This window comes from Mustela nigripes, chromosome 4 (genome assembly GCF_022355385.1).
Source record: "Mustela nigripes isolate SB6536 chromosome 4, MUSNIG.SB6536, whole genome shotgun sequence".
Taxonomy (NCBI): Eukaryota; Metazoa; Chordata; class Mammalia; order Carnivora; family Mustelidae; genus Mustela; species Mustela nigripes.
The window spans coordinates 33,227,720-33,299,808 of record NC_081560.1 but is presented as its reverse complement, the minus strand read 5'-3'; the positions used below and the strand labels follow the sequence as shown (position 1 = coordinate 33,299,808).

General features: G+C 36.2%; 1 long non-coding RNA gene across 1 annotated transcript; it reads left to right on the top strand.

The window, feature by feature from the left end:
- The first annotated feature begins 28,184 nt into the window (after positions 1 to 28,184).
- Positions 28,185 to 59,216, top strand: LOC132014968 (uncharacterized). The gene is made up of 3 exons (XR_009403509.1): positions 28,185 to 28,367; positions 45,151 to 45,215; positions 59,001 to 59,216. It is a non-coding gene; the product is annotated as an uncharacterized LOC132014968 (long non-coding RNA).
- The last annotated feature ends 12,873 nt before the right edge of the window (positions 59,217 to 72,089 follow it).

Here is a 72,089-nt window from a genome sequence, read left to right as displayed (position 1 = left end):
CATTTTACAGATAGGGAAACTGAAGACAGTGAGATTGTGTGATTTAACCAGAGCCACAAAACTAGGAAGAGGAAGAACTAGCATTTGAACTTTGTCCATCTAGCCTCCCCATATTGCCATACTGACTCCATGTCTTTCCTCTTCCATATAAACTATACCAGGACCACATAAAAAGTTTTCTCTTGCTTGTTTGTCCTTCCGCAGAGGTTTCTTCCATGCACATTTGCTTTAGCCCCTCTTGTAAAGAAAGTTCTCTCATGAACAGAGTTGCTCCACACTGCATTGACTCTGGGTCACACAACCAGCAGCAGCCCCATGTCAGCCCGTTAAAGACAAAACCCTTTCTGTTTCTGAACCAAATCCCTCATATTTTGAGCTGAAAACAAGAACTGCCCTGCTGAGGTGCCAAGGGAAACATACTTATATTATGAAGTTTTCTAACAAATGTTTTGGAGATTTTAAAGGGGCAGCTTTCTAAATATCTGAGGCATGTACAAACAATCCAGACACCCAGGCTAGTTTTGCAGCCCAGTCTTTGTTCCTGGGTTGTATATCTTCCTGAAAACCAGCACAGCTGTTGCAAGGCCCATTTATCAATTGTCCAATGATACCAATAAATGTTTTCTAGGCTTGAAGTAATCAAAATAGTGTTCTAGGTCTTTGGTTTTGAAATGTGCCTTGTGAATATAATTTCAGCATTCTTTTACAGATTTCAAAGTGGAATCAGAGGTTTATGTTTATAAAGTTTATAATCATTCCACAAAGTTCAAGACGTTTGGCAGTGCTTGGGAAAACTTAAAAAGAGTAATAAAAGGTTACCATGTGGAATTCAAAGCTGCCTTGTATGGCAATGCCGATTCAAACCAGGACACACTGCAGCATTATGAGTTTAAGGGCGGATCAGTATGTATCTGCAGACACAGCTAAGGATAACACAGCAGCTTGCCTGTAACACAATGAATAGGGGACTTTGGAAATTTTACAGTTAACATCGCAGCTTTGAAAATAGGGAAAGAAGAGAGAGAGAAAAAAACAGGGAAGGAAAGTGGAGAGAGAGAGAAAGAGAGAGCGATTGTGTGTTTTAGGGGCCTCATTTACCGAGTATTTATTAGCCTCCTGGACTGTTTTTCAGCATCAGCACTCTGCCTTCCCTTGCAATTGTAAACTGTGCTCGTCTGCCAACCTGGAATGCACACTGTGTTCCTGCCCAGCCCCGGCTCACGCTGAATCCGTGCCCTCTGAAACCCTGTTAGCCCAAGCTCTTGATTTGTTGGCAGCCAGTAAAAGGGGTTTCCGTATGAATCATCGTGTGTGGGAGGCTGAGTAGTATACCCTACACTGTGCCATAATCTGCATGGAATGTATCTGAAATAGAAGACAGAAATCTAGAGTTTAGTTCAACATCCTTCTTCAAGCACATTCTCAAGAAATTGGAGTGCAATACGGAAAAGTCATGATGTCTTTCTGCTATGGAAAAGTTTATTCCCATAAGTTTGTCTCCAAAGGGATAGGACCCAAGTTGCACACATTAGGGCTCTGAGGTCTCTGATTAGGAAAGAATCTGGTTTTTTACCCTTTTAGATGACTCAGTTTTCCTGTTCAGGTAATAAAAGTAGTCCATCCTTTGGTGAGCTGAAGTGGAAAGATGCATGATTGAGACACACAGTTGTTGCAAAGACTTGCATCAATTCTGTCAAACAAATGTAAAGTCTGAAAGGTCACATCTTTAAAGCCAAGAAGAAAGCTAAAGAATGTTACAAGACAAATGTGTTTTGAAAGTCATAATAGACATAAGAACACTATTTCCCACCATATTTCTTCACTTGTTTATACTCAGTTGAAGAAAATGGGCTTACTTTTCAGCAACATACACTTATCTGGCAAAATTAATTAAGACCAGCTATCAAATTCATTTCATTTCAAAGAAAATAGATATGGTAACCAAATCTTTTTTCTGCTTAATCTCATAAAATGCCCAAACAGCTTAAACGAAAAAAAGACTGGTGAATTCAAAATTTATCCATTTTGAATGACTAGAAAACCTGGAAAATTTGTAGCTATAAGCTTAGAATTTGTTCTAAAAGCTAAATGTGTGAAACTCACAAACTACAGAGAATAAATAATGTTTCAGAAATGTAGAATGTACATGTGACCCAAAGTTTTCTCTGGTTACAAGGCAATAAAATGATTATACCTTCTTACTTTATGAATTTTATAAATGGAAATAAGTCTGATACTTGGCGATTCTGGTTAACATTAAAAGAAATGGCTCAGCTATTTCCTCATATACCTTATAATATGTATTTCCAAATATATGTGAATGATGTGAGAAAATGAAAATTAATAATAAATAAACTATGTTAGATACTTACAGTTGTGGCTTGATAAAAAAGTCCTCTCACTGTCAATAGTCTGTTATGGTCAACAAGTAGAGCCGATGTCAGCAAACTTACCAGATAATAGTCTCATGAATATTAGAAAACATCAACTTGTGTTCATTCATTTATTCAACAACCAATCGCTCAGAGTTTACAAAAAGACTCTGATGTTTTACAAGGTGTACAAGGAGTCAATGAGCTCAAGAAGCTCACCAGATGGTGGTGGAGAGAGGCAGACATGCAAATAGGTAATTATCATGTAATGTGTTAAGCCCTCCATAGAGGGGATGCATGAAGGGAGTTGAGATGAGAGCAGATCAGATTTCAGAGGGAAAGACAACACTGTAACTGGGTCATTAACAGGAATATAAGTGACCAGGAGAAAAAGAGGTTGGAGGTTGTCATATTGTGATTTATAATAAGAAATACGTATTTGGTCTTCATCCAGTTCATGGCACAGAGCTCCTAAAACCCTTCAGATTTCCTAAGTGATGAAAGAGATAAAGGTGTCTTCAGTTATTCATATGAAACCCCTTTCAATCACACCTGAGTTTGCCAGAGGAACCAATCATATGATTAGAAGGCTGGATCTTTCAGTCCTCTGGAAGGGGAGAGGGGCTAGAAACTGAGATCATTCATGAATGGCCTAATGATTTAATCAGTAATACCTAGGTGGTGAGGCCTCCATAAAAATCCAAAATGACAGTTTGAGGAGTTTCCAGGTTGACAAATATGGTGTTTTGTTTGGAGTAGGTTTCTTTAAAATGCCAATATCATAGCCGGGTGGTGTGCCTGGCAAAAGATGTGCCTGAATTTCTGAAAAGAGGGGAAACTGGAGTCTGAGATTTTGAAAACATCTTTACACAAGACTGTCTCCACCTGCTGTTGCTTTTAATTAAATGGCAGCTTCTCTCTTCAAACAACTTTTGCTAACCCAGAGCAAACTCAATTTTAGCATGGACTTAATCTTTAATCTCTAAATAAAATGTATGAAAATTTACCACCTTTTTGATGAGCTAGCCTCTCCCCCAAAAAGGATATGGACATAAATCACTTACTTATAATTAAGTTTTGAAGAAAAATCCAGGTATATTAAATAATTGATTCTGAGAGTGTCTGCATGGCTCAGTAGGTTAAGTGTCTGATAGTTGATTTCAACTCAGGTCATGATTTCAGGGTTCTGGGATCAAGCCCTGCTTCAGGCTCCATGCTCAGTGGGGAGTCTGCTTGAGGATTCTCTCTCTCCCTCTCCTCATGCATGTACATGCACATGCTTTCTATCTCCCCCAACCCTCAAATAAATAAATAAATAAATAGTTAAATAACTGATTCTCAATTTTATATTAGGGATCAAAATCCACAACCTGGCTTCCTAGACATTAATGGCAATGAAGAGCATTTTGCATATGTTCTCAAATATTGATTAAAAATTTCACATATGAGCTGAGATTTAAGATTCCTCAAGAATACCCATCAGCTATATGTTTTATCCTTCCTAAACTTCACAATCTACAGAGCTTATGTTCCAGGGACAACTTGGATACCAGTCTCTTAAAATTAAACAACATTACAGTAAAAACAACATTTGCTTTAATAAATCCTTCTCTTTAACCTAAAACTCTAATTGTATTAGAAAATGGGGAACAATGATGCTAAAGTAGATTAGAAGAGCTAGGCAAGAGAATGCCAGGTTTTCCAGACCTCAGGGTACAAAAATGAACAGTCTTAAAATATTTTGCTGAAATAAAAATTATCTCAATCTTGTGTACATAAGGCAGTTTCAATTTTTCCAATACTGAATGCAAGATATTCTTGATGACTTTTGCCTGTTGTGAGACACCAGAGATACTGTCCCATCATACTGTGACACCAACTTACACTAACAAGTAAATACCTTATGCACGATGTCTTTCCATTTCTTGGAGCAATTATTTGAATAACAGTAGAGCAATCTTTCCATGCTCTTTACTGGACTTAAATGCTAATCAAATCTTATCAAACAGACTATCTAGCCAGACTGCCTGTGTTTGATTCTTACTGTGACTTATTAACTGTGATGTTGAACAAGTTGTTAAATATCTTTGTGCCCTGTTTTTCTATCTGTAAAATGGAACGCTGTACTTGGAGCTGTGGTCACACTCTGTGTCTTATCAGTTGGCCAAAGTAAAATGAATCACGAATGAATATTTGCCAGGGAGACTAGAGGTGCCAGCTTCTTCCAGGGGCTTATCCTTCATATTATCAAGAAGCTACAAGAATGATTACTTATGTCCAAAAGGTCAGTCCTAGTACTTCTCAACTATAATTCAGACAGTATTCCTTGGGATGAGAGGACTCCACCAGCAGTGTTCACACAATGGTAATTTTAGAAATGAAAGTCCTCTGCACCGCTGTTGTGACTGCTGTCATTTCTCTCACCCCATGAAGCCACTCTTAGCCACTCCTCACGTTCTGCTTGTGTTTGTTTGTTTAACATTCCCCTGTTTTGGCCTTGAAGAAGGGAATCTACTTTCCTCTCTACCACTCTGCCCCAAGATCTATGGAATCTATAAGATGATCACTGCAGTGCAGGAACCCCAAAAGCTAACCAATCACTAATTTTAAATTACCAAATGGTCTATTTTGGTGTTTTCTTTATAAAATTCTTCAATAAGCTGGAACAATTGGCCACTGTGTGAAAATACCCTCCTCCTAGTACGAAGTTCAGAAAAGTTGGCACGAGGCAGGAGGGGTGTTACCTGAGGAGAAGCACATGGTGGGGGCCAGGGGAGGCAGAGACAGAGGGTTGGTGCAAAGAAACTGCAAAGACCAAACTGTGATATGAAATGATCTGAAGAAAATTTCTCAAAACTTTTGTTATATCTCAAAAAGTAATGTGTCAGAGAGCTAATAAAGATGAAGTTCAAGTACACTAACACACGAATTTAGGATAATTCTAAACCCAAATATAGAAGGGTTTCCACCACCATCTACCACCTCTTCAGGGTCTTTGTGCTCAAAGAGTGCTTTAATAAAATTTAAAATAAAAGTCAGGGATATTTTTTGCTGGATGAATTTCCTGGTACTGATCCACCATAAACCTATATTTTTTCCTACCAAATCTATGGCTATTTTCTAGAAAACAATTGTTCTTTCCATACAGATTGTCAATAATCCTAGTGAGAAGAAACTGCATCACTAGAGGGTGAGTTGAACGCTAGTAGCCTTATTTGGCCACCCCAAAGATGGTGTGTCAAGAGAGCTCACTGGCCATGCTACACTATCCTGTCTGTCTCAGCCCTTGGGCAGCTTGCAAGGCCAGGGGTGGCTGGCATTCTTTGATGGTGGCCTTGTGGCTGCATCACTGCAATTTGTGCCTCCATGGTCCCATTACTTCCTCATCATGTCAAATCTCTCCTGTGTGCTTCTTATAAAGGCATTTGTCATTGGATTTAGTGACCATCCAAACAATCCAGAATGATTACTTCATCTCAAGACCCTTAATTTAATCATGTACACAAAGACTCTTTCTCCAAATAAGGTAACATCTACCTAGGAATTAAGGCATGGACATATCTGCTGGGGAGCCACAAATCAACCCATTATGAGGCCAAGAGGCCACTGGAGGAGTTGGGGTCAGAGAGGCCAAATAGCTTAAGGTGAACCTGGTAGAGGGGTTAGGAGAGAGGAGGAAGGGGGCCAGATGGGATATTAGGAAGAAGATAGATCTGGACAGTGACCCCACATTTATAGCTTCCCATATATTGGATGTTTCTTTCTGTTTTCAGTTGATGTGCTGGCTGTATGATTTCTTCTCTGATGTGTAGATAGGCGTGTCCCAAAATAGAGCTTTGTCATTATCTCAAATACTTGATATTTTAAAAATTCTATTGGATTAAAAATCTAGACTCATTAGCAAAGGAAATTTCAATGTTACAGTTGTCAGTGAGAAATAAAGAGATTGCTAATTTTTCAAATATAATTTAAATTGTTACAATATTTTAATGGTTTTAATACTTCTAACACTTGCACCAAAAAAGTGTCTCATTGATGGTAATTATCAAGACTTTGCATCATTAATAAGACTTGAATAGGAAATTTATAGACACTTGAGTTATAAAATGTGACACAAAAATACCAGATTCTTTCACCAAAGCAAACTTAAGTTTCTCATTTAAAAAACTACAAATATTTGTCATCTTTATATAGACAATATTTAATTTCTTCATTAACATGTTGTATTTTATTGTAATTAAATAAATAAAAATATATAATTTTTTTTCAACAAGTTCCATATAAATGTCTCCAAATTACCTCCCATTTTGCCCAATATAAAAAAATTGGGAATAACTGGCATATGAGATAAGCATGAAAAAAGTGTGTGTGGGTTACATAAAACGTTAGATAGATAAATAGATCATATATATATATATATATATATATATATATATATATATGCAGTAGCAGAAGAATTCAGGAAAGAATGAGCAAGGAAAACAAAAAGAGAACTATGATTGGATTTGCCTCAGAGCCAGCAGTGCCCTCATGGAAATACAATGACTGTCAGCCTCAAAAAGAGAGCAGTCATAAGTGATCAAAAGACATCAGGAAACTGATCAAGAGAAGCAGGATATCAATTACATATGAAAATTCTTTCCAGCTCTCTAGCCAACAGAGATTGGTGGTCAAAAGAGAAATTGAAATCTAATAGTATGGCTATATTCACACAGGGAATACATTAGCAGTGAGAGTTACAACCTATCAGTATAACATAATAATGTACATTCAGTATAATGCTGAGTGGAAGAAGCATAATGTCCTGAGCACGCTATGAAGGTACAAACACAACTTGTGTCTTTCCACAATGTCAGCTTCAAGGGGTACCTGCACCCAAATATTTGTGTGTTTTTTTTTAATGTTGCCAAATAATATTCATCTTAAATGTCTCTGCCTCTTTATGTCTTTGTTTCTGTACCTGTCACTGTCACACATACACAAACACACATACCAACATACTCATTGCTTTTCTACATTCATGTTGATACTACAAAAAAAAATATATATATATATATAACCATGAGGAAATTTGACCAAAATGTCAAAATTTACATCTAAGTATTATTTATGATAGTTAACTGATAGCAACCCAGCATTAGATAGCAATCCAGCATCAGTACATTTCGATTTTTTTTTCTTTTGAGGACTTAAAAAAGGAAATGTGGCAGTGGGAGGGAAGAAAGAAAGGGGACGAGTAGAGGAAAGAAAGGAAGGTTTAAGGGAAGGCTAGAGTGTTAGAAATGAGAAGTGGTTAAGAGAAAAAGGATATTTTTGATGGAAGTCGTGCAATAGAAAGTCTGTTATGGAAGCATTGGGATCACAATTTAGTGCTTATTTTTCAGTGTACTTATTTGTTCATTTATTCAGTTTATTTAACTAACTCACAAAATTTCACCACTCTTTTCAGGCTGGTGGATAAAGAACAGGCAGAAAGATAACCAGGAAACAGTCCAAGAATTTATATTGTTGGTTACAGCAGTGCCCCTTGTAACAATTTTTTAAAGAACTAGAAGTATGTAGGCCAGTGGTTTCTTCAAAAGAAAGCAGTCTTCACATTCCAGAAACTCACAGGGAGGTCACTGAAAAGAACAAGCCGTGCACACAGAAACATGCCCCAGAGAATCAGTCATTCCCTGAGATCCCCTACATTCTGGAATTATTAGATTTGCTTAAGAATAGCTGAGGTGATACTGATGTCCCTGGTAAAGAGTGAGAGTAAAACCTGACAAGGTCATTCACCTTGGGGGCTGGACTAAGAGTATGGCTAGCCAATTGGTTCATGGCCAAATTTTTATTTAATGTAGCTGGCTCCTCAGTGGATGAGATTGAGAACCTCACAGCTAAAGAATCAGCAGATGGAGAAACCATGTTAAGAAAGAAAACAACAGGGGCGTCTGGGTGGCTAAGCGGGTTAAGCCTTCGGCTCAGGTCATGATCTCAGGGTCCTGGGATCGAGCCCCGAATCGGGCTCTCTGCTCAGCAGGGAGCCTGCTTCCCTCTCTCTCTCTCTGCCTGCCTCTCCATCTACTTGTAATTCCTCTCTGTCAAATAAATAAATAAAATCTTAAAAAAAAAAAAAGAAAGAAAGAAAAAGAAAGAAAGAAAGAAAGAAAACAATAGGAACAACAACCTTGAATACCAGGGGCTAATATAGGATTTGGCTGTGCTCCAACAGGATGCAAGACAGTTGGCATGGCACTTGGTGGTGGACCTGGGCACTGGACCTGGAAACCAAAGTCCTGGACTCCAGTTTGCACCCAGTGTAAGACACTTTTTATAAAGTCTGATCCTAACTTTTCTTATCTGCAAAATGAGCAAATTTTTATGAAATGAGTTATAAGACTTCCTCTCACCTAGTATTCTATTATGGCACCCACAAAGCTGTGCTCCGAGGTATGGCTCAAGGAGACAGCCTTGAAGTCAAGCAGAGGAGCAGAATGGATTCCTTGGCCTCTTAAGCCTCCTATCTCAGTCTCTGTTGATATATGTACATATATAATATATATATATATTTAAATTTTATTTATTTTTTAAGATTTTATTTCTTTCTTTCTCAGAGACAGAGAGGGGGGAGCAGTGATAGGCAGAGAGTGAAGCAAGCTCTCTGCTAACCAAGGAGCCTGATGCAGGACTCGATCCCAGGACCCTGAGATCATGACCTGAGCCAAAGGTAGACATTTAACTGAGCCACCCAGGCATCCCTGTTGAGATCTATGAAATCAAGAATCTGTAGTAATGGAGGAATAAACTGGAAGCATTCTTTCTTTATAAAAGAGTGGTCCAGGCTATGATATTGGAGGGAGGTGAATAAAAAAGGAAAACAAAAATGTAGGGAAAAGAGGAATGATAACACAAATATAGTACTTAAGAAAAGTTGCAGATAAAATTGCCCGAGAACCATTGTTCCAATGACTGTGTTGTATTCTCCAGATTGTTGTTAGTTTAGCTTGTTTTGTTTTTTGTTTCTTTAGAATCTGTGTGTTTTAGAAATTAGAAAATAATAGCTGTCCAAATGAAAATCGAGAGATAGTAAGTACTTCCTTTGTTATTAGTTAACCTCCTTCCCCTCCTTTAAATCTCGGTGTTTTTTCAAAACTTAGTTTCACAAAACCATTCAAGGGGCTCCTGGTGGCTCAGTCGGTTAAGTGTCTGCCTTCAGCTCAGGGAAGAATCCCAAGGTCTTGGAATCAAGCCCCATGTGCTCAGCAGGGGGTCTGCTTCTCCCTCCTTCTGTTCCTCCTCTTGCTAATGATCTCTCTGTCTCTCTCTCTCTCAAATAAGTAAAATCTTAAAAAAAAAAAAGGTGCTATCAATAAATAAGATCTGATGATCTAACATGTAACGTAATTACTACAGTTGATAACAATGTATTGTATAATTGAAATATGCTACAACAGAACTTAAATGGTCTCACCATTTAAAGAAATAGATACATGAGGTGATAGATACATTAATAAGCTAGGTTAGAGGAATTCTTTCACAATGCATATGTTTATCAAATCACCACGGTGTTCACTAAATGTTTTATGATTTTATTTATATCTCAGTAAAAGTGGAAAAAAATTTGAGCTCAAATAGGCTTTTCTAGAACTCATGGACTCTATATTCCCTTCATTCATTGGAAAATTTGCCAATGACTTTTATAAACGAATAATGTTTTGGCAAATTATAATATTTCTGTTTAAAATCTCTAATATAATAACTCTGCAGTCATTATTCCTATGTTTCCTGGCATCAGATGCTACTACAGAAGACAAAAGCTATCTCAATCCCAGCTCTTATTGACTTCCTTTGCTTTCTAGGTGCCCAAAGAATTATTTTCTTTTTCCTCAAACTTTAATTATTTCAATTATATATACCTATGTTGCTATGTATTGATTTTTTTTAATGATCTACATTCTTTATTCTTCCTTCATTTCAGAGGAAATTTCCCCTACATTTTTAAATAAAATTCTATTCCTTTTGTTGGCATTTCTACTTTAGGGACCTCTAGAATCCTCATAGTGAATTTTATTTGTTCACCTTATCATCATTCCTATAATTTTTAAATCCCTACGGGCATTGAGGTTATCTAAATTTTTCCTATGTACAAGAATTTATATTTCCAGCCATATGTATTTTGTATTTTGTTATTTCCACTTTATTAAACAGTAGTGTTGGTATTAATATTTTGATATCATCCTATTGTTATATTTCACATTTACTTTCAAATTCACAATTTTATGAGTTTTTTGTTTTTGTTTTTGTTTTTGTTTTTAAGATTTATTTATTTATTTGAGAGAGAGAGCAAGCGAGCAGTGGGTAGGGGCAGAGGGAGAGAGAAAATCCCAAGCAGACTCCCCGCTGAGCACAGAGCCCTATGCAAGGCTTGATCTCACAACCTGAGGCTCGATCTCATGACCCATGAATGAGATCATGACCCGAACCAAAATCATGAGTCAGATGCTTAACCGACTGACCTACCCAGGCACCTCCATTTTTGTTGTTTTTAATAAACTCAGAGCACTCACATTAGGCTGTCTTCTATTCTCTGGCATTTTCCTCCAGATGTAGTTCATCATTTTGTCTCTTCTAGGCCATGTCCACATTTACACATAACTCTATCTAGCTACTGATTAATGGATCATATTTCTACATCTTGTTCCTTCTTTTTTTTTTTTTTTTAAGATTTTACTTATTTATTTATTTGACAGACAGAGATCACAAGCAGGCAGAGAGGCAGGCTCCCTGTTGAGCAAAGAGCCTGATGAGGGGCTTGATCCCAGGACCCTGGGATCATGACCTGAGCTGAAAGCAGAGGCTTTAATCCCCTGAGCCACCCAGGTGACCCCATCTTATTCCTTCTTAACATGACAATAGCTATTGTGTGGTAAATCTACTTGAAAGCCACCCTCCCCATCTCTTGATATGACTTTAAGTCTAATTCTGAGATGTGAAATTCTCTATTTTCTGTATTTTGAGGCTATAGAGGTGGGGAAAGACAGTGTTCAAAGACACATATTTTATTTCCTTCTGAAATACTTTTAAAGAAACTATAAGAAAGTTCACTTCATTCAGCCAGGGATCCATTCACTTCTTTAAACTTCCCCTTCTCTATCCATCTCAGCATCAATCCCTACAAACCAGCAGGTTCTTGGGACCCTTTTTGCCTTCGCTGAGATCATACAATGAGAGCTTATATACTCAAAAGTATTTCCTATTATTTTTCTCTTGGCCTTCCAACGATGCCTGGTCAGGCCATTTCTCTTCCTGTGGAAGAAGTTGGTGAGAATGTCATTACATTGTGGATTCACACTATTAACAGAGATTGCTTCTGCAGAACAGAAGCATGGCTAGAACTCTGCCCACACCAGAATTCACTCATTCAACATATTTTTTTTGAGTCAACTCTTTGCCAAATCCATTTTTTGGTTTATAGCTGTGAGCAAAATAGACCAAGTACCTAACCCATGAAGATTACCTTCTAGTGGGAATGAGACAACAATGAATAAATAACAAAACATACATAAGCCAGGTGATATAAGTATGATGAAGAAAAATGAAGGAAGCATAATAGGAAGTGACAGGGCTTAGTATTTTGGATAGGGTGGTCTGAAAGGACCTCTGGTAAGGTGACATGTGACCTACAGACTTGAAAAAGGTAGAGAAATGAGCCATGCTATCCAAGGGAAGAGCTCTCCAGGCCAAGGAACTATAAACGCAAAGGCCCAGCACTAGGAAAAGTGATCGGCATGTTTGAAGAAGAATGAGGAGGCCATCAAGACTCATAGGCAATGAGGTCAGAAGGATAGTGGGAGCCAGGATCTAGAGAAGCCAGGAAAACATTTTAAGGACTTGGGTTTTTACACTGAGGAAAATGGAAAGCCACTGAAGGGTTTTGCATGGAGGAGTGACGTGATGTTTTGAAAGAAGCTTTCTGTCTCTCCCTAGCTTCCTCTAAGGTAACTACTTTTCAAATTTATGGAGAGAAGGAGTAGAAATTTTCTTGTGAAGCTGCTGCTGAATTTTAACTTTCTTTTTTTTTTTTTTTTCTTGGTTACATGTTGGGAGGAGAGGCTGTGAACCCACTTCATTCTACCTCTGCAGTCCAGATCAAAGTTTGTTCCCACTGTGCTCTGGTGGCTTGGAGGAAGGGTCTCATTCACACTCACTTGCCACGACACACAGGAAACTGTACCCTGAGGCAATCTGGGAACAGCACAGTGAGCCCATTTGCCCGCTCTAGCCTCAAATGAACCTCCTGTGTAATTAGGCAGCATGTGCCTGTGCACTAGTACTTTATAGTTCCTTTTTTATAAATACATGACTCATAACAGTATTGTTCTTTGTTTAGCCTTCATCTTTCTCAGAGTTTGAAGTGTTTGTGAAAAAAAAGTTGTAGCTTTATTTTTCCAGATTGCCATCTTAAATCAAGAATTTTCAAAAACATAATGATGGGGTGTGCCTGGGGGCTCAGTTGGTTAAGCATCTGCTTTTGGCCCAGGTCATGATCTGAGGATGGAGCCCGTGATGGAGCCCGGTATGGGGCTCCTCACTTAGCAGGGAATCTGCTTGTCCTTCTGCCACTCCCCTGCTCATGCGTTCACTCACGCTCTCTCTCTCTCTCTCCTTCAAATAAGTAAATAAAATCTTTAAGAAAATGAAAAAATAAAGCCATAATTATGACCCCAAATTTCTTAGGAAAAAGGATGCTAACTTAAAAGAATAATGTTACATTTGCATGAAGGAAATGTTATTAACCCACTAAGATAATATATCATCTCTGATACCAAAGGTAAAACAAGATTTCTTGAATATCTGAAGGAGAGGATTTCTGATAAAGAATTCACCATATCTTGTTTTTTTTTAAACTGGAATATCTCAAATTTAGTTGTTGTGTTAAAAGGAGCTCCAAATTCTCATCATGCAAAAGTCTAGGTCTTGGGCCTGATGTTTACTGTCTTTGAGTAAATGGAAATAACTGTCTGAGCACAGTAGAAACAATAGCACTAGATTTATTAAACTTTTGTTCAAGATGTAAATTATGCGAAGTTTTATGGGTTATCTATAGAGTAGTGAGTAAAACCAGTTAAGTGTTAAGGGAGTAAGAAGTTATTAACCCACTACATATATTGAATCTACATATATTTTAAATAAAACTTTTTTGGCTATGGTAAAGACAACTTGAATTTTTAAAGGACAGACATTGGAAAAAATGCCAGGCTTGATTCTATGACCCTGAGATCATGACCTGAGCCAAAACCAAGAGTCAGGCGCTTAACTGACCATGCCATCCATACACCCCACACTGTGTCTACCTTTAAAAGAAAGTGTCATTCTTATTGAAAACATTTTTGTGATGAGTAAATGAAGTCCCCCAAATTAAAATGAATCATTCTATGAAAGACCTCTATTTGAGGTGCTTTCTTCTCTGAGCAAGCAAAACCCATCTAGGACCTTTGTTTAAGATTATAAAACAACAACAAAAAAAGCACTAAAAATACATGCAAAACAAAAATAGAAAAACAAAAGATAGTCAATATTTCTGTCTCTATGTTGCCTCTATCCATTTTATTTTATTTTTTTAAGATTTCTTTACTTATTTGAGGGACAGCATGCCTGCACATGCACCAGTGATGGGAGGGGTAGAGGGCAAGAGTCTCAAGCAGCAGCCCATGGGACTCCAGCTCACAACCCATTAGATCATAACCTCAGCCAAAATCATGAGCTGGTCACTTAACTGACTCCGCCACCCAGGTACCCAGTCCATTTAAAATAAAAGCTTGGAGAAAAAAGGTGTTATAGCCATAGGAAATAAACCAATATTCTTATAACTTAATATTTCTTGAGGTTTCTACCAAGAACTATTACAAACATTTCTATGAGAAGTTTTATGTCATGTGTCTAAGGGCTCACACATTTCCCTCTGCAACTGTAAACTCCCCAATCCCATATATACTTCAGTATAAAGTAAGCCAAACATAATGAAGTTAGGAACCTATTGTACTAACTACAGATACACAAGCATCTGTCAGGCTCACCAAGTCATGAGCAGGAAATGTCTAATAAAGTAAGTTCAAAATACAAACATTTCACCCTCAGATTCTCCTAACTTTTAGTTCAGTCTTCTTCTGTGAACCAGTATTACCACATAAATATGCTAATGTATGCTTGATTATATTATTCCTTACAAGCCTAGATATCAAAGCTTATGTACGTTTAGAAAAAAAACAAATCCTTGTGAAAGGTAGTCACTACTAATTAATTAGTTAGTTAATGGACAATTGATTTTGATTCTCTTTGCTTAATAATAAAAATATTTAATAATTTCAATTCGTCTTCTTTTAAATTATTTTTATTAACATATAATGTATTATTTGCCCCAGGGGTACAGGTCTGTGAATCGTCAGGCTTACACATTTCACAGTACTAACCGTAGCACATACCCTCCCCAATGTCCATAACCCAACCACCCGACCCCTTAACCCCTAGCCCCTGCCCTGCCTCTCAAATTCTTCATATCAGAAAGATCATCAATTTGCCTATAGTTACAACTCTATCCCATAGATCTTTATATGTAATGATTTCATTAATACTATTTTCTAAGTAACTATAAATTTTTATTTCCTTCATGGTTCAATAGTTACTGAGAAAAAACAACTTTAAGTGTATGAGTGGTTGACCTTTTTAATATTTCTGTATAATGACTTTCTAGTTTTATTGCATCATTGTCAGATATTATGACCCATACAATGTCTTATAATTCCCATGGTTTGAAAGGTGGATATTTATTCTCTGGGTCTGTAGAGTACAGTTTGATTCAGTCTTTTAAACTGACATAATCCTTTTATTCAGGTCCCATATATTATTATGTATTACCACTTAAAGTATCTGTTTCAACTGAGGTCCTAAAGGCTAAGAACAATAGATTAGGTGCTGAGAGTTCTAGCATCCCAAATCAAGGGACTGGATGACCCAGGTGATATATCCCAAGAGACTATAAACCAATTCTCCCAACATTAGCAGGTCACAGTGGATTACTGCAAAATCATGAAGATTAAACTTCAAGCCCCCTCACTTGCACAGGTATCTCCCCAGAAACGAAAACTGTCCACTAAAAGAGTATTTAATATTAACTCACTGTACCAGAAAACTGGAAATCTTACAGCTCATATGTGAAACAGCTCATATATGAAAGAAACTTAATAGTGGTTTTCCCACATTTTATAAGAATTCTAAAAATGTATATAGCAGTTCCAATAAAGAAGCATAAAGGTGGAAGGAACTTCTAAACTAATAATAAAAGAAATTTTAATTAACCATGACAAAGCAGAAATTGAAATTCCTTTCTAATATATCTATTGAAAATGGCACTTCTAAATCATTGGCATATGAAGAGGAGTTTGAAGAATATGCAGCCAAAAATCATAGGGAAAAAGGTATTTCAGAGGTAAGGGAGTCATAGCATAAAATAGCATTAAAATGCTATTTTTTAATTCTGTGAAGTTTAGGGCGCTTGTAAGCTTTTTAAAATTTGTCATTAGTTCTGATTTCTTTTTACCTTCTTAGCAAATATTCGCCTTCATTCCAAATTTTGCATTTGTTCTTTTGTATTCTTTTTTTTAAACATCCCTGAAAAACTGAATCAGCTTCAGACCCCATGAAAGTCAGATCACACACCTTCTGTGATTGTAGACCTTCAGTGATTAAAGAATGAAAAATGAAGTATTGAATAGTTTAAAGAGAAGTTTCAATTGTATCCCCTCACCTCAAGCCAAATAACCACAAGGCAAGGATGCCTGACAAGAGCCAGGTAGTTCCCTGGGAAGGAGCATACTTGAGAAGTTTTAAAAGGGCCCTCACAGAAGACAACAGCCTGAAGATACAAAAGGACCCCAACTTGGAGAGACTATGTGCCATGGACTGCCCTTTGCTCCGCCCCACCTCTCACAGAGAGAGCTTTACCTCACATGAAATTTGGAGTTCTGATTATTACCTTGGACTGGACATTCTCACTACAGAATTGTGATTGTCCTTGTGGCTTGGTGACCCACCTGAGAGATCATTCAACAGTGAGGCAAAGCTTATTAACTGAGCCTGAGCTTGAAGAAACTATGGTAAAAAAAATAAATAATGTTGTTTAGTATTACACACTAATAAGCCCAATTTACTCAAGAAATGTTACATCCATTTACATTTAACCATCTTAATCTACCAAGGACTTAGAAATTTGTGTAAAACCCTGCCTTGTTTTTTATCTTTAGAGCTTCTTTTCTATTTTTAACCAATTAAAAAAAAAAAAAAGTATTTCAAGGCTATGTTACCTAAACATAAAGGCTTAACCTCGACAAACATGTCAATATAAATCATCCAGTCCTTGCTTCCTTTCTTTTTTCTTTTCTTTTTTTCCCCTTTTCTTTTCTTTTCTTTTCTTTTTTTTTTTTTTAATTCAAGCGTCTAACTAAATTTAGCTTTGAGAAAAGAAGATGCAGCTTGTATAATTCTACTTTTTGGAATTAAAAAGTTTTCTTTGTTACCTTAAAAAGGATCTTATGCATTTTTATAAATGTTACATGGTGTTGGAAGAAATTTATATTCTCTGGTTTAAAAAAGTAAGTTTTTTTACATACCTAATTTATATCTATAGCCAAATATAAGATAAAAGGATTTTCCCCCACCATTATCCAGCAGAAAAGAGAAAGAACCATCCTTATATTTGAATCCCCTAGCAAGATCCAAAAGGAGTAAAAGAAACAGTGTGAAATTCCTTATGTTTGGCATTGGAAGCGGCACATCTGATTTTTTCCAGATCTTATGAGCCCATCTATGTACACAAAGAAATGGAGATAGCAGAGTTGTTCAAATGAGGACCCTAGGTACCCTCCTGAGATCCCCTGCAACATCTTGGAACTTTTTAAAATTCAGATTAGACTAGGAATGTGATCATCAAGGCAGTCAAGGATTCTGGGAGGAGATCAGACATTAGGTCAGATATACTAGAGAACCAGATGTGGGAGTACAAAAAATAGCATTTTAAAGGCAGGATTTATGTGAATTAAAAATGTTTGTATCTTTTGGGCTATCAGCTCCACTTATATATCTATTCCGGAAAAAAATTTTACACGTGCATCAAAATATGGCATTGTTCTCTTCCAAATTTGTTAAGAGGATAGATTTCATGTTGTGCTTAAAGCAAAAATCCCACAAGGACACATGGGAACTCTGAGAGGTGCTGCATGTATCTATTATCATGATTATAGTGATGGTTACCATGACTGAATGTTCTATTTCATTGAATTATATACATTAAATATGTATAGCTTTTTGCATATCAATTATACCTCAATAAAGGTGTTTTTTAAAAAAGACTTGAGGGGTGCCTGGGTGGCTCACTTTGTTACGCGTCAAACTCTTGGTTTCGGCTCAGTTGATGGTCTCAGGGTCATAAGATCAAGCCCAGCACAGGGCTGCACCCTCAGTGTGGAGGCTGCTTGGGATTTTTCTCTCTATGTGTTCCTCCGCCCCTTTCCCTGCCTGTGCATATTCTCTTTCTGTCTCTCTCCCTTTCTCTCAAATAAATTAATTAACTTTTTTAAAAAAGGGTTGGGGTCCACTTCACTTTTTTGAGACTTGTGGTACATAAAAATGAAATAAATGTCAAAACTGGTTACAAGCATCAACAGGAACTTTTACAAAACATTATTTTAAGAGCAAAAAATAGGTAATTATCTGACTACTAATCAATTGAGGATTAAATTATGATACACCTATACCATGATACTATGCAATAATTATAAGTAAAATGTATATGCTTACATGTAAGATCCACAAGACATTGTAGATTTTTAAAATAAACTTGTAAAAACAATATATAAAGTCTTATCCCATTTGTGAAAGTGTGTGTGACTTTGCATAAATTCCCAGAAAGGGCTTTGGAAGTATATGCAACAAACTATTAATAATATACTTTGGGAAAGCAAGGAGGGTTGGGGAGGGCTGAAGAAATGCTGAAGTTATAATTCTCAACTGATTAAATTTTACAATGACAATACTCTTATGTATTAGTTGCATAAAAGACTGTAATAAAAATATGGAAATTTTCTTTCCTACAACCTGGAAGTTTGGGTTTTTGCAACCTACAGAGCCAAAAAATTAAATTGAACACAGAATGGATTATAAAGCTTTAAAATGTTCCATTTCCATTTTATTATATAATGCTAAAAACATTCTCTTTCTATAATTTTATGGTGAAATCTCTTTATCATTAACAAAGGTGCCAGATTATAGATGCTATAGGCAAATGAAGAAGTCATTAGATCAATATTTATAAGTCAGCAAGCACTTATTAAATATAGGCTATGCTTCCCATACTGTTTTAGACACAAATATCACCAAGCATCTTGGAATTTTAAAATGTAAAAATGTAGTAACATTATATGTGAACTACCATATAAATGCCAATAAATTAAACCACATCACTTCTAGTCACCCAATATATGTGTTTTCAATATTATGATAATTGACTACTTGAATAATGGCAGTTAACTGGTATGGTATTTGCCAGTCTTTAATAGTAAAATCAGAAAGCATTAATAAAAATACTACAATGAACATATATTTTTATCCCCAGGGGTACAGGTCTGTGAATATATGTTTATAAAAAATAAAAAATTAAAAAAAAAAATTATAAATGTAAAAAAAAAAAAAAAAAAAATACTACAATGAATATATAATGCTATCCCTATTTAAACATGAGGAACTGAGGGAAAAAGACTTCAAGTGTCTTCATCATGGCACTTAGGGGGCTTAATAAAGTAGGAGATAACCTATGAGAAGCCAGAAGAGCACAGAGCTGTGATTGGTGAGGAAGGAACTGAAGGGGACAGAAAACATCACAAGGCCATTTCAATGTAGAATAAAATTCAAAGGAGGAATACTTGGAGACAAGAAAATGATGCTTATTTATCTTATGCTGGGACTAGGGCAAGAACTGTAGGGAATGAAATGTATCATCACATGGACTAGGTAGGAAATCTCCACCAAGTGACAAAACTAGCCTCCGATTTTGGGTGGAACTGAGAATTCTACAGGTTCTTATAAACTACTGACCGAAATCTAACTGCAGCTAAAATTCTTTTTTAAGTCTTCTAATTCAACTCAGAAACATTCTCATGTGACTTGTAATGCCATCTCATCTTATTTATTATTTTTAAGACATGTCTTCTGCTTTTTCTTTATTTCAGTTCATTGCTAAACTACCATTTAAGCCTTCTAGGTATCAAGGAATTTGTCAAGAGAAAGGAATAGATCGCTGTTTCCACATCACCAGACTGCGGGTAACGCAAGAGGACGGGCAGTTATTTAACTCTGCATCCCTAGCAACCAGCACAGAGTCTGACTTCTTGCAGTTGCTCAATAAATATTTGCTGAATGATTCAGATGTAGAGCAGACCACCCCAGGGAAGCCAGGTGTTACTTTAACAGAAACAGACCAGATCAAGGGCAGAGGTGACTGGACCATCAGAGCAGGTGGTGAGAAAGAATTTCAGGATTATAAAATTCAACTGCAAGCATGACTTTAGTCCTTCTAAACCCATAATAGCAGGGTCCTAACTGGGACTAGATAGACTTCTATGCTTGGGCGTATTCTAAAGCAACTAGTAGAATAAAGTTGTTTACCTCAATACAACAGAATCGATCAAAACTCAAAAGGTTTTATGGTGCTTGAAATCTTTTTATAAGAGTCTGGAAGCAGGACTGAGGATGGCACAGTTCACTCTTTTCATTTAGACAAGTGCCTCACACCTTCACCCTCTGTTGCTCCCATCATTGAGCATCCAAGATGGGGGGTCTTTTTTTTTTTTTTGATGGGGGATATACTGAGACTGCATGGGCCAGTTAGAGATAAATGATGTTTATCTCTAATTAGAGATCAAATACACCATTCTATAGGAAGCTTTTCCTCCAAACCCTAGCACCACGAGGTAAATATCACCCTTTGATTTGTAAAAGAGTCAACATGAATGGTAGAGATAGGTTTTCTTTCCAAAATCTTTACTGGTTGACTAGTCTCATTTAAATGCATGAAAAGGAAGTGAGTCAGGAAAACAAGGGAAACCATGGTTAAGTCACTCAGCCTCAGTCCTCACATATTTTACTTTAACTTAAATTCATCTAATGGTCTCCTTAACATTATTTCAAGAACCACCATTTCTCTCCATCTCTGTGCTGACAAGAAAAAAATTGTCCTTCATAAAGATACAGGAAATGAGTACACATTTTTTAAAAGTCTGATATTCACAAGTATTTAAGCATAAAATTAAATTGAAATTTTTAAAAAAATCTCTGATTTTCTGAGTGTCCCTTTGAGGATTTTGATTAATGGCTTATTATGAAGGACACAGGTTGGAATAACATGTTATCTTTCATTACATGGAGTCAAGTAATATTTTAATTTATTGGAGCACCAAATTTCATCTGACAACGAACGTGATTTCTTGGGCACCTCACACTTTTCCTTTTAGAAACCTCTGCCTTTTCTAAGTTACATATTTGGCTCCCATGTTACTATTATCTCTTCTATCTCCGGATTTGGCTCTAACACAACTCTTGCAGCTGGCCCATGGACTGCCCCCGCCTGGCAAGAACCTGTGGAATTTTGAATTCACGCTTTAGGAAAATTTCATTTTCTCCTCCTATTAATTGTGAAATCAGATTCAAAATATTTCCCAGCTCCAGGGTGGGATGTTCTCATTTTCCCTACATTCTCTTTCTTTATCCCACTATTATAGAATTTAAACTACAAATGCTGTGAACTCCCTCAGTATATGCTGGTTTGACATACATTAACATATATCCTTTCAAACTAACATTGATTGACATGGAGTATCTGCCAATGTACTTGAGTAATTTTTTAAATAATAATATAAATACTCATCACTGAACTTCTATGATCTGTAAAGCAGTATTATAGTGGATGCCTATAAAGTTGAATTTGTGCCCATATGAATTTTCTCATAATCTTGTCCAACTTCATAAATGGATAAAATCTAGCTTCCTTTTCACCTAGTTTCACACCATTCTTTTGGTTTATAAAGATCCTACATTAAGAACACACTCTCAAATTAGAACCAGTCTATTTCATGAGAAAATAGAAGACTCATATCTCTATTTTTTGCCTCAAAGGTTTTAATTCACCTAATTACTTCTAGGGATGCATCTGAGTAAATCACATGCCTCAGTCCTAGGTGTAGAGGAGAATGGTTAATATAATTATGGCTTCCCACAATATTGAAAGGATATTCAAAAACATAAAGTCAGCCACAGATACAAAATGTGCCCATCAACTATGCTTTGCTGCTCAATGTAAACACCTATACCCTTCTTTTTCATTTAAACTTTCAACACTATTTTCTCGCCCAATGTTATGCCTATTGTTTATCATTTGAATACAATACTCTCAGTCTATGAGATAACCCAAACCTCATTAACTATTACATTTGATTTCAAGTCAGGCTGCCTCAGAAATATTCATTCCCCCTCCAGCTCTACCATGATCCTATCTTAACATGTTGTAAGCTATACACTAAATAGTGAGGTCACCTACTGCCAACCCTTCTGCATATAAAGAGGTATATGCAATGGAAGTGATGGAAGTGGGGTCGGGGGTGGTGGGAATAAAGAGCAAATAGTTAGAGGTCCATATTGGAAACCTAACTATTGCAATGCACTTATCCCCCCCCCCCGCCCCCATATTTCTATTTGTACTTCTTTATTCCTATGTAGTAAAATGTACTGGGAAAATATCAGCCTGGGGTGCCGGTGGCTCAGTCTGTTAAGTGTCTGCCTTCGGCTCAGGTCCCAGGGTCCTGGGATCAAGCCTCTGCATCTGGCTTCTTGCTCAGTGGGAGCCTGCTTCTCTCTCTTTCTCTGCTTGCCATTTTCCCTATTTGTGTTCTCTCTCTCTGTCAACTAAATAAATAAAAATCTTGAAGGAAGGAAGGAAGGAAGGAAGGAAGAAAATATCAGCCTGTTTTGGGTTTTCTGAATGGAAGCAACTGAAAGGGCTTCTATGTGCCAGAGCCAGGGTGGTCAAAAGTCGGGAGGTAAGAGTGGCAGCAGCAATCCATGGACTAGACTCCAGAGACGGAGACATTGACAAAGAGGCAGAGGCTGTTTGTACATCTGGAACCCTTTCTACTCAAATCTTAGAAAGAACTGCTTTGTTTCAATTACAGAGGCCAGCATCTATAAAAGAAGATGGAGTTCTTTAATGTTTGTCAGAAACAATTCAGATATGTACAAAGGTGAATTCAAAAGTCCCTGGGGAACAATTTGCAGAAAGGAAAGCAAGACAAAAGGTTTACTTGGGTCAGTATCATGTTCAGATTTGATAAAACATGCTGATTTATTGATGTTTACAAACTTTTTTGAAATGAAATACGCATACAGGAAAGAGCATATGTAACAATGAAGAACTCCATGAATTTTTTCAAAATCAACGTATATGAAACTACCTCTTTTTTAATCTAGGCCCTTCGGAATTCATTCCCTAGACTTTTGCCATCACAAATTAATAAAGTGTTTATAGTTATCTGGTATATAAATTTTCCCCTCTCTGATTTATTGGAAAGTGGCCCCTTGAGATACGCTGATGTCGGACTTGAGTTATACTGAAAGCAGTGAGAGGAGGTACAGGTACGCATGAGGAAAAGTGGATTCCCTTAGGCAAGCTTCTTAGAAGTCTCCAAGCAAGCCAGGGAAAGGCTCATGACAGGAAAGAGACTGATTCTGCTTATAGAGGAGATACTGTGGAACCTGGGGGTCTTTGTACTCTCATGGTCTGATTCCTCTCATTTGGCCCTATTTTAATTCATAGGTTTTCATCGTGCTTAAGAAATACCTGAACTTATCATAAGAATAAGACTGTAAGTTAAACTGACTTCATAACTTAGTGACCCTCAAGATAAAATTTTATATCTTATTGTCAACAACAACTGTTCCATTATTGAAAAATATAAAAGATAATTTCATATCATCAAAGAAATTATCTACCCTTGAATGCATTAAGATAAGAATTTTGAATATTGAGCATATTTTTTAATGTCTGTAAGTTCTCCAGTGCACTTAGAAACAACCAGCCTATGCCACAATCCTTGCATTTCTAATACATATCCTACTATGCCAGATCAGTAAACATTTATTTCCTAAAGCCTGTCTTTAGAGGTAATCACAGGTGAAGAATTAATTAATTCTTTTGTTTTAACACTGCTTGCTATAGATGTAGAATCCCATTATCTGGTAACATTTTTATTCTCAAAGCCTTCTGATGTAAGTAGGTCATATAATCTCAATTTTCCAGTTCCTTAAGGATGCTGGCTGCCTGCAAATTTTTCTGATGCCATTTATTATTTGGTCAGAGTACTAAGCACAGCCAACTTGACCTACTTCGAATAGTAAAGAAAATGATATTGGGTCCTCACAAGATTTGTGAGGGTCAGAGACTTAATGTAAAAAGCCATCCAGCCTGAAACAAGATCTAATCACGATACTCTTGCTACATCTGTACTGCAACACCACAACCTGTACAAAAACTGCAACTTTCCATGTTGATAATTGGGGCTTAATAAAGAAACCTCATCACTGCTGTACATAAACTGTCGGATACCACCACCACCACACTCAAGAGGACACTTTCTTGAATACCTAATGACTCATGTTCCCAGTCAAACTCAGGCCCTTGATGGGTGGAAGCCTTGTCATATACACATGTCCTAGCTACAAAGAACGCTGGAGAAAGTTTCTGCCTTTGGCACTCCGTATTTTGTTGAGAATTTCACCAAATATAAAACGGGTGTTTAATTAACAATTTGGGGGTGGTATTTTAATCACCTACGACTCACTCTATTGGTAAGGGAGGGATTTCTGCCTGTAGTTACAGGGACGACTGAAAACCAGTACCCAACACTGGACCCATGAGATCAACCGCAGTTTACTAATCACATATAATCACAGCTTGGAAGAGGGGAGCTCCACGTGCCATACAAGTCTACATGAGGGGTACACTCAGGAACAGCGTGAATAAGCAAGGACACTTGCAGGCAGGCTTTGTAGTATCAAGAGGGCAGAGTGACTCCTAGTTCCAGCAGAAGGATGGGATTGGCTTATTTGAATGATCCCTGAGCAAAGAAGTGAAGCCCACTATTTAGGGATAAACAGGAACTGTGCCTAGTGGTAAGAAGGATTGCTAATCCATGATAAGCCTGGCTAGGGGACCTTATCTACAAAAGCAGAATGGCAAGGGCAACTTGCAGCTATACCAGTCACTCGAGATCCTTCTCATTTTACCAGATGTCAAGATCTCACATAATACTGAGCCTTAATTTCAGATGGCTACATATAGAACAAATGCGTACCACAATATATATTATTTTAAGCACTGAAAAATATTTTAAACAAAATATTTTAAACAAAATTTTCATATTGAATATGTAATCCGATAAGCCATTTTTGCTTTTACATTATTATTACTTTTTAAAAATTTTTTATTTAGCAATCTCTGCACCTAACATGGGGCTCAAACTCATGATCCTGAAATCAAGCATTGCATCCTCTTCTGACTGAGCCAGCCAGGTGCCCCAAACAATTTCAAATGTCAAAGTAATTCTTAAAATACTATTTTAAATGCATACATAATCATTTTTAAGGCATTGTCTCTTTCATCCTATAGGAAAGGAAAGGTTGTACAAGAATTTTCCTGAAACAAATTATTTCTTATCCTGTATGATATTTTCCCTAGCTTATTTCTAACTTTTCACAGTTTTGAATCATGTTATGATTCTTCTTGGGACAGGTCTTTATTATTAAAATTTTGTTCCCGCTATATTGAGATATAATTGATATATGACATTGTGGAAGTTTACGGTATGTAATTGATATGTGATATTGTGGAAGTTTAAGGTATACAACAAATTGATATTCATACACTTATATAGTGCAAAATGATTATCGCCATAGTGTTAGCTAACACCTCCATCACAAAACATAATTACTTTTTTTTTTTTTTTTTTTGAGAGAGAGTGCCCATGAGCTAGGTAGGGCAAGGGGCTGAGAGAGAGAATCCTAACTGTGGAGCCTGACACGGGGCTTGATCTCATGACCCTGAAATCATGACCTGAGCTGAAATCAAGAGTCAGACACTTAACTGACTGAACCATCCAAGCATCCGTAATAAGAACATTTAAGAACTATTCTCCTAGCAACTTTCAAGTACAGATGGTCCCGATTACAATGGGTTGACTTACGATTTTTCCACTTTATAATGGTGCAAAAGTAATACAGATTCAGTAGAAACTGTACTTCCGATTTTGAATTTAGATCTTTTCCTGGGCTAGTGATTTGCAGTACGATACTTTCTGGTGATGCTGGGCAGTGGTAGTGAGCCACAACTTCTGGTCAGCCACACAGTTAACAAGGTAAACAACAGATACATTTATGACCATTCTGTGCTCATGCAACCATCCTGTTTTTCACTTTCAGTGCAGTATATAATAAATTACATATGTTATTCAACACTTTTTTACACAATAGGCTTCAGGTTAGCTGATTTTGCTAAATTAATAGGTGAATATAAGTAAGCTAAGCTAAGTTATGATGTTTGGTACGTTAGTTTTGTTAAATGCATTTTTGACTTATGATAGTTTCAACTTATGATCAGCTTATTGGTTATTCTTACATAAATCCATTGTTAAGTTGAGAAAGATCTCCATATAATATAGTTTATTAACTATAATCACTGTGCTTTGTATTATATCTCCAGAACTTACTAATTTTTCTGACTGGATTTGTACCCTTTGCCCAAATCTCTCTGTCTTCCCCACCCCCAGCCCAAGGTATCCACCATTCTATTCTCTTGTCTGTATGAGTTCAGCCATGTTGGAGTCTACATATAAGTAATATCACCCAAAATTTGTTGCTCTCTGACTTATTTCATTTAACATAATGTTCTCAAGATTCATCGATGCTGTGGCAAATGGCAAGATTTTTTTTTCCTCTTGGCCGAATAACACCCCAACACATACATTTACCACATCTTCTTTATCCACTTACCCATTTACAGAGATTTAGGTTGTTCCATGTTGTGGCTATTATGAATAATGCTACAATGAACATGAGAGCATAGACATCTCTTTGAGATCCTGGGTATTCATTTCCTATGGATACATACCCAGGAACGTGATTACTCGATCATCTGGAAGTTCTAATTTTAATTTTTTTTTAAGATTTTATTTATTTATTTGACAGAGATCACAAGTAGTCAGAGAGGCAGGCAGAGAGAGGGGAAGGGAAGCAGACTCCCTGCTGAGCAGGGAGCCCTATGCAGGGCTCGATCCCAGGACCCTGGAATCATGACCTGAGTTGAATGCAGAGGCTTTAACCCACTGAGCCACCCAGGTGCCCCATCTAATTTTAATTTTTTGAAGAACTTCCATGACTGTTTTCCATAGTGGATGCACCAATTTACATTTTGGGCCAGATTTTTAGAAATGTAGTGAATGTGTCTAAGGATGAAATAGTTTGAGATTCATAATATGTTAAATTCATTAATGTTCAATACTTTGGAAATATATTTTATAAAAGCAAGGAGAATTAATTAGTATAACTGGCTTAAACTACTAAGACTTCATTCATCAGTATAATATTTTGAAGATCACTATTTCCAAATAAATGTGGCTCTTCCATTTTTAAATGGATGTCCTTTCTTCAGGTGTTAGATGTACCACTTCTTGAAGCTTCATTAAAATTTTCACTGTTTTTATGCTTTGTGACTCAGTATTTCTCAGAACACAATTATTAAGAGGCTTGAAGAGAAAAGACTATTTAAAAAGGTTAAAGAAATAGGTTTATTTTAGTAAGAGGAGAAAGAGCCAATGTGAATGTTTACATGTATGACAGGTTATTTTATAGGGAATGAAAGCAGCTGTTTTCTTTTTCCACTGATGTAAAAAATTAAGTGATAAACTTTCCTTTAAACTGTGTGTTTGACTTAGAGAAACGTTGACCAGAGAATCTTACCAAAGGAGATTAGAGAATTTCTTTTTTAGGTATTTTTAAAGAGTAGACAATGATATAGCTTGACTTGGACTAGCATGCCCTTTCTGAACTACAACCACAGATAATAGCTTCATTTATGGTAGAGAATCAAAAGCTTACTCTTTGAATTCATTCAGCAAACTTTTATGGGGTCTCACATTGTACCAGGCACTGGGGATTCAAATTCCAGTTCTCAGTCTGCATACAAACAGACATGCAACGTGGTAAGTGGTTTGCTAGAGAATGAGAATGACTGGTCAGTAATCACAACCACTTTTCATAGGTTCTTTCAATGTGCCGGATTTTGTGTGCATTATATCATTTAGTGTTCACAACCATATGGAATGCATACTATCATTTGCCAGATTTTATTGATGACGAAACTAGACTAGGAGAGGTTAAATTACATGCCCAAGATTGTGCAGACAACAAACTGCAGAGATTATTTTCAAATATGGTGTGACTTTACGGCTCCAGTTCTTAAACACTGGGCCAGCCAGTCAGAATCTCAGAGGAGGCAATGTAAGGCTGATGGGTAAGTGGAAATTGAAAGAGTTGAAGAGAGCCTTCTGGAGGAGATGCCATTCCACTGAATACTGAATGAGTAGAAGTTAAATACCTCCACAGGAGTGGTGCCGGTGAAAGGGCAGGAGGTTGAGGGGTGGGAAGTGGACGATGGTAGGCGGGTAGAGTGGTGACAGGTGGAGAAAGGGAATGGAGGAAGGTGAGAAGGAGGAGAAGATCTGCTTGTCAAAGCAGCTACGAAAGGACTGGATTTTTCACTCGATATTTTAAAGACTGTCATTCTAAAGCCCTCATCAGGTGCTTTTATAGTGAAAGCAGGGTTCCTGATCAGGAGTGCTCAATTTTGAGTAAGAAAAGGTAAGGAGTTACATTTTCTTTCTTTATCCAAATAAAAATATTACTTCAGCAGAGATTTGCATTGCTGTTGCTCTACTTGTCTTTGATCAAGCCACTTTCAGCTCCCATTATTTGTCCCTTCTTTTCCTCTGGCCTCTAGCTTTCTTATAACTAAACTTTCAGATTTTCCTCCTTTTTTCTGAAAGGAAGCTCTCTCCTTCCCACAGAACATTCTCCACTCTGTCCCACTGGGACACATAGCTTCATGGTATCTCATATACCCTATTGTGATTGATCCTGGTTTATATCCTGAAATCAGTTATCCTTAGTCTGAAATTTGATTTTACTGCATAGCCTCACAGCATCTATGGCCATGTTTTCCTTTCAAATATCTGTAGTTACTCTCTTTTTTGGAAGGGAGAGGGAAGAGTGAAATGCATAATTCTTTTCTCCTCTCAGTCTTTTTTGATGTTAACTAGTACATCTGTTTAACTAGTACTCAACCAAGTGTAGCCTTATGCTCCCTCTATGCTGTTTTCTTTCATACATCTGCCTATCTGATGTCATATATCACTATAAACAAATAAACATGAAGGGATTTAGTTTGTATTATTTTTCTGGTTTTGCTTCTTCTCAGGAGGATAAATTTTATTTATTTTTTTCCTGAGGGATACTTAGATATACTTCTTACATCTCACATAATTTTGTTTCATAATCAACTATTGGAGCTTCATCAAGATCCAAAAATAACTTTTCCCTTTCTGACCTAAATTTAGAACCAATTGAGAGATAGAGGGTGAGTCAGAGCAGCCTCAAAAAAGTTGAATATAGGGCACCTGGGTGGCTCAGTGGGTTAAAACCTCTGCCTTCGACTCAGGTCATGATCTCAGGGTCCTGGGATCGAGCCCAGCATTGGGCTCTCTGCTTGGCAAGGAGCCTGCTTCCTCCTCTCTCTCTCTGCCTGCCTTTCTGCCTACTTGTGATCTCTCTCTGTCAAATAAATAAAATCTTTAAAAAAAAAAAAAAAAGGTGAATATAAGACCTTGGCTTTAGATCTGTAGTCGTAAAGATCATCCAACATTTAGACCCTGAATGAGCGCACTGGACCCAATGAGTTCAAGGCAGAGCTGGAGAACTGCAGACCTTCACCAGGCCATCCTCATGGGGCTGAGTCTTCCCTGAATTGCTCACCCCTCTGGGAAGGAATGAGTCAGGGTGGCTAGAACTGGGACTGACATATTCAATGAAGTTTCTCCACATGGAAAACAGGAAGCCAAGAGAAAAGGAGATTCCTATATGAGAGGATATGGAAAGAAGCCTGATTTACATTTGTCTCCTTGATAACATTACCTTCCATTCCCTTCATATTGGTGTTTTGTGTTTTATTTTAAATGGTGAATTGTCTTTTAAGTAATCACTTAGGTAATACTATTGAATATAATTATTTAAAGCTTTCCTTGCTTCACATTTCTTAAATTGAGGTCATTTCACTCTCCCCTTCAGGATATATCACTGTTCTATTGTAGCTGTTATCCAGGAAAAATAATTGGTATTTTTACAGCATAGTCTTTAATAATGCTCATATTTTAATATTTATAAAGTGCATTTCCCTGAGTTGATTTTATCAGTGACTTCCAAAATAGTTTCCTTTTACAAAGATATCAGAACAGTACACATAACTGTCCCCAAAGCATATCTGGAATAAAACAGCTTGGGAACATGAGTCAGAAAAGGTGTGTAACCAGCATAGTTCTGCTACTGAAATGGGTTTTCCAGGGCAAGCAAAAGAACATTGTAGATTGTTTAAAGATTTCAAGACCTGGGACATAGATTTTAAGAATGTCAAACACAGGGCAGGGAGGAGTCCACTGGGATGCTTTTCTGCATTAGAATTTGTACCTCTATCTGGCTTTTGAATGACCTCCTGCGTACCCCCACCAAGAGAAAAAAATAAGAGAGAGAAAGAGAGAGATACTCTCTTATAACAGCTTTAATAGGCATTCTTAAAATTGGATGCTTGGACTTCCTCCAACTGGTGTCTTTAAAACAGCCATTGTTTAAGAGGCAAATAGGATGAGTTAATCCATTAGGAGAAAGTTGAATCCTTTGCTTCCGCCAGATTCAGCTTCACTGTCATCAGATCTGTCATTTCATTCAAAGTTCTTGGCCTCACTGGCTATCATCCCTCTCTGTCATCTTTGAAATGCCTTCAACATCCCCTGTGTGGTCCCATTGCCTCACCTAAATTTGCATTAGGCTGACTCATTCATTCCCCGGCAGGTTATTTGATGTGTTTTTCCCCTAATGGCGGCCATCCCGTATAAAGCTGTCTGTTACCAGCTCTTATCACAGTAGGATTCAGAATGCTCATTTTGGAAAGACTGCAGGTCTTAATAGATGGTAGAGAATTCAATAAGATGCACACAGAGAGTTTAAGAATTGTTTTTATAAGACTTGAAGTCCATTTTGCTTATATTAAAATGGTTTTCTGCAGAGGGTGAAAAATCCTGCTGGCAATCAGAGAATTGTGTGACATTCAAGTCTGCCCAGAGTAAGTGGCCAAGCAGAGCAGTCTCTGGTCTACAGGATTTGCATTGTTCTGCTAAATTTACTATGCCAAAAACACTCAGTTGCTCCCTTTCACCAGCCTTTAAGGTCACAAGACAGACAGTTCTTTCTTGATTACTCAAACAAATACACGTCTGATTCAGAGTGGGAAAAAGAGAGTTGCCAACAGTCAAAGCCTAGGAGGGGCAAGGCTGCTTTCGCTTTTTAAGCCAACCTGATGAATCACCACATCCATGACTAATTGTAGTGTTAAAATGTGCCCTGTAATATAGCCTGCTTTTTAGAAAGGAAAATATTAACAAAGACACAAAGAAATATGGAAGAAAACTACACTCTTTTGAATGAACATGTAAATGGCCCAATAATCATAATTGGCTTGATAAACATCTGTATACAGTCTTTCAATTAAGTCTTGGAAAATACGGAATTGGCTTTGCTCTTAACCTGGCCTTCCTTATAGGAGTTAACCTCACAGACTTAAAAAAAAATGTCCAAGTGGTTTCTAAATTTCATAAGGTTAAGCATGAGCAGTGACTTCAATAAATTATGAAGCTGAAAGTCTTTCATTTTATGGAAATGATAAAAATAGACTGGCTTTTACATATGTATTACAAATATATGTGATATAAATATACACATATACATAATGCAGATACACATATCTATAAAATATGTATACACATATACATATATATGAGGTATATGTGTCTAATATATGGATATATATGTAAATCCCATGTTTTCCTTATATAGACATGAATGATATGGTAATTTTTTAAAAAACCCATAGTTTTTGTCCTCAGTTGTCTAGTCTGTTGGGGAAGAAAATACATAAACAGAAAACTTTAACATGGTGATAAAAGATCAATAATAGTTATATACAGATTATTATGGAAACGAAAAAGGAAATCTTAAGGGAGGAAAGCATATCAGGAAAAGATTTAGGAATGTGAGAAGTGAGCTGATCTTAAATGATTTGCGGCAGTTAATCTCATAAAAATGAAGGGAGGCAAGGAACATTGAATGGATGGCATTCCAGGTAGAGGAGATAGCGTAAGTCAAAAAAGGCAACTAGGAAAGAAACATCAGGGAATGTATAGGGCATGAAAATATCTTGACTCAAGTAGACCAGAGAGAGCCAAACTAAAGTCTATGACCAAGTCCAGCCTGCCATCTGTTCTTATATGGCCCATGATCTAAGAGTGCTTTTTTTCTTTACAAAATGTTTTAAAAATCTAAATAAGAATATTATTTCATATGTTTTACATTAAAATTATATGAAATTCAAATTTCAGTTTACACAAATAAAGTTTCATTGAAACACAAACATTCATTTAGGTATGGTCTATGGCTGTTTTCTTGCTACAATGCAGAGTTGAACAGTTGTGACAGAGACCGAATGTGTTATTCATTCAGTCTCTGTCACTTGCTTGCTTCACAGTGTACTGCAAATCACAGTGAAGCATTGTTTTGAGTGCCATGAATAACACCATATTGCAACATGTTATTTCATTATTATTACCAGTGCATACCTAGCAAGGTAAAACAAAAAGAGGAAATTGGACTTCAAATACAGGGCCATACTTTTAAGGCACAGTGGAGTGTGGATTACTTTATTGAATTATATGGCAAAACATTGTGTTTATAATACAATGAACTATAGCTATGCCTATATAATATTTGTTGATATTCCCAAATTAAGAACTTCTCACAATATTCTCAACTCATAGGAAAGTAATAGAAAAATTAGAAAATGGAATAACTCATCACAGCAGAATTCCTTCACAAAAATGTAAAAATCGAGAATGAAGTTGCAACCAAATTAAACTTCTGAGCAGCTCATTTGTTAGCCAGATATGGAAAGCCATTTACCATATTTGACTGCAGCAACTGAAGAAATATGTTCAGAGAAAACAAACTTGTTCAAAACTATTAGACTTTAGGGGCACCTGGGTGGCTCAGTGGGTTAAAGCCTCTGCCTTCGGCTCAGAGTCCTGGGATCGAGCCCCACATCGGCTTTTTGCTCAGCAGGGAGCCTGCTTCCTCCTCTCTCTGCCTGCCTCTCTGCCTACTTGTGATCTCTGTCAAATAAATAAATAAATAAATAGGCCTTTCCATGATAATGGTTGCTTGTAAAGTTGAGGGTATTCGAAGTAATATCAATAGTCAATTGGAAAAAAAAAGACAAATAATTTCAAATGGTTTTCTTTGATTTTTGATGACTCAAGAGTTAATCCTGAATTTGAAGTGACAAAAGAATTAACCTCCAAAGGGCCCCTGTGTGGCTCAGTCATTAAGCATCTGCCTTCAGCTCAGGTCATGATCCCAGGATCCTGGGATCATTCCCTGCATCAAGCCCCAGGTACAGCTCCACAATGAGCCTAGATCATGCTCCCTGCTCAGCAGGAAGCCTCCTTTTCCCTCTCCCACTCCCCTTGCTTGTATTCCCTCTCTTGCTGTCTCTCTTAAAAAAGAATTAGCTTCTATGAGCAGTTTGCATTGGAAATGGTATAGATGACAATATTTTTGAAGAAGTTGAGAAAACTAATTCAATACAACTCAAAGTGGAATCTGCTAAGATGTGTTACAACTGATAGTAGTAAAAATATATGTGAAGTAGAAAAGGCTTATTTGAATACATTTATAAATCTTATGAAACTGTAAAGTGTTTACTCATTGTAATAGTCATCAGCAAGTACTTAGCAGAAATTATTTGAATCTATATGTGTCGCTGACCAAGTAGTATCAACGGTGACTACAATGACTCATAGACCATTATTTCAATGAGTTTTTGTCAGAAGTAGAAACTGAATAACCTGATTTGCCCTACCATACCAAAGTTCAACAGTTTAACAGTGGTTAACACTTAATTGAAATATTTTGACCTCAGGGCCAAGACTGAGGTATTTCTTGGTTTAAAAAAGAAAAGAACCACTCAAAGCCATAATTATTGAACACTAAATGGTTTTGAAAATAAGCTTTTGCTGTAGACTTGAGTACATTTCCTAATTAATTTAAATTATAAGGCAAATCATCATTTATAGGTAAAACTCCATGACAACTATTGTTATTTGAATCATAATAAATGTTAAGCTTTTTTATATACTTCTATTTGTCAAAAGTTAAAACAAGAAGTAAGATATTCAGTTGAATATAGATTCACAACAGATACATGTTTTGACCTCAAACTACATATAGTCCCAGGTGTGTTTTTCACACCTAAATGAAAGTGATAAGGAAATTTCTATATTTTAAAATCCATTTAACTGTGCAATTGATGAGCTTCTACCTAACCTTCCATTAGAAGTGATTAATATCCAATATAATGGCATGTTAAAAATTAAATGTGGAGAAGAATTTAGTGGAATACCATAAATGCTTTCCAGACAATGATGATGTTCAATTAAAATTTTATGCTCATGGATAGATATCAGCATTTGGAAATACCTGTGTAAAAAGACATTTTCAAAGTGAAACACTGGAAACCTCATTACAGATCAACATTGACAGATAGATGTGCCTTCACAATAAACTTTGATGGATAGAGATTACTAACTTTAAATTCCTATTAAACAAATGTTATTCATAGGAAAAAATGCCATTATCCTCATAAGTGGACCAATAGTTCAAAAATAACTATACTCAATTATTATTATTGTATTTTTAGTTCTGCTAAACAAAATTTGTGGAAATTTGTTTTCTCTCTTGTTACATACTTATCTTCACAATATCTTCAATTTTGCTTTTTGGCCCACAAAGCCTAAAATATTTACTGTATTGCTTTTTTCAGAAAAAAATTGCTGATCCTTACATAGAGTACACAACAATAATCAATGCAAGGCAAAAATTCAGTGGAGTGACATATAAATAATAAATGCAAGATTCAAATACATATCTGCCTGAACCCAGGGCTCATATACTTTATACAGCTAAGCTTCATTGTTTTACAAAAAAATATAGATAATCATAACAAATAAAAATTAAACCCATCTCATTCATAACCAATACCACTTAGTGGTATTAAAATTTTCAGTATATCATCCTATACCTGTCATAGTAACCAAAATCAAAAAGATAAGAAATAACAAGTGCTAGGAAGGTTGTAGAGAAAAAGCAACCCTCCTTCACTGTTGGTGGGAATGTAAATTGGTACAGTCACTGTGAAAAATAGTATGGAAGTTACTCAAAAAATTAATAATAAAATACCATATGATGCAATAATTTCAATCTTTTTCTTTTTAATGCATACTCACACACTAACCCACTCCCAAATATTTACAAACTTTCACCCCAAAGTATAACATCTTTTTATATTATAGTTTTTAATATTATGTCTTGAACATTTTGTCATTAAATATTATTCAACAGAATTATATATAATTGTTACATAGTATTTTATCATGCAGTAATTCATAGGTATTTAACCACTGTCTTAATGTTAATCATTTAGTATGTTTCTACTTTTTCTTATTACAAATACTATTTATTTTCTTGGTGCACAAATATTCCTACATATTTAAAGTTATTTATCTCACTGATATAAAATCCTAGAAGAACAGAGAATCAAACTATATGGTTATTAAAAGTTCTTTTTACTAATGACTAAAAATAGCCCTTTTATTGACACCAAATTTGTGACAGTTTAAAATTCTACTACCAGCACTTAACTATATCCTTATTAGTAATATGTACTATTGTTATAAAGCCTTGCTTAAGAGGCAAAAAAGTCAGATATTACTATTTTGATTTTTATTTCTTATACTCCCAATTATGTTAAGGAATTTTTAACCTATGTGTCTTTCTTTCTAAATTGATAATTAATGCCACGTAACCATTAGATTATTTATTTATGAAGCTATAATTCTTGATATATATGTTTAAATTTTTTCAGAAGTTTTCAAATTTCCTTCTATTTTTATTTATGTATTTTTGACCTTTAAATTTTAAAATTTCCTATTGTTCATATTTCATATCGTTAGATTTATTTAGTTTTATGTTAGTCTAACTTAATTTAGTCTTTTCCTTCATGTATTTGCCTTTGCTTTGGTGCTATACAAAATTTCTTTCCCAAAATGCAAATATTTATTCTTAATTTCTGTTAGCTTCAATTTTTATTTTCTAATTTTCCTAATTTTCTTATCTAATTCCTTAATTTATTGAAAGTTTATTTTTATGAAAACTATTAAATGTTTTTTTATTATTTTTTCCAAATTACCATTTATTAAATAGTACTATCTTTATTTTATGATTTGAGTTGGTAGCTTTGATTTATACTAAAATCTTTTATTTATTTAATTTATACTAAATTCCTTAAGACTTGTTTATGAATTGTTGATCCTATGGCTTTAATCAGCCCATTTCTACAAAAGTAATCCACTGAATAATTGAATTTTAGAATATGCAGCAATGCAGAAAAATCAGGAAACACAGAACCACTGCACATTATCATAATAAAAGTGACTTAATATAGGAAGCAGGGCTTGCACAAGTATGGAAGGAACTGGAGGAGGGAAGGTCTAGAGATGGCAACAAAAGGATCATAGACTCAGTGACTAATGACTTCTGCCCAAAGACCTAGAACACAGTGGAGAAGCTAGAGCTTTGAGATAAGTCTGAGAAGCTACATCTGGCTGTCACAGCTATGAAATGGTTGCTTGTAGTAAGTTTTATACATCTGCCATATCAGGTCACCATGACTTCAATGAGAAACTCCTGGGAAGATCTGCAAAGTCACTACATCTGGCCACCACACCTCCTTAGAATAATGACCTTTTCATCCTGCCATCCAAATCTTAAACGAGTATGTCACATGAGAACAGCACATCAGAAAAGGGATTCTGGGAAATACAATTCCTTAGAATTGGGAATAATGCAAAGTTGACAGCAAATAATCTAGCCGTCTGTACACCACTGTTGATTCAGCTTCTAGTTCCTCTCTTTTACCTACATTAACTTCTGACTAAAAATAATAGAATCATTCTTCCACCTAAACAAAGATATTCTTACTCTCTCACTAAAAGTGAAGACATTAAACCTTCAATTCGTCCATCTCTGGGTGAGGCTTGTTCCTTTGTAATTTTATTCTTTCCTTGATAAATCTGTAACTTAAATACCAAGATACAGAGTTCAGTATTAACTCTTACATAGAGAGGAATATGAAAGGGGAAAAGAAAAAGAATGTAAGAAAATAAGCATAACCGCTTTGGTTCAAAATTCTGCAGTCATGTGAACCTAGGTGAAAGTATAGCTTCCTTTCTTGACATCCCATTTCATCTTCCCTCTGCCCTTCAGCAAACACCTCTGCCGATTGCATGTCTCTGCCTGAAGGGTGATAATCCAAACCTTTACACCTGAAGTGTCTATGCCATAAACAGGCCTGCCTGTTTTGATCTCTGTAGTTTACAATATTTACTACAGGACAAGAGAATACAAAGTATGAAGTAAGAACAAGTCAAATTTCAAAGCCTGGTGACCAAGGTTGAAGAGCTGATTAGAAAAAGAGAAACTCATCTACGATTAAGAGAATTGGGGTGTGGGGGAGAACAGAAAAGTTATGAGCCCAAGATCATGTATTTTTAAAAAGGAAAATCTACCTACTGTCAGGCAAATTACAGACACAAACCTAAAAAACTTCTAAGACCTATCTGCTACAGATCTTGCACTAAATTTCACTGGTTTCTTTTGACTTTTAAATTCAGATAAAATGAACATAAAATGTTTTCAATAAATATTTCAGAAGCTTTAGCTTTTACTAGAAAGTTATCCTAAAGAAATAATCCTCAATGCACATAAATATAAAATCATCTGGACACCTGGGTGGCTCAGCTGGCTGAGTGGCTGACTCTTGATTTTTGCCCAGGTCATGATCTCAGGGTTGTGAGATCGAAGAAAACAGTGTCAGGCTCTGTGCTGGACGGGGAGTCTGCTTGAGATTCTCTCCCCCTCTCTCTGCCCCTCCCCTGCTTGTGTTCTCCATAAATAAATAAATACATAAATACAATCTTTTGAAAAATATGGTCATTGACATATATAGTAGGGATTTTCTTTTGTTGTTGTTAAATAGGAAAAATGTCTAAAATACCCATCAGAGAGAGACTATTATATATATCATAGTATATCTATACAACAGGTAATTATGGATCCATAGAAAACTGTATTTTAAAAAATTATTTAATGCTACAAATGTAATTTATATTTTATTAGTAAAAGTAACAAGTTAAAACTGCACTCAAAACATAGTGATATTTTTGTTATGAACATTTAGATAAATGTTCTATGAATCTTACATGAAAGCAAACAAGGTCATGCCTCTTACTTTTTCATTTTAATAACCTGAACCTCAATCCCTTTAATCAGAAAGAAGTTCAGGATTACATTTTTGAAAAACCATATCCTCTCCCCATCCTACAGTTTGGACTTTCACTTCCTCCTCACCACAAAATGTTTCCAAGAACACTAGAAGATTATTTACTCCTGAAAGAACTTGCTTACCAAAGCCAGTATGACAGATCACTAGAAAGCACAATGACTCCATTACTACCTCAGACTTTTTTTATGCTGTAAAATGTTGCTATTGAAGAATACGTCAGCAAAAGTTTTGGCACTGTCTACTCTTCTGTGGTGCCAGCAAAGGCACCACATCGGCAGACAGACGTTATTGCAAATGATATAAACACCCTAATTAAAAAGCAGAAATTGACAGATTGGATAAAAAATGGTACTCATCTATATTATGCCTATAAGAATTTTAAGTGTAAAGACACAAAAAATTACAAGTAAAAGGATAAAAAGACATATATGATTCAAACTATATGACATTGTAGAAAAGGCACAACTACAGAGGTGGTAAAAAGGTCAATGGCTGTCAGGGATTGCAGGGGGAAAGGAATGAATAGATGAAACACAGAGGATTTGGGAGGCAGTGAAAATGCTTGGTATGACATCATAATAATGGATATAGATCATTATAAATTTGTACAAACCCATAAACTGTACAATGCTGAGAGAGGACTATAATGTAAACTATGGATATTGAGAATGATGATGTGTCTGTGAGGTTCATTAATTGTGACAAATGCATCACTCTGGTGAGTGATGTTGATAATAGGGTAAGCTATACATATGTGGGGGGCAGAAGGTATATGGATAATCTCTGTACTTTTTCCTCAATCTTCCTATGAACTTAAAACTGCTCTAAGAAATAAAATCTTAACAATAAAGAAGATATGCCATGCTAACATTAATTAAAAGAAGACTACAGTAACCATTTTAATAATAGTCCAAATAACATCCATAGTAAAGAATATTACATAAAGATGGTCATCCCATAATTATAAAAAGGTGAATTCATCAAAAAATATCTTACATGTTTATGCACCTAATAACAGAGCTTCCAAGTATACAATGCAAAAACGGATAGAACTGAAAGCAGTAATAAGCAAATTCACAATTACCAAGATTTCAACAAAACTCTCTCAATAATCAAAAGAATATATCATAAAATCAGTAAGATTATAAAAAACATGAACAACATTATTAATCAACTTGAATTAACTGACAAATGAAAAGACAAGTGAAATCCAAACAAGCCTAAGAGAGGAAATGATAAAGAATAGAGCAAAAATTGATAAAAGTTGAAAATAAAAAACAATGGAGAAAATCACTAAAGCCAAATGCTAGATTTCTGAAAAGATGTATAAAGTTGATAAACCTCTAACTAGATTGATCAAGAAAAAAACCAGAATGAAAAGACTCAATTTATCAAGTTGCTAGTATCAGGAATATGTGAAAGAACTTCATTGCATTTCCTATAGACAATAAAAAGGTAAAAAGAAAATATAAAAACAATTTCATGTCACTAGTTTCAAAAACTTATGTGAGATAAATTCTTTAAAGCCACACTCAAATCTGACTCAAGGAAAAATAGTCTCACATCTATTAATTAAATTTATAGTTTAACAAAACTTCCCACAAAGAAAACTCTTGGCCCCAAAGTCTGCAATAATCCTCTGAGTAGGTGCAGAAAAACCAACTGACAAAAAAAAAAAAAAAAATCAATATCCATTATAATAGAAAGCACATCTCCCAGTAATCTAAGTATAAAAGGGAACTTCCTTAACTTAATAAGTACGTCTATTTAAGAAAAAAAATAGCTAATATCACCACACAATGGTAAAGGACTAGCTCTTTCCCCCTAAGAATGTAACAAAACAAGGATTTCTATCCTTATCACTTCTATTCCATATCATACTGAGGATTCTAGATTGGCTGCATAGAAAATACCAAAGAATTTACAAAAACACTACAAGAACTAATAAATGAGTTGAACAAGCTGGCAGAATATAAGGTCAATGTACAAATGTATCAATCATATTTTATATTCCATTAATGAAAAATCTGAAGTTGAAATTTTAAAACAGCACTATTTATACTTAAGGACACTAAATAACATGAATTCTTAGACATACAACTAACAAAATATGTTTAAGATCAAAGAGATAAAAACTACAAAATACTGATGAAAAAATAAAAGAGCTAAATAACTGGAAAGCTACACTGTTTTCATGGATTTTATGACTCAATATTATAAGAAGTCAATTCTCCCCAGACTGATAAATTTACTGCAATTCCAATTAAAATACCAGCAGGCTTTTTAGTTTTTAAAATTATATGAAAGGCAAAGGAACTAGAATAGGCAATTTTGAAAAAGAAAAACAAAATTGCCATCATCTGATGGCAAGATCCATAAAACATGACATATCTGATAAAGGGTTAATATCCAAAATCTATAAAGAACTTCTAAAACTCAATACCCTCAAAATGAATAATCCAATTAAAAACAAGAAGACATAAATAGACAATTCTCCAAAGAAGACATACAGATGGCAAACAGACACATGAAAAGATGTTCAATATCACTCATCATCAGAGAAATACAAATCAAAACTACAATGAGATACCACGTTATACCTATGAAATTTTAGAATGGCTAAAATCAACAACATAAGAAACAAGTATTGATGAGGATGTGGAGAAAGGGGAACACTTTTGCACTGTTGGTGGGAATGCAAAGTGGCACAACCACTCTGAAAAATAGTATGGAGGCTCCTCAAAAAGTTAAAAATAGAACCACCCTATAAGCCAGCAATTACACTACTAGGTGTTTACCTAAAGAATACAAAAACACTAATTCTTTTGTATTCATGTGCCTGATATTTATGTTTATGGCAACATTACCTAAAATAGCCAATTTATGGAAACAGCCCAGTGTCCATAAATTGATGAATGGATGAAAAAGAGATGGCTATATATACAATGGAATATTAGTCATAAAAAAGAATGAAATCTTGCCATTTGCAAAGACATGGATAGAACTAGAGAGTATTATGCTAAGTGAAATAAGTCAGCCAAAGACATATACCATATGATTTCACTCATATATGGAATTTACGAAACAAAACAAACAAGCAAGCAAGACAGAGGCAAAGCAAGAAACAGACTCTTAAATATAGAGAACAAACTGATGGTTACCAGAAGGGAGGTTGGTGGAGGGATGAATGAAATAAGTGATGGAAGTTAAGGGGTACACTTGAGATGAGCACTGGGTGTTGTACTGAAGTGCTGAATCACTATGCTGTACACCTAAAACTAATATTACATTGTAGGTTAGCTGGAATTTATATAAGAACTTAAAACACACACACACACACACACACACACACACAAAGGCACTGACAATAAATGCAAAATGCAGATGATTGTATTGAGCAACCAGGACTTTCATATATGACTGGTGGGACTGCAAAATGGCATAGCTGCTTTGGAAACTAGTTTAACAGTACTTAGAAAGTTAAGTATTCCCTTATAATACAATCCAGCACTCCCACTTTAAGGATGAAAGTCTTACTTACATAAAAATATGCAAACAAAAGTTTGTTTGTAACAGCTTTGTTTGTAATTTCTCAATACTGGGACTCCCCAAATATCCTTTCATTGATGATTGGATAAATAAACAGTGGTATATCTGTACAAGATAATATTGGGGTGTAAAAATTATACACACAACACAGACCACCTCATCTGCATTACGTGAAATAAAAAGAAGCCAGACTTTAAAAGCTGCATAGTGGATGATCTAATTTATATGAAATTCCGAAAAAAGTGAAACTATAGGTATAGAAAACGGATCAATGGTTACCATGAGTTTGACGTAGGGCAAGGAGTTAGTTACAGAGGGACAAGATGAATATTTTGGGGTGATGGAACAATGATATATCTTTATAATGGTGGTGGTCACAGAAGAAAAAACTACACCAAAAAATACAAAACTAATATTTGTCAAAACCCACAAACTATACACCAAAATGGGTAAATTTTATTGTATGTAAAACGAATCTTAATAAAAAATGAAGAAAGATTAAAATGCTGTCAATAAGCAATAATATAATTATTTAAATTATAATTTAATTATAAATATAAATTATCACATTTTATAACTCAAAAGGTAAAATCATAAAATGGTGGATTTTAATTTTGGATTTAATAATGGATTAAAATTTTACTATTTTGCATTTTAATCTGTAATAATATGGCAAACATTTCAGGAAATTATGTCATTTTTTAAAAAATTCTTCTCAAAGTGAAAACACAAGATAAAGGTGGCTTCAGCACTGAATTCTAACTAAACACCGAGGGAACAAATATTTGCAGTATTACATAAATTTTTCAAAAGAATATTAAAATAATAAATACTCTCTAACTCATTTTATGCTGCCAGTATAATATTGATGTTAAAAATCTGAAGGTAGAATGGGAAAGACAATGATGGGACAAATTCACTCATGAATTTACATACAAAATTCCCAAACCAAATATTAGCTAAGTAAATCTTGCAATGTACTAAGAATATTACATCATGATCAAGTTGGTTTATGCCAGACATGCAAAGTTGATTTACAATAGAAAATTAGTTCATGTAAGTCACCCAATTACAAAAATATGTACTTGTCTCAATGAATACAGGAAAATAACTTCATAAAATTCATCATGGATTCATTATTAAACAGACAAAACAAAAACCTCTTAACAATTTGGGGATAAAAGAGAATGTTCTCATTTAGATTAAAAATTCTAACAAACCTCTCCCTCAGAGACCAGGAAAAAATACTATGAATATTTTTATTTAACATTATACCGAAGATTGCAGCCAAAGCATTTAAGTATTAGAAGAAATGAAAGATATAAAAAAAAAATGGGATGAAGAAATAAAACTCTCAGCATATGCCAATGATATGAATGTTCATATAAAACCCAAAAGAACCTATAGATAAATCATAATTAATAAGAGCTTTTTTATTATTATTTTTATTAACATATACTATATTATTTGCCCCAGGGGTACAGGTCTGTGAATCGTCAGGCTTACACACTTCACAGCACTCACCATAGCACATACCCTCTCCAATGTCCCTAACCCAACCACCCTCTCCATACCCACCCCCAACAACTTTCAGTTTCTTTTGTGAGATTAAGAGTCTCTTATGGTTGGTCTCCCTCCTGATCCTATCTTCTTTCATTTTTTCCTTCCCTACCCGCCAATCCCTCCACTCTGTCTCTCAAACTCCTCGTATCAGGGAGATCATATGATAATTATCTTTCTCTGATTGACTTATTTTGCTCAGCATAATACTCTCTAGTTCCACCCACATTGTTGCAAATGACAAGATTTCATTTCTGTTCATGTCTTCTGTCCATTTCTTGATTGGAATATTTGTTCTTTAGGTGTTGAGTTTGGTAAGTTCTTTATAGATTTTGGATACTAGCCCTTTATTTGACATATCATTTGAGAATATCTTCTCCCACTGTGTCAGTTGTCTTTTGGTTTTGTTGACTGTTTCCTTTGCTGTGCAAAAGCTTTTGATCTTGAGGAAGTCCCAATAGTTCATTTTCGCTCTTGCTTCCCTTGCCTTTGGTGATGCTTCTAAAAAGAAGATGCTGTGGCTGATGTCAAAGAGGCTGCTGCCTGTGTTCTCCTCAAAGATTTTGATGGATTCCTGTCTCACATTGAGTTCTTTTATCCATTTTGAGTCTATTTGTGTGTGTGGTGTAAGGAAATGGTCCAGTTTCATTTTTCTGCATGTGGCTGTCCAATTTTCCCAACACCATTTGTTGAAGAGACTGTCTTTTTTCCATTGGACGTTCTTTCCTGTTTTGTCAAAGACTGGTTGACCAAAGAGTTGAGAGTCTATTTCTGGGCTCTCTATTCTGTTCCATTGATCTATGTGTCTGTTTTTGTGCCAGTACCATACTGTCTTGATGATGACAGCTTTGTAATAGAGCTTGAAGTCTGGAATTGTGATGCCAGCAACTTTGGCTTTCTTTTTCAACATTCTTCTGGCTATTCTGGATCTTTTCTGGTTCCATATAAATTTTAGGATTATTTGTTCCATTTCTCTGAAAAAAAGTTGATGGTATTTTGATAGGGATTGCATTAACTGTGTAGATTGCTTTAGGTAGCATAGACATTTTCACAATATTTGTTCTTCCAATCCATGAGCATGGAACACTTTTCCATTTCTTTGTGTCTTCCTCAATTTCATTCATGAGTACTTTATAGTTTTCTGAGTACAGATTCTTTGCCACTTTGGTTATGTTTATTCCTAGGTGTCTTATGTTTTTGGGTGCAGTTGTAAATGGGATTGACTCCTTCATTTCATTTTCTTCTCTCCTGCTGTTGGTGTATAGACATGCAACTGATTTCTGTGCATTGATTTTATATCCTGACACGTTACTAAATTCCTGTATGAGTTCTAGCAGTTTTGGAGTGGAGTCTTTGGGGTTTTCCACATAAAGTATCAAATCATCTGCAAAGAGTGAGAGTTCGACTTCTTTGCTGATTTGGATGCATTTTATTTCTTATTGTTGTCTGACTGCTGAGGCTAGGACTTCTACTACTATGTTGAATAGCAGTGGTGATCGTGGACATCCCTGCCGCATTCCTGATCTTAGCAGAGAAGTTCTCAGTTTTTCCCCAATGAGAATGATATTCGCTGTGGGTTTTTCATAGATGGCTTTGATGATATTGAGGAATGTACCCTCTATCCCAACACTGTGAAGAGTTTTGATCAAGAAAGGATGCTGGACTGTGTCAAATGCTTTTTCAGCATGTATTGAGAGTATCATATGGTTCTTGTTCTTTCTTTTGTTAATGTATTATATCACATTGATTGATTTGCAGATGTTGAACCAAGCTTGCAGCCCAGGAATAAATCCCACTTGGTCGTGGTGAATAATCCTTTTAAGGTACTGTTGGATCCTATTGGCTAGTATTTTTGGTGAGAATTTTCATATCTGTATTCATCAAGGATATAGGTCTGTAATTCTCCTTTTGATGGGGTCTTTGTCTGTTTTGGGGATCAAGGTAATGCTGGCCTCATAAAATGAGTATGGAAGTTTTCCTTCCATTTTTCTATTTTTTTGGAACAGTTTATGAAGAATAGGTATTAATTCTTCTTCAAATGTTTTGTAGAATTACCCTGGGAAGATGCCTGGCCCTGGGATCTTGTTTGTTGGGAGTTTTGTTTTGTTTTTTTAAAGATTTTATTTATTTATTTGATAGACGGAGATCACAAGTAGGCAGAGAAGCAGGCAGAGAGAGAGGAGGAAGCAAGCTCCCAGCTGAGCAGAGAGCCCGATGCAGGCCTCGATCCCAGGACCCTGGGATCATGACCTGAGCCGAAGGCAGAGGCTTTAACCCACTGAGCCACCCAGGTGCCTTGTTGGGAGATTTTTGATGACAGCTTCAATCTCCTTACTGGTTATGGGTCTAATCAGGTTTTCTATTTCTTCCTGGTTCAGATTTGGTAATTTATATGTTCTAGGAGTGCATCCATTTCTTCCAGCTTGTCTAATTTGTTGGCGTATAGTTGCTCATAATATGCCCTTATAATTGTTTGTATTTCTTTGGTGTTGGTTGTGATCTCTCCTCTTTCATTCATGATTTTATTTATTTGGGTCCTTTCTCTTTTCTTTTTCATAAGTCTGGCCAGGGGTTTATCAATCTTATTAATTCTTTCAAAGAACCAGCTCCTAGTTTCATTGGTTTGGTCTAGTGTTTTTTTGATTTCTGTTTGATTGATTTCTGCTCTGATCTTTATGATTTCTCTTCTCCTGCTGAGTTTAGGCTTTCTTTGCTGTTCTTTCTCTAGCTCATTTAGGTCTAGGGTTAGGTTGTGTACTTGAGACCTTTCTTGTTTCTTGAGAAAGGCTTGTATCACTGTATACTTTCCTCTCAGGACTGCCTTTGCTGTGTCCCAAAGATTTTGAACAGTTGTATTTTCATTTTCATTTCTTTCCATGGGTTTTTTCAATTCTTCTTTAATTTCCTGGTTGACCCATTCATTCTTTAGTGGGATGCTCTTTAGCCTCTCTGTATTTGAGTTCTTTCCAACTTTCCTCTTGTGATTGAGTTCTAGCTTCAGAGCACTGTGGTCTGAAAATATGCAGGGAATGATCCCAATCTTTTGGTACCAGTTGAGACCTGATTTGTGACCCAGGATGTGATCTGTTCTGGAGAATGTTCTAGGTGCACTAGAGAAGACTGTGTATTCTGTTGCTTTGGGATAGAATGTTCTGAATATATCTGTGATGTCCATCTGGCCTAGTGTGTCATTTAAGGCCTTTATTTCCTTTTTTTTTTTTTTAAGGCCTTTATTTCCTTATTGATCTTTTGCTTGGATGATCTGTCCATTTCAGTGAGGGGGGTGTTAGAGTCCCCTACTATTATTGTATTATTGTCAATGTGTTTCTTTGATTTTGTTATTAATTGGTTTATATAGTTGGCTCCTCCCATGTTAGGGGCATAGGCATAGATATTTAAAATTGTTAGATCTTCTTGTTGGACAGACCCTTTCAGTATGATACAGTGTCCTTCCTCATCTCTTATTATAGTCTTTGGCTTAAAATCTAATTGATCTGATATAAGGATTACCACCCCAGCTTTCTTTTGATGTCCATTAGCATGGTAAATTGTTTTCCACCACCTCACTTTAAATATGGAGGTGTCTTTGGGTCTAAAATGAGTTTCCTGTAGATAGCATATAGATGGGTTTTATTTTTATTTTTTTTTAAAGATTTTATTTATTTATTTGACAGAGAGAAATCACAAGTAGACAGAGAGGCAGGCGGAGAGAGAGAGAGGGAAGCAGGCTCCCTGCTGAGCAGAGAGCCCGATGCGGGACTCGATCCCAGCACCCTGAGATCATGACCTGAGCCGAAGGTGGTGGCTTAACCCACTGAGCCACCCAGGCGCCCCGCGGGTTTTATTTTTTTATCCATTCTGATACTGTCTGTCTATTGATTGGGCCATTTAGCCCATTTACATTCAGGATAACTATTGAAAGTTATGAGTTTAGTGCCATTTTAATGCCTGCAAGGTGGATGTTAATGTATATTGTCGCTCTTCCTTTCTAGTCTATTACTTTTAGGCTCTCTCTTTGCTTAGAGGACCCCTTCCAATATTTCCTGTAGGGCTGGTTTGGTGCCATTATCCTGAGATGGAGACTGTTGGAAGAGGAAGTTTGAAGTAAACTAAGAGTCCTATGATGGACAAGATAAGTTTGAAATTCCCAAGTTTCATTTAAGTGGAAACATGAAGTAAATAGGTGAATAGACAAACCTGTGATTAATAGAACCGGAGATCTAAATGTGGGGTCATCTGTATGTAGAAATTTTAAAAGGAGGGAGTTGGATAAAGATACCTCGGGAACAAAGATAGAGAAGAGAGTACATAAAGCGAGAACTTGCTGCATTTCAGTGTTTACAGATCAAAAAGAAGAGACAAGTGGAAGCCATGTAATGAACCGAGACAAAGATGAAGAATGTAAAATGGCATTGGATTCAGCAATGTGAAGGTTATTATGCTCTGATAATGGGATAATTCTCAATGGGAGATTATTAGCTCTGATCAAAGAGGTTTCAGTGGAGTTGTTATGACAAGCTTTAAAGACAAGATTAGCCATAAAAGAAAAACGGAAAAGCGAGGTGACTGTTAGAAGAGTACATAGAATTTAAAAGTTTGTATGTTTAAAACAGGAGATAATACTGCATATTATATAATGATGGAAATGCCCAGAGATTAAAAAATTGATAATCCTTATTTCTTCAATCCTGTTTGGTTCATTCTTTTTAGAATTTTATGCAGTTTTTTAAATGACATAATTGAATTAGTTTAAGGGCTTTTAAAAAATATCAAACATACTTCCCTACAGAGTTTACCTTATTTATGTTTACTTTTTGTCTCAATAAATTGTTAATATATTGAGATAAGTGTTTATATCCACTGTAAGCAATAGGCATCCATTTATTAAAATATTTGCTATTATACCACTTCTATTTTTGAAATTCTAAAAGTTAATCTTAACATCCACATTAAATTCTAAATTGTTTAGATTGGTTATCTACACACCCTGCATTCACCAGATAATGGCCCCAGGATATGCTGCACATGGTCACAAATTGAGTCTCTAATTCTAACTTACACAAGATTTACATTTTATTAAGTCAAAACAGAGTTGGTTTTAGAAAAATATGATGTAGTTACCAAAAACTGGGAAGGTTTTGAATTAATAAGTGAGAAAAATTGCTAACAGTTATAGAGAGTATTCCCCAGTATTCTACAGTTGCAGTCAACTTTACGTTCACCCTTTTCTTTTACTCCTAAAAGCAACTGTATCTGGTGGTGGTTACCACGATCCTGTTCTACAGACCCAGAAGTTAAGTCTTTAAAGTCTAGTATATAAGTGGTTTGCTGAAAGTAGCACAGCTGGTGAGTAGTGGAGCTGGAGTTTAAGGTCCCACTTTCAACAGTCATAGTATGTGGCCTCCTGAACCAATACATGGCTGGAGGTAGCCTCTCAGGCCTGTATATATACGTACTCATGCCTCCACTTTTGAAAAGGGATGTTACAGTAAGTACATCAGGAATCATAGGTCAAGTAATTAATTTATATTTCACCACTTAAGATTATGAATTAAGAAACTGAGTATTTCAATGTAGCAAATTACCTCCTATTGAAAGATTTGGGCAAAAATTTGCTATTGATGAAGAGGAATATCTTATTTCTCAAAAACCTATATTTTGAATTAGAATGTATATCCACTGTGCATTTGGAAGGAAGAAGCCAGAAACTCAAAACTCTAAAAGCAACTTTTGAGGCAGACAGAATTCCTTTGGGACTTCATATCAAGCTATTTTCAGTAAGGAGTACAAATACTTTGTTCAAAATACTAAGATACGACATTAAAACATCTCCTAATAGGGTCATAAATGGCCTGTTGAGCAGAAACTAATTTTGCTCTATGCCTATGATATTATTTTACATGAAAACTCAGAGTTTGCTACTAATGGTTTTGTTCTCCCTTCCCTTTTGTGCTTTTTAAAACTGGCTGTTAAACTTTTATAATTCCTTAGCATTTAATTCAATACTAAACTTAAATATTTATTGATAGATTGCCCCCTTTTCCCAATGAAGAGAATTCCAACACTTGAAGAGAGAAATACTATAGGCCTCTAACCGCTTAGGAGTACTCTCCTAATACTTTGTCTTCACCATTAAGTCTAAAGTTGGGGACGGATTGGAATACTTTCCCACCTAAAGGAGGTGAGAGACGGAGCATGTCAATTCTAAAGCAAACAGTAAAGTTCCCCACCCTCTATTCTCTGTGGCCCTTCTCCTTTATGTCCCTTCTCACACTTTTAGGGGTTCAAGTGTCTGCTCTCATAATTTGCTCAATAAATAGGCTCTGAAACCAATAATCTTTACCTTAGTGAAAATTAAAACTTCTATATATTCTCTCCTTAATGGATTTTTATTTTAAACCTTGTTCAACATAACATGACATGGGGAGTATTATCTCCTTTCTCCTTTAAAGACATGTGAACATCAGAGATTATGAAGACATATGAGTGAAGGTTGAAAACAAGCCTTGAGAAGCTGATTTATGCATCCCAAATAACACAAACCTATTCATAGCCAGTCCCAAAATAAACTATAATAAATTGCATGAAATAAAAAATTAACATGAGGTGCTTGAATAATAGAATCATAGGACTGGATAGAACATAAGAATTTATTATATTCTTCCTTCCACCCAAGGCAGCAATCTTTTCTGTAAGATCACTAGCAGATGGTCAACAACTTATACCACTATTTTGGGTTTTCTTACTAAAACAGCTAGATTTCAGAAATTACTTGGCAAGCTGCTATTCAACTGCAGAAATGCATCTGCTGAGAAACCCCAAAATAAACATGCTTCCCAGAGGAATGAAGTATGTTCTATAAAATCCTGTCATGGAATGTGGTAAGCATGAATTTCATCACAATTCTACTATGATGGCGGTGAGGTCCTTTGTGCCAGAATAAGAGAAGTTGAATGTAGTTGGTGATACACTGAAATTAAAACAGAGAGCTGTGAACTGAGAGATGTATCCTCCAAACCTGGATGTATCTTGGCATGAGATTTCAGATAGTTAAGAAATCGTGTTTCATAAGACAATTTGTCTCATAATTTTAAGGCATAGTACTCATTATACATGAAATCTGCCATTATGTTTAAATAGACACAGAATCCAAAGAATTTAATCTGGACCAAACATACCCTTTAACTGACAGAGCCATTGGGTGGGAAGACCACACCCTGAGTTCCAGGCACACTGGCATACTAAGTATTTCCAGGCAGGGATGAGACACTAAACTCAGCAAAAAATTGGACAAAAGGGAGTTTTTGAGCACAACTAATTAGTCTGTGTGCATTTCTGTATGGTATTATATACCTTCAATGCTTCTTAAATGTAGAAATGCTTATAAATTTTTATTTGTATACAGCCATAAATTTCAAATTTATTCATTAGATATTACTGCACACATATCAGAATTTGACATAATCTTTCAGTCCTTCAGAGAGAGAGTAATAATTTTGGTAATCTCTAGTTGCTTAACACTCCTTGATCTCTCTGCTTTTGAAAGTTTTCCATGAATCATTTAATGGCAAAAAGATTACATTAACATTCAATGATATATGATCCAACATTTAAAATAATTTCTACTCTACTCTGGAAGAAATTCTGAAATCTAATATTATATAAATGCTATATTCTTGAAAATATGTGGATATATATTGTAGGCAGAGACTGGTTTCAAGAAATGAGGCAATTATATGGCACCACACACAATATCAATATGAGCAACTTGGATTTCATATCTTAAGACTAATATGATTATTTTGTGAATTTTACCATTTTAGGGAGATTTCCTCATGATACTGATTTTAACTCAAAATACTCATTACTCTTCTTTACTATGCCCCTAAAACCCTCTTCCCAACACCACCTACAGAAAAAATAAATAAAAATAAAACTGAAACGTTAGGAAGGTTTTTGTACTTCTAATGGTGGTTAATTCACATGCACACTAATCGGAAACACATGGGACTGAATTCCCCTTGAGATTTTCATCTGGGTGAAAGGATTGACAAATGATTTAACAACAGTAAAAAAAAAAAAAAAAAAAAAAAAAAAAATCCAGAGCATTCAGCATAGCAAGTCTCTAAATTTCTTCTTAGTTCACTTAAATTTAAGAGAAGCATGTGCTAGAGGCCAGAGTTAGGGAAACTGACTGGTTATCTGATCTGAGGCACTAGCACCTCATTCACCACCCATCACCTGAATTTATTATCTCAACCATGATGATACTGAATTAAAAGAAGAGCCTAAGCTGGGATGTGATGTGTGGTCTATCTACTTCTAACCTCTATCTGTTCTGCATCTCAGATGGGCTCTGAAAACTCTTGTAGAGGGTAGACAATTTATTATACTCCCTCCTGTAAACTGAACCAAGAAAATTATCAGGATTGTTTTTTTTTTTTTTTTAAGATTTTAGTTATTTATTTATTTGACAGACAGAGACCACATGTAGGCAGAGAGGCTGGCAGAGAGAGAGGAAGGGAAGCAGGCTCCCTGCTGAGCAGAGAGCCCAATACTGGGCTCCATCCCAGGACCCTGGGATCATGACCTGAGTGGAATGCAGAGGCTTTAACCCACTGAGCCACCCAGGTGCCCCCAGGATTGTATTCTTATAATACCCTCAATTTTCTTCCAGAAATGTTCTGATCTGTGTATTCCTTGCCATGTGGCCTTCTCCATAGGTAATTCACAACATGGCCTTTTGTTACTTCAAGGCCAATGTTAGCATCTATGCTAAGATAGTCTTCATAACATAATTTAATCAAGGTAAGACATTCCATCATCTTTGTCATACACTAGAACCTAAGTAAGGGAGTGAAATCCCATCACTTTTTCCATATTTTATTGGTTAAAATATAAGTCACAGATCCTACTCACATTCCAAAGGAGAGGATTATAGGAAAGTAGGACTCAGTGAAGCTCACCTCAGGGTCTGTCTGTCACAGTTTGGATGGCTCCTTCTGGTGAAACCGTCATCAGCATTATAAAATAGTGTATTTCTGGAAAGTTCTGTCCTTAGTGAACTTTCATAACAACTTGAATTAAATTTCTATATCCTTATACTACTTTATCCAGGTTGTGCTAGATAAGTTTTAAAATCAAGAAGAGTAAACCTTATTGTGACATAAAAAATGAAATGATATTTTTCAGGTGAGAATGAAAATAAAACATAGAAAGATATATTGAATGGCATCACCCAAACAGGGCTAGAAAGCATGGAGATGAATGTTTATCTCTTAAAGCCAAAGATAATCTACTTTTCTTATCTGAAAAGTGTCATAGCACATAAATTGGCAGCCTCTCAGCCAAATAGCTCTTGGAGAAAGAAGCAATACCTCCCACTACACTTTAGCTTCTGAGCCAATTTCCATCTAACACACAGAAGTTGATTCTAGTCAGCTCTCAACAAAATCTTGACCTTAGAATATCATTTGGAAAATTGAAGGGAGATTTAGAAACAGAGACAATACACTGAAAATTGGTACCACATTATCAGCTACTCCTTTTGGTTCCTTTTTCTCCTATCCCTAAGTGACTAAATAAAATGAAATAGAAAAGAGAAAAATTAAAAAAAAATTTTCTCTTTTCTATTTACACTGAAAATTGGTACCACATTATCAGCTACTCCCTTTGGTTCCTTTTTCTCCTATCCCTAAGTGACTAAATAAAATGAGCCTAGATCAACTCTATCTTGGTTTTATATGACCAAATCTGTTAACAAATCAATAACATTACTTGTGCATAAAGGTTTTTTAAAATTTCTCTTTTTTTAAATTTCTGATGGCTTTGGCCAATAGCCACTCCATCCTCTAAAGTCAGAAAATAGAATGGAAGTGCCTGGGTGGCTCTGTCTATTAAGCATCTGAGTTTTGATCTCAGCTCAGGTCTTGATCTCAGGGTCATGAGTTCAAACTCTGCTTTTTGGGCATGGAGCCTATTTAAAAAAATGTTTTAAAGATAGAAAAAAAGATCATCATATTCCACAAAGAAAAAAACCCAATAACTCTGTAAGGAATTTCCTTCTGCCTAAATTTTGAATTTGTTGCTTTACATAATCGTGAGTTTAAAAAGGTTACTTCGTAGATACATTTCAAAAAGATAGATATAGGGACATCTGGGTGGCTCAGTCAGTTAAGTGTCTGCTTTCATCTCTGGTCATGATCCCAGAGTCAAGGGATTGAGCCCTGCATCGGGCTCCCTGCCCCTACCCTTGTTCCTGCTTTCTCTCTCTTTCTGGCTCTCTCAAATAAATAAATAAGTAAATAAAATCTTTTTAAAAAGATAAATATAAAACCTCAAAAGTTACACCATAACAAGGAGAAATATTTGGGACATATATGGCAAGGACTGCTATCTGTTATATCTGAAGAGTCTTTAAAATAGGAAAACAAAGATTAAAACAAAAATAATAGAAGCAGAAGTAAAAAATATGAAGAAACACAACGGCTAATGTGCTTCTGAAAAAACCCTCATCTTATTTGGAATGAAAGGCATGTAAATTAAAGCATTAACTATTTTAATATATTGAATAAGCAAATTAATAACCCAGGTTGGAATATAGGAAAAAAAAAAGTACTTTTAAGTAGCTAGAGATGGCATAAATTGACACAAGATTTTGGGAAGTTAATTTCAATATCCATCGAAAGTTCTAAAATGTGATGTTTCTTTGCACCAGCAATTCTATTTCTAGGAATTAATCTTAAGGAGGAAAAAAAAAATGTGACTTAATTCCAAGGATTTTTATCACAGTTTGTTTATAGTAGGAGAAAATGGGGATGAAATAATAGAGGATTAGTAAAATAAATTATGATATAGTCACACTTTGAAATACCATTGGCCTACAATACACTTTTAACCTGTTTTCCCACACTATACCCCATCCCCTGCTCTCTGGGAACAACCACCAGCCTCACACCATCCACAGGAGGGCTTGTGTCCCTTAGTCCTTTGCATCCATCCCTTCCCCTTGGATTCATAGCTAATTAGGTATGGATACACCAAGTTAGCCCAATACATTTTCTCTCCTAGCAGTTTCGAATTGGAATTAAGAGACTGTGGTAAATCTGCACCATACTTGAGGGACCATTTACACAGACAAAGAGAAAATAAAGAATGAAGCACAGAAGCGGGGGGGGGGGGGCACTGTGGTATGTGTGCTAGAGCCAAGGTCAAGCTTCAAACCCCAGCATTATACATATCCTTGACAGAACTGCAAAGAAGGATCTTATTTTTGGAGACCTCGCCTTCTATTTTGTAGCCCTTCCTCCCTACCTCTCCTCTGTTTTCACTTAGGTGTCAAATGTATTTATCATTTAGGGGTTCCCTAAGGAAAAAACTCCTAACAACACCCTAATTCTTCCTTCGAAGATTGATTAAGCTCCAGAAGAGCCATTAATTGTACTGTGTTGGTGACAGGATAATCCAGTTGCATGTAATTCATTATAGAAGCTGAGACTGACAGATGCCACCTCTTCCCACTCCTGGCAAAAGCAGAAGGTAGACTCCACGTAGCTCACCCTCTGATGCTCTCCCACCTGGCCTTTGAATCTTAAACAGCAGCATCCAATCCACACTGCTTTGCTTCCTTTATCTTGGTATTCTGCATCACCCTGGACTCCTGCTCATTCCCATACTTTTCCTTCAGTCCCCCTCCCACTGGTTTTCTGGGAGCCTAGTAGCCTTCTAATATGTTTCCTTTGGTTAAGTTAGTCAGATCCAATTTTATAGGAATATTTTAAAATATATTAGTAGGTGTTTTTCTTTCTCACATTTCCATGTATATTATGTTGTTCCCTCTTTGACTAGTGGAATATCTTAAGGAAGCTTTGAATTAAAACAGAAATAAATGCAAGATGGCAAGGTGTCCACGTTCAGTTTTTGATTTCCAAAATTAGATTTTCTGAATCTCTAGTGAGATTCTTGAAACTGACGATTTGTTTAAAAGGATAAGGTTTTTTTAAAATAAATCCCCTAAACTTCAATTCCCATATAAGGATAAAGTCCTGATGTACTCTGATCCTAGAGTTTTACTGAGCTCTAGAGAGATGGGGACAGGAGACGATGCAAGAGAAGAGAGAAGAGCAGAAAAGTCTTTTGCCATGCAAAAAAGAGACACGTCTCCAAGGTAAGGCAATTAAAGTTGATGACGTAACCTGGTTCCCTTGTCAGAACTAGAACAATCACACTGCCATCTCTGCGCCTCAGCAAAAGGAAAGAGAACAAAATATTTCAAAATGCCCACAGAAAGCTGAAATAGGTAAAGGGAGAGCTCCATGTTCTGCTGCTCTGTCAAGAGGCAAAAACAAACAAACAAACAAAAAAACACAACTGTACAGTGGTGTTTAGAGAGGGAGGCATTCAAAGATGTATCCAAAAGGGTGTCCCAATCCTTCCATAGCCTGTGCATGGTGTGCCAGAGATCCAGGAGCTCCTGTATGACCAGTGGGGGAATATAGAGATACCACAGGACCTAGAAGGAACTCTGGATTGGGAAAAAAATTCCACATGCATAGTAAAGGAACCTCACACCTGAAGGCAACAACCAATAAGACCAATCCCTCTCTAGTAAAGAACATCAAGAACATAGAAGACAGTGGCCCCAACTTCTGCCATGTTAAGATGGGTACAACCTCTGCCTGCCTACTGGGAAGAAGGATGGGGGCAGAGAGCTTTTGTTGGCGGGAGATAGAAACAAAAGAGGGTTCTAAATTGTTGAAAATAAGAGTATCTCCTCACAAGAGACTGAGTTATCTTTACTTGAAAAGGCTGTACCATAACTGAATCTTCTCTTGAATTCGAATCTTACAAAGCAAGATGTAATCTGCTAAATAAAATAAGTTACAAAATATTTAGCACATACAGGGCATAGAGAATACATTTAATTCCTGCTATATTAGTCATCAAGTAAACTCAGTAAGATAATTGTGCATGTGTATTATGTGTGTGTAGGTAGGTAGGTAGGTAGGTAGAGACTGAAAAATGTATACTGAAAAAGAAACTACAGATGCAGTTGGGTTCTTTCCTATTTCCAAGGTGCCTACTACTATGCCTATACTCTCAACTTTGTCTTTTCAATCTGTGCTCAGATCTTTTTCACTCTACTATAACTTACTCTGATACAAAAGAAACACAAAATGAATACAGACTTCATTATTTAAAGAGAGAAAAAAAGAAATATGGATGCTAATATGCCTCATGTCTTCAACTATCTCAAGTCATATGTACAGAGAGAAGAAAAGCTTGTAAAGTATCAAAATGTTGTGAAGTTCATTGTGTCATATATTCTGTAGAATGAAGACAATAGGAATAAAATAAGAGCAAGAAAAAAATTTGTCGTGAGCCAAGTCACCATAGTTGCTGAAAACAGTGACTTAGGGGACACTAGTAGTGACAACATATAACTTTAAGTAAAATGTTGGAAGGAGGGTGCTGCAAGGAAACTGTAGGGTCCTATAAACATTACTGACACATTACTGAAGGGATGAAGCTAACTTGTGGAGAAGTCCATACATTAGCCAGGTCTCTGAAATCATACCAAATTGGCAGTTACCATTTTGGGGAGACAATTCTCCATTGGTCTTTCAATTTTCTGCATGTCTTGTCAGTGGTGGCACTGACTGACTTTTTCTTTTCAAGAATGATTTATGAGCAGCTTTGGAAGAGAGAAATAAATCTCCCTCTGGGTCACAGGGTATCTTTGCTAATTGTCTATTAAAGTAAAGATATTGTCTCTCTCCAGAGCAAAAGTTAGGCAGGTTTGCTTACTTTCCATTAAAGGATTCAAATTCACTAAGCTTGAGGTTTTTCATTTGTGATGGAAAACCACTGCATAAATAAATAGTAAGGGCACATTCTGACTTTTACAAAATACCATAAATCTCATCCTAGACTTTTTCTAGTATAGTTGACACACAATGTTAGATTAGTTTCAGATGTACAAGATTCAACATCTCTATATGTTATAGTAGGCTCACCACAAGTGTAGCTATTGTTTGTCACCATATAACAATTGACTGTACTCCCTATGTTGTACCTTATATTCCTGTGACTTACTTATTCCATAACTGGTAGTCTGTGCCTCTCACTCCCCTTCACCCATTTTACCAATTCCCCTATCCCCTTTCCTCTGACAACCATTCAATTTTTTCTCTGCATTTATAGGTCTGCTTCTGCTTTGTGTTTGTTTAGTCATTTGTTTTGTTTTTTAGATTCTACATACATGTGAAATCACATGGTATTTGTCTTTCTTGGTCTGGCTTATTTCACTTAGCATAATACACTCTAGGTCCATCCATGTTGTTGCAAATGACAAGATCTCATTTTTTATGGCTCTGTAGTATTCCTGTGTGTGTGTGTGTGTGTGTGTGTGTGTGTGTGTGTGTCTGTTATGCCACATCTTCTTTATCCATTCATCTACCAACAGATGCTTAGGTTGCTTCCATATCTTGGCTACTGTATATAATGCTGAAATAAACATAGGGATACATTTATCTTTTCAAATTAGTGGTTTTGCTTTCTTTGGGTAAATACCCAGCAGTGGAATTATTGGATCATATGATATTTCTATTTTTAATTTTTTTGAGAAATCACCATACTATTTTCCACAGTGGTTGTACCAATTGACATTCCCATCAATAGTACATGAGAATTTCTCTTTCTACATGTCCTTGTCCTTTGTTATTTCTTATCTTTTTTAGTTTTAGCCATCCTGACAGTTAATCTCACTCTAGACTTTTAAAATAATAGAATCAGACTATTATATCACAGCAACTATGGACTGATCATTTTTCTCAAAGACATTTCTATCTATGGAAGAAATAAGCTTTGTTATTTTCATTTGTATTTGATAAATATGGATGCAATGAAAGTTATATAATTCTTGATTACACATATCTTATCATGCTAATTAAACAATACTGATGTAAATTATTCTCTGATCCAAATGCATTTCTCTGTGTCATTGGGATGAAAACAGTCAGAGAAGGCTTCAAATTAAAATACATTTGAATTGTTTATGGCTAGGTACCACAAAACACTTTATGTTTCTTAAAGGTTATTGTCAAGAAAAGTGTATACTTCAGGGGCACCTGGGTGGCTCAGTGGGTTAAAACCTCTGCCTTCAGCTCAAGACATGATCCCAGGGTCCTGGGATCGAGTCCCACACCGGACTCTCTGCTCAGCAGGGAACCTGCTTCCTCCTCTCTCTCTGCCTGCCTCTCTGCCTACTTGTGATCTCTGTCAAATAAATAAACAAAATCTTAAAAAAAAAAAAAGTGTATACTTCAGTAACAATTTGGCTAAACATCCAAAAACCAAAGTAATTCTGAGATTAAGTATCTACTCAAACTAGCAAGTATACCTTTAAAAGTTTTGTAGATTGTTTCTTTTGGGTGAGAGTTTATGATTGGGGGTGGGTGGGTATAGTAGGAAGGAAAAAGGACTGCCTCACAATAAACTGATAACAGGGTTGTTAAAATCTTTCTTATCGATGGTCTTTGCACTTGTTTAGAAATAAAAGAGAAAACATGTCTGTGAGTCACTGCATTTTGTCCTTTCTATCTTGGCAGGTCACCTTGTTCTAGTGGCTAGAAACTTAGTCAATGTGAGAAGAGTCAGAATTTGGATGAAGCTCATCAAACATTCACACCGATGCCAGGTGAGCCAGAGAACGAGAATGTCCTGCAACTGGAAGTGCTAAAACAGTTTTTTAGGTTCCATTTAAATCAAGTGTTCAGCGTTGTGAAGTCAGAACTTCAAATCTCCAATAAAAAACAAAAGCAGAATTATTCCCTGAACCTCCTGATTGGACTCATGGTAATCTAATAAAATTTTAACTTTAAAGGAATCAGATAGCATTGTGAAAAATGACTTATTGGTGGTTTGCACTTTCCCACTTATGGTTAAGTCACCTCCCTCCATACATGCATATGTTAAATTCAAATGTTATGAAATGATCAGTTATATTTCCTATTCTACACCTCCTACAGTTCTTACTCCCCAACACCTACCCCCATTTTTACGGATACCGATCTTAGGGGAAAAAACCTCATAAATGTTGTGACTGGAGGGGGAAGGTAAATTAATCTTACAATTTAAAAATCTCCATTACAACCAGTTTTTAATTTTGAGTCAGAAGATGCTTCATAGGACATAAACAAGGATTCCAACTGGCACTGCATATTAAATGAAATTATAGATTTTTAAGGAACACTCTTTATTTTTACAATATCTGTCAATAGCTTTTCTGCAGGATACGTTTTTAACTACTATATTGTTCAATTTGAAGAAGAGTTCAGGGTGAGGAAGATTATAGCTGAGGCATTCAGCAGGATTTCCTGTTTTCGGTGGCTCATTTTTCCTCCTTGGTAATGAGTTTCTTACATTTTAAAAGCTGCCCATGTGTTTTAATATTACTCAATCTTCCTCCACCCCTTAAGAAGCTATGCGGTAGAGGAAGACAGTTCCAGTGCTGGCCCTTTCCTTTCTCAATGACACGAAGCAATTTCTTAACCTCACTCAGCTTTATTGATAAAATTCTCTGAATTGTCACAGAACTGTGGTGTGGCTCAAACAAAATATATGTTTCATATTTAACAAGTCAATATGTAATGAAGATCCTGAAGTGTTAGTAGTAAATTATATGAGATAGATAAATCCACCAACTTCCAAGGGGAAAAAAGAGAGCTCCATACCCTACAGGAAATACCATCCATTTAATTTGTCCACAAAATTATGATACAAAAGAGCATCCTGTGCCTCCACTTCATCAGAGTCCAAAAAAAAAAAAAAAAAAAAAAAAAAAAAAAAAAAAGCGTGAGGCATAGTAATCCTGAAGTGATTTAGGATCTGTTTGATTTTTGAGATTTGCAAATACCCCTCTGCAAATTTACTAGGCAACTGGGTGATTATACAATGATGATGCTATGAAAAAAAAAAAAAAAAAAAAACCAACCCAGAATGACCTTCCTTCTCTTCTTCTTCCCATCCTCCATCCCTCTCTTTTCCCTTCTTACAAAATAATACATCGTTAAAGATAAACTGAAGCATGTTAAACATTTTAAAATTTTATTTGGGCAAAACAAGATTCCAATCAAGCAGCACCAAACTCGAAGTGGTTAGGAACACTTCTTGACAAGAGCCAGGGAAGTGACTTATATAGAGAAAGTGCAAAAAGCAAAATTGGTTATAACTTAAAGCCTAGTTTGTAATTTGGTTTTGATTTTGTCACCTTGAGTCCTCAATAGGCTTAGATTTTGGTTTGCTTCCATAGGCCACCATGACATTAGAGCCACATCAGTGTAACTGCTTTCTTCTTTAATTAATTTAACATACCTATATAAAACAAACTCAAATGGTATCATAGGAAAGGTTACATTTTCTGTCCTGCTACCTGCTATTTATCCCATTTTCCAGAGTTTCTATTTTTAGTTCTAGTGGTTTCCTCTTTATTCCCCACTCTGGCAAGTTTTTTGGTTTTTTGTTTTTGTTTTTGTTTTTTGCTTTGGGTTTTTTTTTTAATACATTTTAATTTTTTTAAGTTTTAATTTTAATTCCAATTAGTTAACATCCAGTGTTATATTAGTTTGGAGTGCACAATATACTGATTCAACAATTCCACACATCACCCAATGCTCACCAGGACAAGTGTACTTCTTAATCCCCAATGTTTATTTCACCCATTCCTCCCTGACCTCCCCTCTGGTAACCATCAGTTTGTTCTCTACAGTTAAGAGTCTGTTTCTTGCCTCTTTCTCTCTCTTTTTTTCCTTCACTCATTTATTTTGTTTCTTAAACTCCACAAACGAGTGAAATCATGATATCTGTCTTTGACTGACCTAATTTGCTTTATATTATACTTTCTAGCTCCATCCATGTTGCTGCAAATGGCAAGATTTCATTCTCTTTTCTGGCTAAATACTGTTTCCATTATATATATTATATATACATGTATATATGTATATTATATATACATATTATATATAATATGTATGTATATATATAATGGCTGCTGCACCATTGTCTCCTTTGAGAATGGTGTCTCCTAGATTTGGACAGTGGATAGCTCATGTGTATCATAGGAGTCCCAATTATATTTACATTTCATTATTGTATGTCCATAATTAGTCTTTAAAGCCTTGTTGATTCACTGAAGCTGGAAAATAATAACTAGCATTTTGGTAATATTATTCATGATTTTGGTAATATTATCCACTATAGAAATTGATAGTATGCTCTTTTTCTCCATATCCTTTTTGAGTCTTTAAATTTCTGAAATTTCACTAGGGTAAGTCCAGGTGGGACTTTTCTTTTTTTTTTAAAGATTTTATTTATTTATTTGACAGACAGAGATCACAAGTAGGCAGAGAGGCAGGCAGAGAGAGAGGAGGAAGCAGGCTCCCTGCTGAGCAGAGAGCCCGATGCGGGGCTCGATCCCAGGACGCTGAGATCATGACCTGAGCCGAAGGCAGCGGCTTAACCCACTGAGCCACCCAGGCACCCCGGGGCTTTTCTTTAGTCCTCCCATTTACCACTTTGTAAGCTTTTAAAAATTGCAGACTTGTTTTTTTTTTTAATCAGATAATTTTCTTCTATTACATCTTTGATCATTTTTAATTCTTCTATTTCCTCTGTTTATTCTAGAACTCCTAATAGGTGCTCACTGTCCTGAATTGATTCTCCATAGTTAACTCTTATATCATTTTTGCTGTATAATCTGAGATATTTAATTGATTTCATTTTATCTTCTGTTTCTGTTCACTTTTTAAATTTAGGCAACTATTTTTCAATTTCCAAGAACTCTTGCTTGTTCCCTAAGTGCTCGTCTTTTATAGCACCCTTAACTTATCTTATGGTTGCAAGATTTAATCCAATCTTTTTGAAAATAGCAACAACAGGGGCGCCTGGGTGGCTCAGTGGGTTAAACCGCTGCCTTCGGCTCAGGTCATGATCTCAAGGTCCTGGGATCGAGTCCCGCATCGGGCTCTCTGCTCGGCAGGGAGCCTGCTTCCTCTTCTCTCTCTGCTTGCCTCTCTACCTACTTGTGATCTCTATCTGTCAAATAAATAAATAAAATTTAAAAAAAAAAAAAGAAAGAAAATAGCAACAACAGTTTTAAATTTTTTTGTTTGTTCATTTTGATTATCCTTTTTGCCTTACTGATTTTCCTTAATGAGTGATGGTCCTTGGTTGGCCATTCATACTGGCAAATAAAAGACTAACTTGATTAACATATGTAGCTGTTACAGGTTTCTCCTGAAGTTCTGTTTCTCTATGGTTAGCATAGCCACATTCACTTTTTTATTTTTTTAAGATTTTATTCATTTACCTGAGAGAGAGAGATAGCAAGAGAGAGCATGAGCAGTGAGGAGAAGAGAGAAATAGACTCCCCACTGAGCAGTGAGCCCAACATGGGACTCCATCCCAGGGTCCTGGGATCATGATCTGAGCTGAAGGTTGATGCTTAACTGATTGTGCTACCCAGGGGCCCTGGCAGTCTTCATTTTAGAAAGGAATGGGAAAGAAAGCAATGCAAGTTGGGGGTTCCTTATCATTCGACATTTGTTCTGATGTGCCAAAACCTGTATTAGAAACTATAGCACTTTGGATGACTATTCAATTTCTTTGGAGATCACCCCTCTGATTTAGAAAGAGCTAAAGGGGATTGGATAAATGCTTCCATTCAATTTATATATATATATTTTTTTTTTTTTAGAATCTATTTTTTTTTTAACTTTTTTTTTTATAAACATATATTTTTATCCCCAGGGGTACAGGTCTGTGAATCACCAGGTTTACACACTTCACAGCACTCACCAAAGCACATACCCTCCCCAATGTCCATAATCCCACCCCCTTCTCCCTAACCCCCTCCCCCCAGCAACGCTCAGTTTGTTTTGTGAGATTAAGAGTCACTTATGGTTTGTCTCCCTCCCAATCCCATCTTGTTTCATTTATTCTTCTCCTACCCACTTAAGCCCCCATGTTGCATCACCACTTCCTCACATCAGGGAGATCATATGATAGTTGTCTTTCTCTGCTTGACTTATTTCGCTAAGCATGATACGCTCTAGTTCCATCCATGTTGTCGCAAATGGCAAGATTTCATTTCTTTTGATGGCTGCATAGTATTCCATTGTGTATATATACCACATCTTCTTGATCCATTCATCTGTTGATGGACATCTAGGTTCTTTCCATAGTTTGGCTATTGTAGACATTGCTGCTACAAACATTCGGGTGCATGTGCCCCTTTGGATCACTACATTTGTATCTTTAGGGTAAATACCCAATAGTGCAATTGCTGGGTCATAGGGCAGTTCTATTTTCAACATTTTGAGGAACCTCCATGCTGTTTTCCAGAGTGGCTGCACCAGCTTGCATTCCCACCAACAGTGTAGGAGGGTTCCCCTTTCTCCGCATCCTCGCCAGCATCTGTCATTTCCTGACTTGTTGATTTTAGCCATTCTGACTGGTGTGAGGTGATATCTCATTGTGGTTTTGATTTGTATTTCCCTGATGCCGAGTGATATGGAGCACTTTTTCATGTGTCTGTTCGCCATCTGGATGTCTTCTTTGCAGAAATGTCTGTTCATGTCTTCTGCCCATTTCTTGATTGGATTATTTGTTCTTTGGGTGTTGAGTTTGCTAAGTTCTTTATAGATTCTGGACACTAGTCCTTTATCTGATATGTCGTTTGCAAATATCTTCTCCCATTCTGTCAGTTGTCTTTTGATTTTGTTAACTGTTTCCTTTGCTGTGCAAAAGCTTTTGATCTTGATGAAATCCCAGTAGTTCATTTTTTCCCTTGCTTCCCTTGCCTTTTGCGTTGTTCCTAGGAAGATGTTGCTGCGGCAGAGGTCGAAGAGGTTGCTGCCCGTGTTCTCCTCAAGGATTTTGATGGATTCCTTTCGCACATTGAGGTCCTTCATCCATTTTGAGTCTATTTTTGTGTGTAGTGTAAGGAAATGGTCCAATTTCATTTTTCTGCATGTGGCTGTCCAATTTTCCCAGCACCATTTATTGAAGAGGCTGTCTTTTTTCCATTGGACATTCTTTCCTGCTTTGTCGAAGATTAGTTGACCATAGATTTGAGGGTCTATTTCTGGGCTCTCTATTCTGTTCCATTGATCTATGTGTCTGTTTTTGTGCCAGTACCATGCTGTCTTGATGATGACAGCTTTGTAATAGAGCTTGAAACCCCTGGCCCGACTAATCAAAAAGAAAAGAGAAAGGACCCAAATAAATAAAATCATGAATGAAAGAGGAGAGATCACAACTAACACCAAAGAAATACAAACTATTATAAGAACATACTATGAGCAACTCTACGGCAATAAATTTGACAATCTGGAAGAAATGGATGAATTCCTAGAAACAAATAAACTACCACAACTGAACCAGGAAGAAATAGAAAGCCTGAACAGACCCATAACCAGTAAGGAGATTGAAACAGTCATTAAACAAACATCAAAAAAACAAAAGCCCAGGGCCAGATGGCTTCCCGGGGGAATTCTACCAAACATTTAAAGAAGAACTAATTCCTATTCTCCTGAAACTGTTCCAAAAAATAGAAATGGAAGGAAAACTTCCAAACTCATTTTATGAGGCCAGCATCACCTTGATCCCAAAACCAGACAAGGATCCCACCAAAAAAGAGAGCTATAGACCGATATCCTTGATGAACACAGATGCGAAAATACTCAACAAAATACTAGCCAATAGGATTCAACAGTACATTAAAAAGATCATTCACCACGACCAAGTGGGATTTATTCCAGGGCTGCAAGGTTGGTTCAACATCCGCAAATCAGTCAATGTGATACAACACATCAATAAAAGAAAGAACAAGAACCATATGATACTCTCAATAGATGCTGAAAAAGCATTTGACAAAGTACAACATCCCTTCCTGATCAAAACTCTTCAAAGTGTAGGGATAGAGGGCACATACCTCAATATCATCAAAGCCATATATGAAAAACCCACCGCAAATATCATTCTCAATGGAGAAAAACTGAAAGCTTTTCCGCTAAGGTCAGGAACACGGCAGGGATGTCCATTATCACCACTGCTATTCAACATTGTACTAGAGGTCCTAGCCTCAGCAATCAGACAACAAAAGGAAATTAAAGGCATCCAAATTGGCAAGGAAGAAGTCAAACTATCACTCTTCGCAGATGATATGATACTATATGTGGAAAACCCAAAAGACTCCACTCCAAAACTGCTAGAACTTATACAGGAATTCAGTAAAGTGTCAGGATATAAAATCAATGCACAGAAATCAGTTGCATTTCTCTACACCAACAGCAAGACAGAAGAAAGAGATATTAAGGAGTCAATCCCATTTACAATTGCATCCAAAACCATAAGATACCTAGGAATAAACCTAACCAAAGAGACACAGAATCTATACTCAGAAAACTATAAAGTACTCATGAAAGAAATTGAGGAAGACACAAAGAAATGGAAAAATGTTCCATGCTCCTGGATTGGAAGAATAAATATTGTGAAAATGTCTATGCTACCTAAAGCAATCTACACATTTAATGCAATTCCTATCAAAGTACCATCCATCTTTTTCAAAGAAATGGAACAAATAATGCTAAAATTTATATGGAACCAGAAAAGACCTCGAATAGCCAAAGGGATATTGAAAAAGAAAGCCAACGTTGGTGGCATCACAATTCCGGCATTCAATTTTATTTGATAAGATTTGCAACTCAATTAGCTGTTCCATGGAGAATCCTTCAATTAATCACTCACTTCCCAATTCTGCCTGGCAGAACTGCGGCTGAGGGGGTGTGGAAACTCTACAGAGGCCTGTCATAAAGAAGGGCAACAGCCCTGAGGCCACCTTCTCTTCTGCAAGTTGTGAGCTGATACTAGAGGTATTCAGTTTCATCTATCAGAAAGTATTTAACTTCTTCTGCCATCCAGATATGTATTCAGCCTGCTGGGTCTATCAGGAGCACTCTTCTATCCTAAGTGATTTTCTCCCGGGTTAATGAAATGGGAAAATGGCAGAGGAGAAAAGTAAATGTACCTCCCAAACATTCCATTTAAAACTGAATTTTATTCCTTTTTTTTTTTTTTTTTTTGGTAGAATAAAAAGAAACATATTTTTACCCCAGAGTGGCAGAAAAAGGCGCCTGATTTATCATCCAAACCAGGACAATTTGGGACTGACAATGGGTTCTAATAACAATGATCCTGGCTAATAGGTATGCCCCAGGACGGATCTGGATGAACCAGTTGCATGTTCTCCTCACACCTAACTGGGTGCAGAATCAGTTACACAAAGACTTAAATCCAAAGGAGAGAAAAGAAATTTCAGCAAGAGAAATATGCTATTCTGTAAGCAGACATCAAATCCCCATCTGGATTCCTTGGGCCTAATACAACCAGGATATTTTACAGGTAATGAAGTTATAATCATGAAGAACAGAACAGCTTAGAGAGCAGTGTTCTTTTTACTATCTCAACTGCACAAACTTTTCTGGGATATTATGGTTCAAGAGCAATAACAGCATGTTAATTCAGTTTGTTAGGGTTATGATTTCGGCAGTGATTTTCTACTGAGGTTTAATTTGCCTTTCCCTCTACCTCTCCATCTTCCCTCCCCTAATACACACACACACACACACACACACACACACACACACACACACACATACACATCTGGTACATTTCTTAATGTTGGAAGACATTTCTGGTTATCAATACTAGAAAATGCTGCTGGAATCTATGGGTGGAGTCCAAGGATATTGCTAACTATCCTAGAATGCATTCAGTAGCCCCACAATACACAGAGGTTTTTACTCTAAAATATCAATAGTGCTGAACTGAGAAACCCTGAATTAGAATTAGAAAAATGTCCTGAACAGAACCTGCGGAAGTAAGCATATAGTGAGCATGTCACTTGGGAGTAACCAGTAACTAACCATAGTACTTGTTAGTGTTCTTTTCTCTGACAAGGCTTCTTTCTGACATTTTGACACATTGGTTAAGCCTCCAAATTGCAAGCTGATGACAACTTCCTGGACTGACTGACCAGTGAAGAGATTTTTCCCAGACTTTTAAGTGGGAACTCAACCCAATAAAAGAGTGATATTCATATGAATTAATTATGATCCCTTCTGCTTCAGGCATCTGCAAGGATCACACATACAAAATTCATTCCATAACAGTTATGTCATTTCTAAATGTATATTTGCAACTTCAAGTCAAGTTCTTTGTTGTGTTTTTTGTTAGGATTGTATTTATTTATTTGAGAAAGAGCATAAGGGAGAGAGCATCAGCAAAAGAGAGCACAAGCTGGGGAGAGGCAGAGGGAGAGGGACACCCCACCGAGCAGGGAGCCTGATGTGGCACTCGGGATCATGACCTGAGCTGAAGGCAGATGCTTAATGGACTGAGCTACCCAGGTGCTCCAAGTTCTTTGTTTCTACGGAATTAAGATTTCTGAGTAAAATGATATGTTAACTTAAAATTCAACCACAAAATCTGTGGTAGAAATATATGCCACAAAAGTAGAGTCATACGATTTATGAGAATTTAGAAGGGGTTACTTTTTATATAGTTGACTTTCAGAGCAAAGTTTTATCCATTCCAGTAAAGTTAGTTATTAAGTTATTAATAATTATTACAACATTTTAAATTCAGGTCTCTTAATTTCTCTCAGCATTTTAATCTCCTCTGAAAATGTTGTGAATGTCCTTGAATATTTTCGTTTATTTCTCATTCTTTTGCCTTTGTGGCAACTATTTATTCCATACCAATTAAATATTAAAAAGAATTGTAAAAAAAAAAAAAGAATTGAAAGGTAGTTATAAAGGAGAGAACAATAATGATTTCCTTTACCATTTTTGACCATTTGGAAAATGGTTAGTGTCTTAGTCACTAAGGCTGCTGTACCAAAATTTTGGTACTGCTGTACCAAAATACCATATACTGGGTGGCTTATCAACAACAGAAATTTATTTCTCACAGTTCTAGAGGCTGGAAGTTCAAGTTTGGGGTGTCAGCATAGTTAGGTAAGGACCCTCTTCAGGGCTACAGACTCATATCCCCGCATTGTGAAAGAGGCAAGAGATTTCTCTGAGTTTCCTTTATAAGTCACTAACCCCATTATGAGGACCCTAACCTCATGACTTAGGAACCTCCCAAACTCCCTACCTCCAATACCATCATCTTTGGGGTGTTATGTTTCCAATATGTGAATATTTAAACCATAGCAATGGACTTTGCAGCTACCAACACAGGAGCTGAAGAAAAGTAAATAGTGTGTTGTGAGAATAACAGTTGAGAAAGGAAGTAAGGTGGTAACTAGAGAGTGAGATGGGCAGTTCTGACAGAACTCATAAAAGAGATATATTCAGGGCGCCTGGGTGGCTCAGTGGGTTAAGCCGCTGCCTTCGGCTCAGGTCATGATCTCAGGGTCCTGGGATCGAGTCCCGCATCGGGCTCTCTGCTCGGCAGGGAGCCTGCTTCCCTCCCTCTCTCTCTCTGCCTGCCTCTCCATCTACTTGTGATTTCTCTCTGTCAAATAAATAAATAAATAAATAAATAAATAAATAAATAAATAGATATATTCATTTTCATGGTCTCTTAGTGACTTCCTTACAAGGCTTCATAGCAGAAACCATAAGAGAAACAACCGTATCTTATGTTATTAATTCTTCAAGCAATGAAAACCTTTGCATTCCTAACCTGTTTATTTAACAAATTGTGATGAAAAAACATGTCATAATTTAATTTTCCTTGATAACACTGGTCCATAACTTTATGTCTCTTTTCTTGCACAATGCTATAAAGCAGAGTACAATTCTGCACCAACTTTCCATTTTTAAGCCTTTCCTTCGCTATCAGGTTGTCAGTTCTCAAATCTGTCTGCTCTTGCCAGAATACCTGCCTCTAGCTTGCTTCCCATTTTTCTGGGGCTTGGGGAACAGATAACTGAGCTGGCTAAGAGTTATACATAAAACACATTAGCTTTAAGGCTGCAAAATCTAGAATCACAGCCTAGACTGAGCCTCTTGAGTTTCTCAACAGCCATTCTGGGGGACAGCAGCATTTTCTCCCTTACACTCTTGCTCAGGGCTTCATTGAAGTTATGCAAATGATGACTCCTTAATAAACAATTAAGAAACAATAGTCCTCCTCAGGTTCATTGTTCCATTTCTCTAGACAGCTACAACTTGGGTTTTAGAATGGGGGTACTAAATCATACTACCATTCACTCTTCCAAGGGAAGACTTGCCAATTGGCTTAGCTTGTCCCCAGCCAGTCAAGTGACCAATCACCATTTTCCTACCTACCTTCCCCATGCTCTGAGCAAGGAATCTCTCTAGGGCTCAACAAGAATAGTCTACAGTTCAGTGGCAGCCCTCTCCAGCACATGTACACATCTGCTCTTGCAAAATGGGAAGAAAATAAAGCACTAAAAATGGAAATTTAGAAGCCAAAATAATATTTTAGTTTTTTTAATTAGTTAGAGGAAAACAACTGAAAAGGGGCAGTTCTGTGAGTAGGTCAAATTATGAACGCTGCCATGACTTATTAGACAAGTGTCTTTGTTACGGAAACAATTGTTAAAAATGCATAGTTTATGATAAAATTTGAAAAAGGAGAAATTACCTATACAGGAAAAAGTATATGAAAAATAATTCTGAGTCTCTATACTAGATAGATTTTGATATCTCCAACAGTTGTTTAGAGAGTATTTTTTCAGGACAAAAATCAAAAGTTAACTTGAGGGAATCTCCAACAAGGTCTTCAGCAAGCAATGACATAGCAGAAGGGGCATGATGTATGTGTCATGGGATTATGTGTTCAATGATAGTTATATTGATTATAGTTTTTCAGGTTGAATTCCTCTGTCTGGATTTCCAGTGACTTTAGATGTATCTGGAATAGATGGTCTATACCAAAATGGGGACCTTGTGAAGGATGTTTGTGATTTTTTCTTCACCAAATCTATTTAAGCATAAGTCCTGTTAATTGTACCTTTTAAAATTCTCTTAATTTATCCCCTCTTCTCTACCACACTGGAATTGCCTTAGGTCAGACACCCATCATTTCTACCTTGGACTACAGCAATTGCCTTCTAATAGATCTCTTTGTCTTCCATCTCACCATCTGGTCTATGTTCTACACATCACTAGAATGATCTGGGTAACAAGAAAGATCTAAATGTTAAAATTGTTTAATGTTCTCATACTTCTTTAGGAAAATTCTAAATCTGTAATAAAAATGTGTCAATATTCCTGATTTAGTTTCTTCCAATCTCACTAGAGTCACTTCTTGTCCTCTACCCCATAGCCCAGGTACTCTATATTCTAATAATGCAGTACTCTTTGCCACTGCCTCAAGTCACACCCTCTCTTGCCTTTAGTCCCATTGCTTGTCTTCTTCTTTTCTCCAACCCACATCCTGAAACAGGCTCTCTTCCACTTGCCAAAGAGACTCAAAGTTACCTTCTCCAGGATAACTTTACCAACACTCTGCCTTTCCATTCCAGACTGCCCCCACTCTATCCAGGATGACTTAGGAGTCTAACTACACTTACCCACAACAAAATGGATATAATTCTTATCAGACAGAATGTTTGTCCTCTTTATGTCTCCACTCCCTCCTCACAAAAAGGAAGTTTTCTGACCAGGATCACGTTTTAATACCTGTATCTTCATCAGAAGCCCTTCATAAAGTAGATAATTTAAAAATTTTGTTGAAGGAAGAAATGAAGAAAGGGAGAGAAGGAAGGAAGAAAGAAAGGATGGCTGGAAGGAAGGATGGATGGACCAGAGGACGGGTCAGAGGAAGGGAGGAAATCATGAGAAGCTCCTCTTCAAAATTAAGGTTGGCAGCCAAAAATGCTGGAAAACAATTGAGTACAACCTCCACCTTAATACCCAAGTAAAGCCGGCATTTAAAATGCTCTTCAGGGGGCGCCTGGGTGGCTCAGTGGGTTAAGCCTCTGCCTTTGGCGCAGGTCATGATCTCAGGGTTCTGGGGTAGAGTCCTGCGTCCGTCCGGCTCTCTGCTCAGCAGGGAGCCTGCTTCCTCCTCTCTCTCTGCCTGCCTCTCTGCCTACCTGTGATCTCTGTCTGTCAAATAAATAAAATCTTTTAAAAAAATAAAAATGCTCTTCAGGGGACATATTGAAAGTTTTTTCTTTGGAAGTGTGCTCACTGGGAGTGACATGATAACAAGAATTCATATCTCTAGGCAACAAAATCAAAATTCCTTGAAAGAAAAAGCATGTTGTTCTCTGAAAAGTTTGTGGAACCCATAACAGATCTTATATTCTGCTATTTGTTCCTGTTTCATGAGCATTCTTGACAGTCTCATGGGTTACTAAAAAGAATACCTGTCATCAATGATAATCAAAAAATTTTTTGGAATTATATTTCAACACAGAACTAGCAAGATGTTTGTAGTGCTGAATGGTGCCATCTGTGTGCATTACAACTAAAAGGATTATTTCAATGATCTATTAGCAGAATAGTGTTATAAAAGGAATTTGCAATGAAACTTTTTATGACTTTCTATTTAGGCTATTTGATTTGGGATCAAATGCAACATATACAAAAGTCCTAGAGTCAACCTTGCCAAATGACAAGTCTGCAGAATTCATAGTAAGTAAGGACACGGTT